Raw genomic sequence first — 69,496 nt, forward strand, 5'->3', positions numbered from 1 at the left:
ATAGATGGCATGTGCGATTGCCTCTACAAACTGGAGGCCAGGCCACTGGGAATAATGCTCACTAAGCAAGTGAGTGGGGCAGGGAGCGAGCTGTGTGCGTAAATGTGTGCGCGCACGCACGCACGCGCGGGTGTGTGTGTTTGCATGCGCGGCCGTGCGCAGTTTATTGAAAGAGTTCCTCTCTCCCTTCCCCTCCTCCCCACCGTCCTCCTCCCCCTCCCTCCAGCCCAGGCAGCAGCAGCCTGGGTGGTCCCCCTCTCTCTCCACTTTGGTGAGCTGTTGCTTAGCAGCTAATAATAGGCGATGTTTGCAAAGTAATTTGCCTCTTCCTTGGCCAATGGGAGCCGGAGCACTTTTCCATCAAACCTTCCTTTTCAGGATTTGCCGAGAGGCGAACTTCTCCAAATGTTACCGCCACGGGATCGGAGTTAGACTTGACACGGACGGCTCAGACATAAGCTACTACTACTACTACTACTAGAGCTACTACTCCTCTCTGAGACGTCGGTTCACACACCATCGGGACGAATGAAGACGGAAGGATCTATACGGACTCCGGCGCATAATGTTGGGATGGAGTTTAGAGACTTGTTTGGCTCAAAGGAAGACTAGAAAACGTTCTTCTAGTTTGTTGCCGGTGCTGCTGGATGCGCTTTACTTCTATGTTGGATTATTGTCGCTTTTTCTGAACTCGCACCGATTCTGTGTCGCTTCGCTCTGCGTGCCGTTCACGCTCTTTGGACTATGGCCTCGGATCGCGGGGTCCCAGGGGCCGGCGTCTTTGGAGATTTACCCCCGAGTTACACACGCTCCCAGCCGCCTGCGAACCCAGACCTACTCCGGAGACCCAGCTACTGCCACGCTGCTTTCGCACTCAAACAGATCTCAAAGGTGATACACTGGTCGCAGTCTAGAGTGGATTTTTCTGTGAATACAGCTTTCATCCAGTCGGCAGATGTGAATGAAAGGTTTCCCCTAAAAAAGGCAGCTTATTTATTTAGGAGTTAGGTTATCTAATCGGGATTTGAGGGTCGCATGTGGGAATGCGGTGTAGACTTTAAGCAGCAGCTATCAAACCGGAGTCCGGGGACCACCAGTGCTCCCCTGAGGGGAGACGACTGCGAAATCGGGATCGGTTTGATTTGACTATTTAATACTGAAGGGAAACATTGTCGTTAGAAGTTGATGTAATATAACATAAATCGTTTTAACTGGACAGAGCCGTGTTAACCAAAAGCCTACCTGCGTGACATTTTGGGAGCGGAATAAAGCGATAACAAATGAACGAGTCTTCTTTTTTAGCTGTATGTTAACTCTGCTGTTTATTTGAACTGACATCGGCTTCTCATTGCTTTCTGCTGTTAAAAGCCACCGTGAGGAGAGCGAGAGAGAGAAAGAAAGATAAGGGCTTGTTCCCATACCCTATCCCAGGCGTGTTGTGCGTGTTTTTTTTTTTTTGACTGTGTGCAGCCAGCGGAGAGCGCACTGGCCCGGGGTCTGTTTGGAAATGTGGTGGGTCCTGTAAAGGAATTCACTGATTGAGTTTGATCTGACAAAGCATCTTTGGACCGCCCGGATGCTTGGACGTGTTTCAGCACTGCTGCGAGAAACCACAACACTACAGCAATGTCTCCTAGCGCAGCAGTGACATTTGTGGCAATTCACAGCAAATGAGAGATTAGACAGATGGGTGTAAAATTATTCATAAAATGTGAAGTAGAACCAAATTAAAGCAAAAGATATCCATTAATATTTTTCTGTTGGGCTACAGTTATAGAAATAGCTTGAACTGCATAGTAAATGTGTTAATGGCTCTTTTTCAGTAGAACAAACTCACAGTTTTAACTTTCAGCTTTTTTTAAAGTCACGCATTTTGCTTTGGAATGAAATTGTCACCTCTTATTTTTCTTATTTATGGGAGCTCCTCTAGGCTGTAAGGTAAAACACTGGAAATCTCTCTCCTTAAATAAGGATGTCATTAAGTACAAAATAGTCCCAACACAGTGTCATTTAAATCGTATTATTGGGATAGGACTACAGATAATGTCTAGCCTGAGATTTAACACATAAGACCTGCATCAGAGCTCTTTGGCACCACGACTTGTCTCCATTTTATGAAAAGCATGATATAAATAACAAACATATGTTGTCTCTGAATACAGATGCATGTCTCTTCAAATGTTTAGAATTTACTTGCACAACCTTGTTTGAAAAGATATGCAACTAACCTTTTTGAGACAGTAAGCATGATTATGTGTAGTATAATAGTAATAATAATAATAATGATAATGTTCTTTTCTCATCCTCTTCCTGCTTCCAATCCAGGGGAAGGCAGTAGGTCAGAAAGCTCCTCTTTGGATCCGGGCGAGGTTCCAGGCCTTCCTATTCTCTCTGGGCTGCTACATCCAGAGGCACTGTGGGAAGGTCCTCTTTATTGGACTCTTAGTTTTCGGGGCTCTGTCTGTGGGACTCCGAGTCGCAGCCATCGAAACCAACATTGAACAGCTATGGGTGGAAGGTGAGTGTGTGATATTTCCTGTTTGACAGTGCATGCGTTGCCCTAGGGAGCTTGTTTTGGGTCGTAATCATGCGAAGCAGTTAAATGTTAAAATGTCTTAAACACTTAACTGTATGCTGTCTGGCGCTGGCACTGAGTCTACAGTAAAGCTATCATTCGGTATGCTTCCTCACTACGTTGTAGCTGGTTGGTGGACTTTTTTTTTTCTTTTTGCTTTTGTTGGATCGTGACAGCTGATAAAGTGACATGAAACTAAGAGAGTGATTGAGATAGAGCAAATGGTGCAGACATCCCCTGGTTTGTACACAATTCTCAGTTGTTTTCCACTGAGTGTAGCTGGAGTTCTGATGATGAGATGTGTTGGCAGGAAGATACAGGTTAGTGTCATCTCAGTGCCGTGGGAGGGCACTAGGTGTTCAGTGAGCGACACAATGGCTTGTCTTGTTGAAATCCTGATGACAGAACTGAGGATTTGTGGGACTTAGTTAAGTATTTTTTTTTTATCTTTTTAGGGGCTTTTATTAAAGTTCGAATTACAGCACACATTTCTAATCACATTAGCAGCATATAAGGAAAACAGTCCTACTTACTACACACCAGTATTAACAGCCTTGGATACAGCAGATTCATGCCACTCTCTCCTGTGCATTGTATATGTTTTTATCAGCAGTTTTTCATGTTTTTTGACTTCTTTATCTTCTACGTCTTTTCATCATGAGAGCAAACACATCCCTGACATTTCTGCCGTGTTTTTTTGGATATCTTACAATTTCCTCTTCTCTCGATAGCGCTCCCATTCCTTACCTCTGAACTTTTTAAGTTAAGGTTATCTGTACATTTCCAGCGGCAGAGGCAGCTTTATTTGGTTTTTCACACTGACCAAATTCCTTTTAAACCCCCAGGCTTCAGTGCCGGGGCTGATCCCTGCAGCAGATGGACTGTGTGAATGGTTAGCCATCTTTGAGGGCTCTGACCCCTCCCCCCCCCTTAGCTCCCTGTGTGGTCCCTAACTATTCTTGGATTCCATTCAACAAGAGGCAAGCAGGCAGGCAGGCAAGCAAGCAGGCACCACCTCCCTCCCTTACCCTCCTCCCTCCCTCCCTTCTCTCCTCCTCACAAGAAGAAAAAAAATATAAGTGAATGCAGCTGAAGTTTACCCACCTGTTTTGCACGCTCTAAAAGCGCCACAGCAGTTGGTGAATATAAACAGACTCTATAGGGTTTTTTAAGCCCACCATGTCACTGGAGGACAGGAACAGGCGGCTCCCACAGGACCTGTGTGGAGGTGTTGGTGGAATCACACGCCGCCGGTTGTTGGAAGGCTGTGCGCTTCACTTGCGCAGGAATTTAAATAAGGTTCTCTATCAAGCACAATAAAACAAAAAAGAAACAAAAAGAAAAATCTTTAAAAATGTAGGCACTGAAATTGTTTGCTTTGAAGGAAACGCCTCCATCTGCCACAATAAGAAGGAGAGCTGCCACTGTCCCTTTTCTTTGGTTTCACTGTGGTTAGTGTAAAGCTTCGGGATTACCTCTTGAGCTAATTGGCCAAGCCATCTTTTAAAGGACATGTTTAGATGTTTGTGTGCAAGTTGTTTTGCTGTGGGATTGAGAGAGTTGAACTGGGGGGGTGCTCAAAAGGAATGCTGTGCCTTTAAGAGGCCGTGGCCATCTTTCTAAAGTTTCTGCCTGCCTTGTTTCCACCAATAGCCCATTGACAAAGCTGCTAGGGCCTCAATGGAGAGTAAAGTGGTTCGGTAACAAGGAGAGGTTAGTTCTCCCTCTGTCTCTCACTCTTTCTCTTTTACACACACACGCACGCACGCACACGCAGAAAAAGACACATGCACCAATACACATAAGCCAGGGCACAAAAAAAAATATGCCTTCTAGTAAGACATCAGATTTCAGACTGATGGAACGAAATTATGAACATATATTTTACATTAGTTCCTAAGTTTTATTTGCTGTGTTTTCTAATCTAAACATGTAAATAATTTGGCTTTACATCAAAAGCAACTTTAAGAAGCGGCATAAATGAAAGTTTTCCCACTTGCACCCTAATTTGTTCAGATGAAACTAGCTGTGAATTGACACCTTATGTGTTAACACTCCAAGCTGAATGTGAATGTGTGTGTGTGTGTATCTGAATGTGTTAGGAGCATATGCTTCCCATCATATATTCATACTAGGAGCTGCCCCCTGCAGTTTTCACACACATACACAAACACGCACACTTGTCATCTTTGTCACTTCTGGTGCGTGCAGCTTGCCTGGCCGCCTGTCTTCCCGCCTCAGGTTCCTGACTGCGTTCCCGTCTGTCTGCCCGGGCTTTGTGTGCGCCTGTTTATATTTCTACCTGTCTGTCTGCCTGCTCTGTGAAGTCAGGCCACCAGGGCTTTTTTTTTTTTTTTTTTTAATTGCTTCCTCCCTCCAACAGGACCAAAATACCGTGAAGCACAGCAGTGCAGTCTGTGTCTAGAAAGTGTAGACAGAGAGAAAGAGACAGAATTTGTGCCTACACTTCACAATCAATCAAGCATTCTTTACGTCTTTATTCATATCGTTTACTTCAACCTGAGGACTCTTGTGCATTTCCAGAGCGGATGAGCTACTTATAAGTCGAAGGCTTCATCGTACCTTCAGCTCTCACACCTGTGTAGTGGAGAATAAAAGCTGGAGTATCAGGGTGTTTTGTCTGACAAGGGGATTACGAACTATTTCTGGCTAACTGCCTCTGCTCTAAAGGATCTGAGACAGACATCGCCCATCAAATGACCTTACACCCATGCACATCTTTTTTTCCTTCTTCCTTCTTAAACTGCAGTGCTGGCCCGAGGGATGGCACTTGTTGCCAATTTTCAAAGTGTCTGGATTAAATTGAGTTAAATTGTGTTTCAAAAAATCATTCATGTTATCTAGTTAGAATTAGATAAAGTATACACTGTGGTACTGCTTATCTAGCTTGGGCCACATGTGAGAATTTGAAAGTTAAGGTATGACCTGCGCAACGTGTGACCCGGCTCTGTATTGTTCACAAGGAGAAAAGAAAAAGATCATAAAAAGAGGCGCAGGAAGAGGACGAGGATAAGAGGAGACAATGGTGTGGGGGGGCAGGAACAGGGTGGAAGGTTTATTGCAAGCTCACACTTTTTTTCCTTTTTTTTTGCTGCTGTTTTTACCTGTCTCATTTGAACAAACATCAAGTGCGAAACGGTCTCGTGGACGTCTTTCTCCATAAAGCCCCGTTTGTTTTATGAGAGAAGTTACTTTCTTAAGCTTTTTTTTGTTTTGTTTTTTTCACTAAAATGTGTAAAACTTAAGGATGCCTTTGCGCAGCCTTTGGATAATTGTTTTCAGGCGCGTATCAAGCCGCAGCCGAAAAGCTGTGTATGGGAAAGAGGGTAAAGAAAATGCCTTCATGTAACAGTGGTGCTGTTTACTCTGACTTTAACTAAACTCATCTTTCTTGGCAGTTGTTTGGGTGAGGCATGACAGACATGTACACAGACTCAAGCTGTCCAAATATGAGCGCAGCGAGACGAGGACTATCCGGGTAGCAGTTGCCCCATAAAAAGTCTTATGCAGGAGAGAGGGAGGTGAAGACCATACAGTGTATACAGAATAACAGGGAATCAGACAAGATATGAAGAGACCGAGGTGTGGACTGATTTAAAGAGAGGAGAGCAAAAAAGTTTGCACAAATGCACACGTGGGCGTTTCACCGTTTGGAGCGGTTTCTCTAAACAAACCTCAGAGTGGCACAGCAGGTAAATGCTATAATTCATTGGAGTGCACACAGCGCCCCAGTTCAGACAGAGAAAGGGAGCTCTATGAGGTATTATTGAAGGTGAATAGTGCGCGGTGGTGCCCCAACTAGATAAATAAACTCCCAGCGTTCAGGGCCTGGGACCTCACTGGTAGAGAGAACAAACAAGACAGAGTCAACCTGGGTCACTTCTAAATGTTTATTTCACCCCCTCTCCCTCCATCCCTCAATCCAAGACTACCTCATTCCATCTCTGTTCTCAGCATCCCCAAAACACACACACACGCTCTTCAACAGAGAGCCCAAGACCACCCCCCAACAAATAAACACACACTGAGCAGCTACAGATACATCTGCATATGACAGACACATGGCTCTTGCTTCTACTGAGACAGGAAGCACAAAAGAGCGTGCTCTACCTTCCCTTTTTTAAAGTCTTGTTTGTTTGGGGTTTTTCTTTTTTCTTCTTCTCTTTTTTGCCTTTGGTTGTAAAACAAAAGCTCTTCATATATTTATTGGGTAATGAGTATCACCGGTTTACAGTGATAGCATAAAACAGGTCTTTGGGCTGAAAAAAGGGCACTGGACTGTCAGGCTCTTTGCTACATTGAATGCGATATCCTTAGAAAGGTCGCAATGCAACCGAAAATGGGATAATAAAAACTCAATCAGTATAGTGTGGCACCCTTTATCTCTTCGCTGAAGAGCAACCTTTGTCTCTGGCTGTGGGGTGGGTGCAGGGGGGAATAAAGCGACACCAGTCACCTTAGAGTTTGCACCATTTGCCTCTGTCTTTACACCGTGGAAGTATAAAAAGTGAAGTGAGAGGGGCTGGAGAGAGAGAGGGGGACTGAACATTTTCTTGGTACTTGGGAGGGAAAAAAGAAATGCTTCTGGGGCTCAATAAATTCATTTCTCATCTGAATGAGACCAGCAATGTGGAAAAATTTTGCTTTTCAGGCGGGGATGAATGTATGTTTCAACCACACATTAAGCAGCATTAGCGGTCAGTGGAGTGTCTAATGTGACTATTTTTCACAGTGGCCAACACTGCCCATGATTAGCATAATTAGCAGAGGCAAGCCTATACATATGGAAATAGAAAGTGCCTAAATGCCAGCCCTCGTGGAAATTTATGTGTGGTGGCTAACACCACTGGCACATCTGAATAGAAAGTAAGTGAAACTGATTTTTCATGTTGTTTTTGCTGTTTTATGCAGTTTTTAAGGTGTGATTTGGAGACAGCTTTTTATTTATGTATTTATTTATTTTTTATTTTAATACCAGGGAAAAGTTACAGGACAAACAGAGACCACATTTGTGTTTTTTTGTGTGTGCGGGTAGTTTAGCTCATTTCCTGAGTGAATGGTGTTTTTGACAGCTGCTAAACAGATACACTGTATTTCTATAGGTAAGATAGCAAAGTGCCAGCTTCTCTTTCTTGCCCCTTGCCTCACCCCCCCCCCCCCCCCCCCCTTACATCCCGACTCTGGCATTGTTTTACAGGCTGGGAAAGTTTTGGTCCATTTGCTTTTGTTGAGGGGAGAAAAAAAAACGTTCCCTCTTTATTTTATTCTGCTGTTTGTTGGGAAACATCTGAAAGAAATTGAAGGGTTGAATGACAAAAGGGTTTGCATTCAGTCTGGAGCTGTACTGACGGATTCTATAGAGGAACAGCCCATCTGCTGGGGTGCAGCCTGCTTTAGGCAGCGCCCTGGCTAGGGGAAGCCATAGGGCAGGACTGGGCTGAAGAATCCAAAGTGGAGATTCTGGTGGGTCCAAAAGAAGGGGGCCTATTTGGGTGCCAAGATGAAGGAATGAATGTCTCATTTAGCTCCATTGCTGAAAATCAAAAGGAAGTAAAGCAGCTCTTTTGTGAATAAAACAGTGGAGAAGGAAGTAAATCATAGGGAAAAGACAGCAGGCGAGGGATAACTTAATCTATTTTTCATATTGTTGCTACGCTGTGATAAAGTAGCATAGCAACCTTCCCTGAACTATATTTTATCAAAGGAAGTTTTGTGTAGAAATCGGCTGCATATTTCTTCTCATCTTGTCATGCTGTGTAAATCAGGAAAAACGTCAAATGCACTACATAGCAAGTAATAGCATACATGTCACCTTCAGCCCTCTTCTTCTTGAGTCTTCCTCCATAGCAGCGTGGGGCCTTTCAGGGGCCCCCTAATCCAGCTAATCTACCACACTAAACTTTGAAGGCGGCCTGGTCTGACCTAGAATGGCCTGGAACTGGGACTAGGTACCCATAACCACAATAGAATAGAATAGAAACAGGCCTTTAAAGGTGGTCTTGGATCATTCTAGAAGCCAGATGTTTTATTGAGTTAGGAGATGCTGTCTGTTTGGCTTGTAAGGATGGAAGGGTCAGGTGGGTAGGAAATGACTGAGGTTGGTGGAGACCGAGTCCTGTTTCACCTCAGTACACACACACACACACGCACACACACACACACACACCGGCACATGAAAACACGCTTTCTTAAAAACATTATTTTTTATTTAATTTTTTTTGTACACCCACAGCCATGAAACCATGTCAGGGCTTGTTATGACATTTTCCCCTCGCTTTTCACTTTCCCAATGTCGTAACTGTTGTGAAAGTGCTTTTAGTGGTGAAGCTAGTAAATGAATTCACATGTTGCACCCATCAGAGTCGAATTGTTTGCTAAAATTTGTAAGATGGTGGTCGAGTATCGCGAAAGCATCTCGACAAACCGATGGGATGTGATTTAGAGCTGCGATCATTTGTGTTCACCCATCTCCAAGCCCCCCATTTTTATTTTTTATTTTTATTTTTTTCAATTTTGATCATGTTGCCAAACAAGGACTAATATTTCATGTTTCAGAATCGCTCGTGTAATAAACTTCCCAGCCACTGGGCTGTTAAAACCCAGCTTTACACCCTCAAAGGTGCTTTCTTCCCAGGGTGGGAAGAACGTTTCTGGGAACTGTCTCTTTAAGGCTGTGAGGAGCGAAGCCTGGGTGAAGGGAGAGGGTAGAGGGGGGGAAACTGAAAAAGAGTGAGAAAGGGAAAAACAGCCTCAGAAAGAGAGAGAGAAAAGGGGGACGAGGAACAGGGAAAGAAAGGTAGAGACGGAGAGGCTTCTTATGAAGAGAGTGGTGAACTTGAGCAGAGCTGAGTGCTGGGGAAGCTTAGAAGTCGGGTGGTTGGGGCCGGACCGGGGGTTGAGGAGAGAAGGCGAGAAAGAGAGGGAGAGAGAAACGAGAGAGGACTGGCTGCCTGGGTGGTCCAGATGGGAGGAACGAGACACAAATAGCTATAATTTACTTCAGGAGGCCTGTAATTACAGAGCCAGAGTCTCTTCGAGCCACCCAGTTCCTGTTGGGATCAAAACCCCACGCTGCAGAGGTTAACATACGAAATGTCAAAAAAGGTTTAACAGATGTCAAAGAGGTCCTCAAACGGAAAGTGTTCAGTTTTTTAGTGGTTTTTTTTCCCTTTTTGATTGGAAATTAGTGGGGCAAGAAAACCCAAGCGGGGCCACGAAGATTAAAATGTTTTACACTAAATCTCGTATTTACACTTCATGACAGTATGAAAATGACTTAATAAAAGTTAAATCTCATTTTCTAACATTTCCAAAATTCCAGGCAGAATTATTTCTTTCACATATGTCCTGCTGTGGTTTATAAATACATTAGCTTTAAAAAAAAGAAAAAAAAGAAAAGTTTTTGTGCAAAGAACATCAAACAAGAGCGTGTCCCATTTTGAAGTGTTTTCTTTGTGAGATGCACTAAGCCCGACACCAGTCACTGCAAATAAACAAGGTGACCCGATAGTGTCGAGGCCCTGCGAATGTAATTAAGCCTTGAAAGCGAAGCCTAGAAATATTGGACTGTGTCACAGAGGACCGCAGTTCTAACCTGATCTCACACTTTTGCGGCGTAGGCTGAATAGTTTGTTTTTTCTTTTCTCCCCATCAATTATGGGAGCCTGTTCCAGCCAGGGGGAGGTCCAGAAAGCGTGAGGGAAAAGAGAGAGCGGGAGAGTGTGAGAGAGAGAAAGAGATGGAGAGAGAGGTAGATGGGAGAGTGTTAAAAGGATAAAAGAAATAGATGCTCGGAGCTGCGAAGTGCAGTGCAGTAAAATTGGGTGAACGACTGACAAAAATTAGAATCAAGAAGGTGGTAGCCCTAGTTTCTAAACTCCCACCACTTCCCTCTTTTCTCCCCTCCCTTCTGTCTCTCTGGGGTTGTCGTGTAGTGGGACAGCAAGAGGGGCAGACGGGCCCTCTGTGATCCAGCGCGGCATGTTTCATGTCCACTTGGCACTGGCACAGATCCCCCCGGCTGGCAAACTCTTTTCAGGGCAACCTCCTGTAATTAGGGGGCTGGGGTCTATTGCACAGCACAACATAGCTCGCTCTCTCTCTTGCTCCCTCGCTCTCTCTCTCGCTCTACATTTTTTTTCATCCACTTTCTAACTTTTCTCTTCATCACCGTCTCTGACAGCCATATTTCTTTCCTCCACGAATATATTCACCGTTCTTTATCCATTCGCACTTTTATGTCTTTCAATGCCATATCACAAGAACACCGCTGAGGAAGCGTTGCAGAGAAATACAGAGTCTGAGATGAACACATTTTCCAATAAACAACCTTTAAAGGTTGAAAACTGTGCATAAACATCAGGAATAAAAGATGAAGTGCCCATCATAATTATTTTTTACGAGTTCAGATTGTCCCGGTCTGTATCTGCTGCTCTAAACAGAGCAGCAGTAGAGCGTTTTGGGGGCATCAGAAGGCTGGTTTCACTAACTAACAGGGCACATCTGTTTCGCAGAAGGAGCCAATGAGAAGCTGTATTACTCATTTCTCTTGGCCAGACACTGGCTTGTGTGAAGTGCCTTCAAAACCAACACTGGCGAAGGCCAAGGGCGTTGGTCAATATATGTGTGTGTTCTTGTGTAAGTGTGTGTGTGTGTATGTGCATATGTACGCACAAAACCTACTCTGTATTAGGATACAAATGTGTGAGTGTCTTTGCGTGTGCATTAAAGAAAATCTATCTATCTGTCTATCTAATCACTTTTCATTTCTACTTTTTTAGCTGGCAGTCGTGTGAGCACAGAGCTTCGCTACACAAGGGAAAAGCAGGGAGAGGAGTCTGTATTTACCTCACAGATGCTTATCCAGACCCCCAAAGAAGAGGGCACAAACATTCTCACCCAGGAAGCTTTGCTGGTTCACATGGAAGCCGCGCTGTCCGCCAGCAAAGTGCAGGTGTCATTGTTTGGAAAGTAAGTGGACATGCTCTGTGAAGATCTGCTTCGCGCACCCATGTGTTTTTTAATAAAACTTTTAATCTAAAACCTTTATTTCTCTTAGATCATGGGATCTTAATAAAATATGCTATAAATCTGGAGTCCCCATTATAGAGAACGTCATGATCGAAAGGGTAAGTCGATGAAGAAATATCTGTTTTGTTTTGTTTGGGTTTTTTGTGTGTCTATGTTTATTTATCACTGATTTGTGATGTTTACTTCTTTCTTTTCTATTTCCTGATCCCAGATGATTGACAAGCTGTTCCCCTGTATGATAATCACCCCATTGGACTGCTTTTGGGAAGGGGCCAAGCTACAGGGAGGCTCTGCCTATTTACCGTAAGTCTTGGAATATTTGCCATAACTTTTTTTTTTTTTGGGTGCACTTTTAAGCACTTCATTGACAGCTTGGCTGTTTCTATGCACTGCTTCCATCTGATCTGAGTAGAGCTTTTGGAGGGGTCCGTCACTTTTAGCACATGATGGATGGAGACATACAGTTGGGCTTTCAGTAGTCTATCAGTGGGTGCTGTGACTGACAGTGCTGGTCAGTAATAGAGTTCTTTTAGGGCCCAGAGAGGGACTGAAAGGGGGTGTACTGACAGAGAAATTCAAAGAGAGAAGGTTAGAGAGAGATGCAGCGGGCAAGCAAGCAAGGCAGGGATGGAGAGAGAGTAGATGGCTGTAACAGCAACTGGGTGGTGGGTTGGTAGAACGGAGGGCGGGGAGGCGGCGGTGGCGGTGGCGGCGGTGGTGGTGGTGGCAGGGGAGCCCTTTGGGTCAGACAATGGTAAGCATTCTTTCAGTTTACGAGTGAGTGTCCATCAGTGCAGGGGCCCCGGAGGAGGGAGGGGGGCTGGCTTTGTCAGCTCACGGCTAACACTCGGCATTCTCATGGTAATGCCCCGGGCTCCTAGCTCCCAAGTTGTCCAACAAATAAAATGGGCAGTATTCAAGCCCCAAGTCCCCCGAGAAGGACAGAGAGAGCCTACAAGACAGTTAACAGTGGAGTCTGGGCGTATTTGGGCATTTGGAGATTCTATTTTTTTTTCTGCAGGGGATAAAGTTCTCTTGAGAAATTGAGTCACTGAAAGGGATCTCTTTTTTTCCTCGTCAGAAGTGATATTTCAATTGTGTGCTTAGTTTAGAAAAGATAGTTTAGATCATAGCAGATGTTTCTTTGCAGAGGAATTATTTGTTTATGTGTGTGTCTTAGCTGACAGCAGTATGTTGCATGACAAGCCAGCACATACAGAAACAAACACAAGTTTCCCATCCTTAGCATCTCCCTGTTGGCTTGTGTGAAAAGCATAGCACCAGAGAAAGAGAAGGGGGCCTTTGATGAATCACACATCTTCCAAACATTCACACAGTGCTCAACATCTGCTGTTATTTATTAAATGTATTTAACTTCTTCATTTATTTGTTGTCGTCGTTGAGCTTACGAGAGCCTGTTGCATTCACTGGCGGGACTGTCCCTTTATTCAGCTTCTGCTCCAACCATTTTTTTAAAAAACAAAACAAAAAAAACCAACTCAAAAACAGAAGAAATAAGAGTATGATAGAGAGCAAGAAAAGGGGAGGGGGGATCGGGAAAGAGAATGAGTGAAGAGTGGGAGAGAAAGAGAGTGAGAGAACTGGGGAGAACAAAAAGCAGCAATCTATGAAAAAACAAAAGGGCCCAGGCCCGGTCCAGTCAAGCAAAAAGTAGCTGATAAAGGAGTGTCTTTGCAACCAGCAGCAAAAGGGGGACCCTGGTATGTGGGAATAGGAGAGCAGCTCTCTTCATGAGCCATCGGGGGGAGATTCAGCTTGGAGTTCAGATACTTTGGGATAATTTTATTTCCCTTTGTCTCGCTGAATCACAAACCACAAACATAATTCCTCCAGTTTTTCCAAAATTCTTATTTTCCTTGAGCAAGTGCATTACATTTCCTGATGTAGGCCACATTGCAGAGCAAACCAGCGCAGTACAGATGAAGCTAACAAACAGGTTATTTGTCCATGTACATTTCATCCCTCGCCCGTTTTCCCTTTCCCTGCCTTCCATCCTCCTGGCCTCTCCCTTCCCTCCCTCCTTATCAAGATGTTTGGGAGGCAGAGGTAATTGTTATGACTCAGTGCAGGGCATTGAGGAATGAAAGTGAGCAGGCAGCCACTGTGCCTTTTCCCTGGGCATTGTGGCAGCGTGAAACAGGATAATAAACGCTATTTTATCCTGTATCTGCAGCTAGCCTCCTGTGTAGCCCACCACAACAAAGGAGCGAGAGAGAAACTGAAGTAAAAGTTTTCCTGCCCAGAGTAAACATTAGCGAAGAATTCAAAGCCACGTAGCCGTGTGGGCACATGCTCATAAAAGCTATTTTACGTTGCCTTCCTTCCTTAAGTTCCTACAAATAATGTAAAATCAGTGTGTGTGTGTTTGTTGCCATTATAAAGTGTGTCTTTGCTCTGCAGGGGTATGCAAGATATCCAGTGGATGAATCTAGATCCAGTCAAGCTGATGGAGGAGCTGAGCCAGTTCACCTCACTGGAAGGGTTCAAGGAGATGCTGGACAAAGCCCAGGTGATGCACAGAAAAAATTACATGGATATCTTTACTAAACAAGGCTGCGTGTCATCTATGTTTACACCTCTTATTGTGTACTGAGACATCTCTAACATTGTTTGATTCCTCAGGTGGGACATGCCTACATGAACAGACCATGTCTAGACCCCTTAGACCCTGACTGCCCCCTCAGTGCACCTAACAAGGAGCTAGGAGAGGTAACCTCGCATGAAAGAGTGCAACTTTAGTAATTATTTACAGTGCACACAAAGTAAACCAAAGAGGCGCGCATATTGACATTTCTGCTTTCTTATTCAGAGTCCTGACATTGCTGGCCGTCTCCAGGGTGGTTGCCATGGTTTTAGCCGGAAGTTCATGCACTGGCAAGAGGAGCTCATTTTGGGAGGGCGGGTCAAGAACAGCCAGGATGCTCTGCTGAGGTGTGTGTGTGTTTTTGTGGGTATATTTATACATTGTCTTCCTCTTGTGTGATTAAAGGATCCAATAGCAAGGATGCGACGCAATCACTACCAGCCAAGTAGGCCTCGAGTTCCCCTCTGAATCTATGGAACCCCCTAACAGCAGTGAAGACACATGCTAGGAATGCCTCATATCGAGAGGGATCAGTTTCCTGAATGACCCCGGTCTGGGATCAGCCAATTAAAGATGATTGACAGTCACATAAAGCCCCACCACCCTGCTGCACATTTGTTGTGTGCAGGACCAAAGAAGAAGAAGAAAAACAAGGAGGCGAATAACACTCAAATTCACTTTTATCTAACCCAGGGCTCTTTATAAGACAATCTTCAGAGTTCAACTGGCTATAAAAGCATGGCCAGTACAAATGGAGTGAGAGCACTGGGTCAGAGCCCAGATCAAGCCCCCCTCCACAGACCCAAGAGAGCCTTGAATGAAAGAGGATTCCAGGCCCATCTGCAAGAGCCACACTTATTCTTGGATGTGATTTATGATCATCTCTTTCACATTTTGAGCGGCACTGCTGCTTACTTTGCTGGTGCCAAGAAAACCTGAGGACATCTGGGACTGCAGCCTAGAGATGAGCAGACAGACTAGATAACACCTGCTTTTAGTTGTTTACACTGGCAGATGGGCAAGCAGGCAGGCGGACAAATCTTAGAAGAGACGGCACCTGCTTTCAGATACAAGGAACATCTAAACACTCAGACTTAATGGTTACATTATGGTTTTTTTAAGAGTTGCTCATCATTCCTGATGTGTGCTAAACTTTGTTTGCATGTTTTGCAGTGCGGAGGCTCTCCAGACCATGTTCCTGCTGATGAGTCCTAAGCAGCTATATGAGCACTTTAAGGACGACTACGAAATCCACGACATTAACTGGAATGAGGAGAAAGCCACCGCCATCCTTGAGTCCTGGCAGAGAAAGTTTGTCGAGGTATGAACTCGCGCACAGATTTCACGCTCCTTTAAACGCGCCATGCTTCAAGGACAGCAGGGCAGAAATAAAGATATTTTGTTGTCACTGAGATCATGTAGGAGGAGGGGGAGAAAAATTAGAGCTCATTTCCTTGTCCTCATGCCATCTTCACTGACACACACACATAAACACACACACAAGCGCACTGAGACTTTAATCTGCAGTGTCTGAATTCCATCAGTCTTCAGCTCCCTTGTAAACTGAATCGCAGGGCAGACCAGAGCACCGGGTTAGTGTGTGTTTGTGTGTGTGGTAGGCCAATCGTCTCCCTCTCTGTCAGGACCCTAGTTATAGGAACAAGCTGTTGCTGTGATAGCTGACACCCACCACGGCGAGGCTAAGCACAGCGGGAGGGAGGGGCATTTGGGGAGGGGAGGAGGGGTAACAAAACTCAAATGTAAACAGAGACATGAGGCCCCCCCAGCCCGACATATTAAAGTACAAGCGCAGATCTGTACGAGATAGCAAATGATGGTCGAACGCTTACAGGTAAATGGCTTTCAGGCGCTTTGGTTCCTTCATGGGCATGAAGTACCAGGAGACGCCTTCTGAGCCATGCGATCCCATCCTTTTTCACCTTTGACCTCACAACCTCTGGCATCTGTGCTCATTACTCCTCAGTTGTCATACTTATGCACGCACACACACATGCTAGCACATGTAAAAACACACTCGGGCCGTCTTACTCGCTTTCACAGCCATGCACATTTCAAACAGAAATTTTAGGGGGTCCTGAGATATAGGGCTGTAGTAGTTTAGGGGGATTTGGAACCATGTGTGTAACAAGGTCCATATTCCTTCAGTTGCTCTTCCACAGTGCTTAGTTATAAATTGGGTAGTATGTTTTTTTTTATTCTTCAGCAGAACGCTTTAACAGTTGATTGATGTTTCCCCATCAGGTGGTTCACCAGAGTATTCCAGCAAACTCCAGTCAGTCCATCCACGCTTTCTCCACCACAACCCTCAATGACATCATGAAATCCTTCTCTGATGTCAGCGTCATCAGGGTGGCTGGAGGATACCTGCTCATGGTGATTATAGTCACTGACGTTTGCCCATTATTAATGGATAATAAGTATCTTGTATCATTTCACTGTCTTTAATAATAATACATTTTCTCCTCTCCAGCTGGCCTATGCCTGTGTGACCATGCTGAGATGGGACTGCGCCAAATCCCAGGGGGCTGTTGGGTTGGCTGGGGTGCTGTTGGTGGCTCTGTCAGTGGCAGCTGGACTGGGTCTCTGCTCCCTGCTTGGCCTCTCCTTCAACGCCGCTACGACACAGGTACAACATAAAGGGAGCGGCGTACATCATTCAGTTCATAAGCACATTTAAATTTAAGGAGGTCCTCCTTTGATTTAAATCACAGAGTTTGATTCCACATGCTGAATGATCATTCAGACCCTTTATTCTCGACTGATGTTTTTCCTATTCCAGGTGCTTCCCTTCCTGGCACTGGGGATTGGTGTGGATGATATGTTTTTGTTGGCTCACTCCTTCACAGAAACTGAAAGCAACATACCCTTCAAGGTACCTTTAAAAGCCTCTTCTCCTCTCTTCCCTTGTCCTGTCCTCTTTTTTGCTCTCTTCTGATTTGTGTCTTCTGTTTTTGTTTTTTGCTTTTGTAAAGGAGCGGACAGGAGACTGTCTGCGTCGCACCGGCACCAGTGTGGCTCTGACTTCCATCAACAACATGATTGCATTTTTCATGGCTGCTCTAGTACCCATCCCTGCGCTCCGAGCTTTCTCATTGCAGGTATGTTTTGCAGACATACACAGACACACGCCTTCACACACATGCGCGCATGCATAAACAAGCTGTACACAATCGCACACCATGAGGCCTTGGGCTCCTTTTAAAATGAAAGAGATAACTTAAAAGAGTTGACATTTATTCAAAGCAAGCAAAGCCTTTGTTCCTAGTTTTATTGCCACTGCACCTAGAGGGCCAACGTTTTTTTTGTGTGTATGTGTGTGTGTGTGTGTGTGTGCATGTCTTTGCGTGTAAGTGTGCATATATATTTATATATATATATATGTAATGCGCATATAATATGTATAATATGTATAATGGGGAATAATCAGAGCAAAGACAGCGATGAACAGACAGAGACAGAAAACGGCAGGGAGAGGGAGGGAGTGGACCAGTATATCACTGGGCCGTCAAGGCGGTTTTCTCTGATCTGTGACTAACTGTGGGTGGTCTGAAACACACAAGCTCGCACACAAATACACACACAAAGATGGACACACTCTGGAAACCACAGCCAGTTAGAATGTCAGCTTCAGGGGACGGGTGAGCGGGGAGGCTGTAGCTGAACTGGTTAAGGGTGATGGTTTTGCTCAAACTTTATATTTATATATATCTTTCTATATTTTTTTGTGACTTCTTTCTTTTCTTTCCCCTCCTGGCTCGCTTAGTATTCGTGGCTGGTGATTTAGAGAAGAGCTTTGCTTTACTTACTGTGGTGTCAGGAATTTAAAAAAAAGTCTTGACTCTTCCCAGTTGGGCTGGTGTGTCTGTAATTTTATATCCTGTTCAGTCTCTTCTTAGCTCTATCTTGCTCTTATTTCACTCTGTATTTTTTTCTCCCTCTCCCTAGGCGGCCATTGTGGTTGTGTTTAACTTTGCCATGGTGCTGCTCATCTTCCCCGCCATCCTCAGTTTGGACCTCCACCGTCGCGAGGACAAGCGTTTGGACATCCTCTGCTGTCTCTACAGCCCGTGCTCCGATCGCGTCATCCACCTCTCCCCTCAAGAGTTATCGGACGCCGGAGAACAGCCTCACACGCCAACAACGGCGCACACGCACCAGTACACTGCAGGCTCGACCATCACCACCAGCACCCAAATCACTACGACGGTGCAGGCGTTCACGCAGTGCGACGCGGCAGGCCAGCATATTGTAACAATTCTGCCGCCTACCTCACAGATTTCCACCAGCCCTCCTTCCATCATCCTCTGCCCTCCCTCCCAGCCTCAAGGTAAACTGAACTCTATGATGATTCTGACAATACAGCAATTTATGATACTGGAATGCTCATTTCCTGCTTGTATTTCCTCCTTTTAGCCGCCTCTCCTTCCCCCACCACCTCTGTGCCAGACCCCTATGGCTCCCAGCTCTTCACCCCTACCTCCAGCTCCACACGAGACCTCTTAGCCCAGGTGGAGGACTCCAGATCAGGGAAAAAGTGTGTACCGCTCCCTTTCCTGCACTGGAACCTGTCCAATTTTGCCAGGGAGAAATATGCCCCTCTGCTCCTTAAGCCTAAAAGCAAAGCAGCCGTGGTTGTTCTCTTCCTGTGCCTCCTGGGCCTCAGCCTGTACGGTACCACCATGGTGCATGACGGCCTTTACCTGACCGATATTGTGCCACGTGACACCAAGGAATACGACTTCATCGACGCTCAGTTCAAGTATTTCTCCTTCTATAACATGTACCTGGTTACTATGGACGGATTCGATTATGCCCGATCTCAAAGGCTGTTGATTCAGCTGCACAACGCCTTCAACTCAGTTCGATATGTGGTCAGAGACAGCGACAACAAACTGCCCCGCATGTGGCTGCACTATTTCCAGGATTGGCTCAGAGGTAAGAATTCAGAGTAATGTTATTTTGGGTTTTTTTTTAGAGGGAGTTAGGTAATAACTTCTTCTTTCTGTCTCTTTCTGATAATGAGTCTGCTATTTAATGCATTAGGTTTTTTCAGACATGCTTTTTGCCAAAGACAACAGTGAGTGGGTTAATGGGTGTGGGGGTTACAATGTGCAAAGGGTGAGTGGAAGTTCAGTCATATTGTTAGACTGCATCCACCTGGGCTTAGAGGTGACGTACTCGCTCACGGTTTGAGGTCATAGGCTATCTTGGCATGTGTGTGTGTGTGTGCGCGTCCTTAGGCTAGAATGTGTCACAGATCCAGTGAAGAAGAAGTAATAGCGATCAGGTCAATCTGATCCAGAAAAGGAAACTTGATATTTCACATTTTCAGCATCACTGCTCACACAGGCAGACATGCAGAAGAACTGTTATGATAACAGAAATCAAAGCATTTATAAATGACAGCCTCAATAATCCTCTCTCTTCTTTGTGTGTTCTACCTCACACACAGGTCTTCAGGCGGCTTTTGATGCTGACTGGCAGGCAGGCAGAATTACCGCTGACAGCTATCGTAACGGCACAGAAGACGGGGCTCTGGCATACAAGCTCCTGATCCAGACTGGCTCCAAGAAAGAGCCTTTTAACTACAGCCAGGTGAGTTAAAAAAAAAAAAAAAGATAAAAGGCTTTGTCTCATAATATGTTTGCTTGGCATTGTAGATGAAAATATGATCAACAAATGCTAATTTTTTCTCTAGCTGACCTCTCGTCGGCTGGTGGATGTCGAGGGTTTGATTCCCCCAGAGGTTTTTTACATTTACCTGACAGTCTGGGTCAGTAATGATCCCCTGGGTTACGCTGCATCTCAGGCCAACTTCTACCCTCACCCCAGAGAATGGATTCATGACAAGTATGACACTACAGGGGAAAATCTGCGCAGTAAGTCATCTGATTTTGGTCAGAGTGGATGCATTTAAAGGTGACTTACAGTGTGAATACAAAATCACTTTACCTTCTTTTAATCTCCTCTCGCAGTCCCAGCTGCAGAGCCCCTGGAGTTTGCTCAGTTCCCCTTCTACCTGAACGGCCTTCGTCAGGCCAGCGACTTTGTGGAAGCCATCGAGAGCGTGCGCACCATTTGCGATGAGTTTGGCCGCAAGGGTGTGTTCAATTACCCCAACGGATACCCCTTCCTGTTCTGGGAGCAGTACATTGGCCTCCGACACTGGTTCTTGCTGTCGATCAGTGTGGTGTTGGCCTGCACCTTCCTGGTCTGTGCGATCCTCCTGCTCAACCCCTGGACTGCAGGCATCATTGTAAGTGGATAGCTCTTCATCCTGCACTCCACTTTTTTATTCCTTCATATCATGCATTTTTCCACATCATTTCTGTTTTGTTTTTTTAATTCTCCACCTCATCCTAACTTAGCATCCTTAACCCCTTCCTCCCTCTCGCTCTCTTTATTTTCACCCTTCTCAGCATAGCTCAATAACACTGTCTAGGGGGCCCCTTTTTTCTCTGTTGAGGGCCAGCATGCACACACACACACACACACACACACAAGGCCCTTTGTTATTCTAATGTGCGCTCTGCGAGCCTAAAAAAAAAAAAGGAAATGCAAAGGAGCAAGAAAGGCTTTACCCTCCTGAAGCCTCTACCTCCAACTCTCTCACTCCTTTTGTCAAAGGGAGAGGGAGAGATTTGGGGACAGGACAGATCTGCCCAGTTGCGACCTTGGCCTGCACAACCCATCCATCAGGGATATTTGTCTGTACGTGTATGTGCGTGTGGGAGAGTGGAAAAGAGACAATCTGAGTGGTCAACAGATGGATAACATTTCACACACAAGCTGGTGGGACCGGTGGTCCTCAAAGACCCCAAACTCACACAGAAACACATATCCCCATAGCCCCATTAGGGGTCTGTAGCTCAACTACAGAGCCAGTTTCAGCAGGAATGCGTTTAATTTAAGCAGCGGCCCACAGCAGTGCTGATTGAGACAGCAACACAACACAGTCTCTCAGACAGAGAGGCACAGCTACGTGCATGCATGGTCTCCAAGCATCAACCGGCATGTGAAGGCTTCACCCAGCCTGTATGTGGTCGAGCAGTAAAACAGCTTTTATCATTTCCAATTTAACTATGCCCCAGCTAAAAGCCCCAGCTGGGATCAAAAGCTGCCGTTGGCCAGGAACTGCTTTCTCCTCCTTGTTTTCTAAGGATTGTTGTTGCTGTTTGTATTGCGGTGTACAGTAACACCCCACATGAAGGCATTCGAAAGCTGTGGCACTGCATTACTTAGCTGTTGTATTAAATGTCAGAAAACAATAAAATGAGCGACACAGGCTAAAAATCTTGTGGAAAAAAAATGAAACAAGATAATTTGTTATGGACAAGTAAATGTGAATGTGGTGCAAACACTTTGCCTTTGGTGCTGTCAATCTCTGGTGTTAAGCACCTATGGGAAGGAAGAAGAGAAAGAGAAAGAAGGAATATGGGAGTGGGCGAGGGGGATGGGATTAACCTGAGGGTGGGAAATTTGATCTCATGTCATTAAGATCTTGACCACAGGGTCAAAGATTCTGGCAGCAGGACTCCGCTCCATCTAGAAAGAAAAGCATTATCGTAGTTGAAATGCTTTAATTTTACAATCTCGTTTAGCCATATCTTCTTTTTTCATCCTACTGTGTTGGCTGGCTTAACATTTCCTGCACTGGAAAAGTGGTAACGCTAAATTTCATGTGTGCTTTTAGGTGTTTATCTTGGCCATGATGACTGTGGAGTTGTTTGGCATCATGGGTCTAATTGGCATCAAGCTGAGTGCCATTCCTGTGGTCATCCTGATCGCTTCCGTGGGCATCGGAGTGGAGTTCACTGTTCACATCGCTCTGGTAAGGAATGAGCAGCACCTAACCACCTAATCATACCTAATAGAAGAAAATGCATTACAAAATATTTTATTTATAACTGGCGAAAAGTTGGCTATTTTAAAATTATTGAGGTGTTGGCTTGCTCACTCATGGTGGCAACCTGCTTCCGTGCACACTCTACTGTCTTGTAGCATAGTGTTGTAATCCTCAACAAAACCAAATGCAGGAACTAGGGAGCTTGCCAAAGCCTCACCGCAAGCACAAGTTTTGTGTGATCGGCAAGATTTCCAACTCACTTCTCTTCCCCACCTTCCCCCCTCTCTCTTCCGCAGGGCTTCCTGACAGCAATTGGCAACAGAAACAAGCGCTCGGCGGTGGCGCTGGAGCACATGTTTGCCCCGGTGGTTGACGGAGCGATCTCCACGCTGCTGGGTGTTCTCATGCTGGCCGGGTCCGAATTTGACTTCATCATGAGGTAAGTGAGTGTGAGTGTTCATTCGGAAAGGTCATATGCTACCTTTAGAAGAATCAGCATTTTGTGTGGAGCCGGTTGTCTCATCTCACTTTGGGTGCAGTAGGAAACCTCACTTTGGAGGTCTACATGCAGGTGGAAGTCCTTTTTTTGTTGTTTTTGTAGACACACACAGAGACACACAAACAGTGACAAATAAGCACCTGGTTCTGTCACTCTGGGAGCGCACACACATCTGACTCCTCGAGCTTGGAGTGAAACAAATGGGGAAAACATCAAGGGTGTGTGTAGCAGCTGCTTGTAAACATGGAAGTGTTCTGCTGCCCACTGGGTGGTGTCTCCCTCTCACTCTTTCACGCTGTCTCTTTCACACATACACAGGGGAATCTGTAAAAATTCCTATCATCTGTTTGGCATTCCCGCCTTCCACGTTGGATGCCGTAATGAAAAAGAAGTGGAGCTAAATTTGAACTGGTCAGATGCTCTGCGGCCCACCAACAGACCCTCTGTTTGTGTGTGTGTGTGTGTGTGTGTGTGTGTGTGTGTGTGTGTGTGTGTGTGTGTGTGTGTGTGTGTGTGTGTGTGTGTGTAAGAGAGTCTACACTGGTGAGTGTACATTGTGTGCGCATCTGCTCTGTGTGCGTGTGTTTTCTACCACTGTTTCATGGTCAGAGTGGAAAAAAGGCGAATACCTCCATGTTTTTCAGCCGAATGTGGTCTCGGCCCAAACCCTAAACCACAGCCTTGAGCTCACAGACTGCAGCAGGCCTCCATGACATAAAAAGCACAGTTTTCTTCAGAAACGGAGACAGAAGCAGAGGGAGCAGGAGACGTTTTCTGAGGGTGGCTTCCGTACAAGGACATAAGGTCTTTGTGGGTGGCTAGATCACAGCCTGATGAGTAGATCTTCCAAAACTGTTGGATTACACTCATAAAGAAGTGTACATATATTTAGGTACCGGTAGCGGGAATTTGAGAATACCTGGGAAGTTGGGTTGGAATTAAGGGTGCCAGAGCAAATTTCCAGTACTTTTTCTCTGCTCACGTTTTTGAGAGACAATTTTCAAAAAAACAGAGCGTGAAGGAGAGACAGAGGGGACTAGTCTCTGTTGGAGGTCTTGTTTAGCTGTAGCTGTAGCTGATTGGGGGAAGCCAAGGCTGGCTAGCTGGGGAGTAGCATAAATATACTGCTGTAAACATCTCCTGGCCTTGTAATGCACTGAATAAACAGCACGCCTAATTCAGCTCTGCTCAGAGACCTCTCTCACACACATACTTACGTAGAATGTGCATGCATGCAGGCAGGCCACAAGTCAGTGCGCACGCACGCACACACACGGGTGTACACACGTGGAGAAACGCACATACGTACATGCGTGTAAGCGCTTACTGTCTCATTCTTACACACACACATACGACTCTGCAGGCCTGACAACGAATGGAAAAGATTACAGTTTATATAAACAACAGAATTCCTAACAGTGAGACGCTGTTGGAGGTCCCACCAACGTCTCACTCTCTTTCTTTCTGTCTCTTTTTCCGCCATGTAAAGAATTGTCATTTTGGGGTAAAAGCAAGTGAGCTCAAATGTGGACGCCATTCTAAAATAGTAATGATAATATTGATAAACTATTTATCATTTCGCCATCTGCAGGTGAATGCGCATTAATTCGATTAAGCATGCTTGTTAAATATGTGCGTCCCTGCAGGGTTTTGGCAAAGCAGCTTATGAATATCCTTCTGATAACAGAGGAAAATAAGGACAGCTGCTAGAGAGGAAAAGAGCAAACATATCAGACAAAAGAGTGACCTTTGTCAAGTGAGGTAGTAGTAATAATCACTGTAGTAGTCCATTGAGAGGGAATGTTTCCATAACACTCTGCAGCTATTATCCTTGTCCTTGTTGGCTTTTTTCCCTCATACCAACTGTCATTTTTTTCCCTCCCTCCCTCTTTTTTTTCTTGTTTTACCTCTTTAAGTCTGGCTGGTGGTTAGCATCTCACTGTCTCCCTGCTTTCTGTTAGTGTTTAAGTGGAGTCCTCTCTAATTTTCTTGGGGAGCTCTTTCTTGTGGCCTGCCTCCACCCCTGGCCTCCTCAGAGCTGTACAGAGATGGAAACACACACACATACACACACACACACGCACAGTGTGAGCAGAAAGAAAAAAAGAAAACGAGCGAGAGAATATCTTGTAGCAGCAGCAGTGGAGGCATCAAAGCATGTTTTAGTTGGACTAAGCAGGGAATCAGATTTGCCCCCACCACCCAACCCCCTCGCCTTTGATACACAAACACTGGGCTTTCCCTGTATTCTTCCCCAGAGCTACTTCCCTTCCTCATGTGCCAACTATGTGTGTGTTTGGAGTGTTTGGAGCCGCACACACACGTGTGTTTTTGTCCATTTAAAGAAAAGAAAAAAAAATGTGTTGCATAACAAAAATGTTAAATAGAAAAATGGATAAAGCAAAAAAAAAAACCCCCAAAAAAACCCCAAACATTTGTCAAATGTTAAATGTCTTGTACTTTGTGTGAAAGTGTCATGAGCTTGGCTGACAGTTTTAATGCATCTGTATTTTAGCCAAATCCCTATAAAACTTAGCATGCAAAAGAAAATAGGATTAAATGAATTGCAGCTCTGTCACTGCACGTTCCAGTTGATTGAAAAAATTGCCAATAGGCTAAAGAGAGATGACAGACCTGCTCTGTCCTTTGGCATTTGTCTGATTTCAGGATGGTTAAATGCATTAACAGCGATCAGTCACTACTGCGTGTTACCGTTTGCTTTTATTCTGACACTGATTCTTTGTCGTGTCTGTTTTCGGTTCACGCCCAAACTAACATCTCATGTCTCTCCATCCTTCAGGTATTTCTTCGCTGTGCTAGCCATCCTGACTGTTTTGGGGATGCTTAATGGCTTGGTTCTCCTCCCAGTCCTCCTCTCCATGATGGGTCCTCCGGCTGAGGTCACCCCGGTTGACAATGCCAGCTGCCTGCCGTCGCCTTCTCCAGAGCCTCCGCTGCCTCCACCAATGACCCATCATGGGTACTACACAGGCCACCCCAACCCACGCTCTCGTCAACAGGCGTTTTCTGAGTCATCAGACTCTGAGTATTACTCTGAGTTGACCACTACATCAGGGATTGGGGAGGAGGATTATAAGTACTGTGAACGGAGTGCATACTTAGCATCGCACACCAGCGTTCCACCAGCAACATCTCATATACTGCTGGAAGCGAGCAAAGACCCGAGCTTCCCTAAACTTACGGTACGCTGCATGAGCACGCAGACAAATTAAGCTGCCCTATTGTTCATCAAATCTTCTGAAAGTTAACTGTAAACATTTCTTTGTTTTAGGTGGTGAAGCCATTTAGAGAAAATGCAACAGCTCCTGGTGGGAGGATTGAACCATTAAGTGAATCTTCCTACATTGCACAGTCTCCTCTTGGATCCCAGGTTACATGCTGGGATGAAAACAAGCGGGAGCAGCAGAGGGGCTCCCAGAGACTCCAGGCTCAGCCTGGCCAACACTTACCCGGCGACAGAGCCCACTTTCCTGGGAGAACTTTTCAGAGCGGCCCCAGGTTCCAGAACGTTAGAGGGCCTCAGCCAAACAGGACTAAAGGGCTGAGCTATAGCCATAGCAACTCTACCCTGCCAACACAACAAGGCTCCGCTGGGGGACCTGTTACTATGGTTACAGCCACGGCTTCTGTGACAGTGGCTGTCCACCCGACCTTGCCGGGAGCAGCATACCAAGGCTACATGCATGAAGGTTTTGACACGGACAGCGAGTCGGACTGTTTTGAGGCTGCTAAGAGGACATGTGGTGACAAAACAAACTTTTCTTCATGTAAAAGAGACTCTCTAGAGCTCCAGGACTTGGAAGCAACACAGGGCCAGACAGAATATCAGCTTGACAAGACACAAGGTGAGCAAAGTTTTCAGGCTTCTTTGTCACTGACAGTAACATGTGACCGTGACTTAGTGTCCCCCGTGCCTAAAGTCTGATCGCTCTCTGTCTTCTGTCTGCTGCAGGTGAGCTGAGGATCCAGGCACCCAAAGACTGCTAGACCCTCTCACACGCCTCGCCCTCTCTCTTCGAATCTCTGGGCTACTCCCCAGAACGTCCACATGGCGTCACGTCACACATTGACAGCTGTACATAGACTCTAAAGAATAAATGAGAGGTTTTACTTCAAGGACGTGTTAAGACGAAAAAAATATTTCTTTTAAGAATTATATAAATTTATGAGTATATATTTTAATACTAAACAAGAGGGAAGCTATTTAAAAGAGTACTGTATAACTTGGGTATTCTCTTGTGTAAAAGTTCAGATGTAAAAGATTATCTTCAAGTGGGGTGGTTGATTTTATTTGTTTCTTTTTTGTGTTTTTTTTTTTTTTGGGTTGCCCCCCTGCACTGTATAGAATAAGAAATGTGCTATATGTTTTCACAAAGCTGAGATGTTATTAAGATTATAGGCTATTGAACATACATGGTCAGTGTTTTATTTCTATTTGTATTATGTTCCTTTTTTTGCTGCTACACTTCAAAATAATTTTAAGCAATTTGCCTTAAAAGAAAAATGCAGTACCCCTCCCTCCCCCTTCTCCTGTTAGCATCTATCACAGTGTTGCGCTGTGAGGTATTCTGTATCTGACAGACTCTCTGCCATAGTGTGCACTGTAAAAACTTACACAGCAGATGGTGTTTTCTTAACAGTAGTAACCGCCGTGCCTTCACTACATCACCCTTCCCCTGTTATCACAGCATTCAGAGCTCAGTATTATGTTGTAATTGTATAAATATGTTTTTATCGCTTTCTCTTGTCGAGACACAGAATGTGTACCACGATTGGCAGTGATTGGCTGACGCTTGTCACCATCTATCTGAAAATGGTCAAATCTGATCAGTCAGCCATCATGACACGCTTAATTCATATTGCCTGTGCCCCAACGGCCTCTGCAGTTTTAAATTACTTGAAGGAGCTTTGATGTCTTTTTTTTCCTGCAGTTTTTGTAAGCTCTACAGTGGGTGATGTTTACTTTTGTCACTTTAACAAAAGTGTCGTTCACCTTCTCGTATTAGTTTTGAAAGGGAATCTTAAAATTCACAAATGCAAAGGGAGTTATTTTAGTTTATTATTTTCTACTCTTTCTTTTCTTTGCTGGCTGCTTTAGGGTTATTAGGGTCTCTTGTTATCGTGACCCTGTGCAATTATTACACGATGTAAACCGGTTTCAATCTAGTTAGCGCTTCGACACGCTCTGACTCACTTTTTTTTTTCTAATGACTCACTCTGTCTGTTAATGCAAACCTCATATATGTGTCATGTTACATTTCTTTCATTTCATTTGCTTTACAGAGTTTCAGTTGTTATTATTCTTGTTCAGTATTGGTCTAATCACTGCCAGGTTAAATAATTGCAGGGAGAAACTTGCAGATCTATTTGTGTGTGTGTCTACGTGTGTGTGTGTCATTTTCCAAGTGGCAGCTTTGGTTTTTTTGTTTTGTTTTTTTATTTTGGAAATATGAAAAAACAGTCAAGTAGCTACTGCAGCTGAACAAAAACACCTTTCACAGTTTGATCACACCATAGACAGCCAGGAGGTGTTGTCAGTATCTGTGTGTGTGTGTGTGTGTGTGTGTGTGTGTGTGTGTGTGTGTGTGTGTGTGTGTGTGTGTGTGTGTGTGTGTGTGCGGGTGTGTGAATGTGCGGGTGTGTGTGTGCGCGCTTGCGGGAAGGGGGTGGGCGAGGGAGTCCTGCATTGATTTGTAGTTTATTTCAGAAAAAAATGTTAATGTCATGCCATATAAATTATTTATATTAAATTTTTATTTTTGTAGTTTGTACAGTTGTTAGTATCTAGACTGAAGTTCTATTTTTAAAGAGTAAATATATATTATATATAAATATATCTATTTGTGGCTGAGTTTGCTTTTATTTTATTGTTCTGTTGACTTTGGGGGGTGGGGGGTGGACTGGAGGGCGGGAGGTCATGGGAGGGAAGGGGTTCACAACACTTTAGAGCTGAGGCCTTTGTGTGTGTGTGTGTGTGTGAGAGAGCAGGAGGTGTGCGTGCGTGTGTGTGTGTGAAGCAGAGGGGGCGGTTGGAGGACCATGAAGGAGAAGGTGTGTAGGAGTCACTGTTACACCTTGTTTTTGAGTCTCCTCTTGGCCCTTCCTTCTTCATTGTCAGTTTTAAAAATGTTCTTGTCCACGTCTAAAACACTGTGACTTCTGAAAACTATGCTCAAGAAAAAACCCTTGTGTGACCATTATGTTCCCTCACCTGCTATAGAAATTTAACTAACAAAATAAATGGAATGAAAAAAAGTGCTTCTTCGGTCTTTTCCAGTCTTTGCGTGTGTGTATGTCCACCTGTTGCCCTGTAAATAAATAAAATGGGAGCACACATCTCACACACTGTGGCCTGTTCTCTCATCAAGACACGATGTTGAGGTGTCGGGTAGAAGCATGCTGACCCTTCTGGCCTTGACATACAAGCGCTGAGTTACTAAAGCGGTAAAATCAAAGAGATGCTTAAGATAAAGGCAAAGATTTTAATATTATATTTATTATATTGTCAGGGAAGGATAGACATGAACTTTCTAAGCATGCTCCATCCATCTCATCCAATTTAAGCACAAGATTACACTTCATTTGGGTCTGAAAATTACATTAATTTTGCTTTGGACATTTGTCTTTCCCTTTATTTCTTTGCCAACCTCAGGTCAAAATGTAAATCTTACATACAGTAAAACGTATTTACAAAGCGTGTTGGATAACTGTGTGAGCTGGGGGCCTACCTCAGCTGTCAAAGGGAGAGAGGCTACATCCTTGACAAGATGCCAATCAGTTGCAGGACTAACACAGAGAGAGGCGACCATTCACATCCACACCTATCACAATTAGGAATCCCCAGTTAACCCAACTCTGCATAAAATTTTGATGACCACATTCTTAATTTTCCTCATCCCAAGTCTTCAAGATACTTGCTACATTTGTCTGGTACGCAGTAGTTAAAGGATAACACGACATAAACGCAGCTATTCGCTCACTGTTTTGTTTGTGTTCAAATAAATGTGAGTTTCACAGATCAGAGGGATGATAAACAAATTTATGATGATTATCTAAGGACATGAAAAAGACAGAAAACTCCATGCAGAATGAACTGGATGTCTTATCGGTTTAGATTTATTGTTATCTCACTGTGCCTGAGGTGTTGTGCAAGCATAACAGTGCCCTCAGCTTCCTGACAGTCATCTGACACCCCCTGAAAGCCGCACAGGTTTAGGGTTAGGAAATAATCCGTCAGAAAGAGTTGTCGCACACGGACAAGCATTTAGCAGCGTGTGTCTTCCTGCTGAGTAAAACGTCCCCACTTTGTGAACAATGACTTAACAGTAGGAACCAGTGAACTGGAGCTTTGAACCACCTGTAAGGTGCCTGGGATCACCGGTTGCCTGAATTATTGTTGTGACTCATCTGTCTAAATCTCGGACGCACATCCCCACACACAAACATCAAGCCTCTTGTGTTTATGTGCACTGCAGATTCTGAAACACAAACATAAAACAAGCTACATGCTCTCTCTCTCTCAAACACACACACACCCACATCCCTGCCTCCTCGTGCGCAGATGCACACACATATACACACAGGCCCACCTGTGTAGATAAAAGGTAGATGCTGTAAATTCCTTTGCTTCCCACACAACAGCTCCTCGTTTGTCAGCCCAGGCAAAGCAGCCCATGTCTGAATCTGATACCTCGCTCTTTTGAAGTCGCTGTCATGCACATGCACATCTAACACAAGCCTCATACTCTTGCACACAGGCAGACAGCAACAACACAACGCAGTGTTTATTTGTCTATATTCGGGGTAAGCTAAACCTAAATATCTCTTAGTTTCTACTATCTCACGTACGGCCTCGAGCTAGGAACAACGCGGGCCCTGCTGATTTTGTTTTAAGCTCTTCATTAATGAGAACATTTGCTCAGCGAGTGATGTCATCACATTTGTGCGCAATGTCACAGTTCAGTGACGAGAAAACATGTCCAGTTATGGGTCACAGCAGGGCTGGAGCCTTACCCAGCATGCTTTGGAGGGAAATTATGTAAACAACTGTTCAGACTAATGTTCACACTCATGAGAGACTATTTTGCATGTACCTAAAGAGTAGAAGAAATTATCTACTACTTATCTAAACCCAAACCTTATCCTGAGGTTAATATTAGTTTAAGCTCACCCTAATCTCAAACCCAGTACAATATATTGATTTATGTTGTGGGGACCTGCTCCTCTGAAAAGAAGGTGGGTCCCCACAGATTTATGTCCCCACAGCTGAAGAAACAGGAGTGCTGAGTCATTCTGGGAACCACATAAGATAGGATTTAATAAGATAAAAAATTAAGGTGTGTTGGACTATTCCTGAGCAGTACAAGAACTACTTTTAAACCTTTTCTGCCTCCTCTCCCCAGCCAAGAAATTAAATAACAATATTGTTAGTCGGTAACATCTTTTGCAATTAGGGAGGAATGTAACAGCCATAATGACAGCAGCAGGCACATCACGGTCTGTCTATGAAGCGTCATAGAAGGGACAGCATTGGACGTAAAACTGCTCAATGTGTCTGCTTCTCGTCAGCATTGCCAGGACAGTGGATGTTAACAGTAAGTAAAAATGAGCTCCTTCCCTCCTTTCTGTAAGCGAGTGCAGTGTGTGGGCCCAGAAGCTGATAGTCCAGATAACAGGATCTTCCAGTGCCAACTCCTGACCTGTGTGAGGTGAGATCAATGAAGGAAGAAAAAACATGATAAAGGAACAAAAGACAGAACTCATGATCTGGTGCTGTTGGTGTGCATGTGTGTGTGTCTGTGTGCATGCACTGCTTGGGTGGCCCGAGGATGAGCGCCTATTGTTGCTGGAATTCAATAGGGCTGATTAGTAAAGAAAAGTGTGTGTGTGTGTGTGCATGTGTGTGAGAGCGGTGGGTGCGTGTGTGTGTGAGTGTGTGAGTGTAAAAACATGCACTGGCATGTGTGTCTGTGTGAAGCAGGGGGTGGTGTATGTGTTTCTACTTTTGCACTAAGCACAGCAGAGAAGAATGGGGGAATTAGCTGTAAAGCCAGTGAGAAAGCAGACTTCAGGGTGACATACCACACAAATCTGGGGAACTAGGATTGCTTCTCTTCACATCCACAGCAGCGCTTTTCCTCAAGAGAATAATTACAGTAAAGTGTAAACTGTATTTTAAAAGGATATCTTTTTTTGTTGGTTTGTTTGTTTGTTTTGTAAGAACTGATAGTTCTTGTTGGAAATATGAAAATTAAACCCACCATAATCCAGAAATTGGCAGGAGACACAAATGCTGTTCAGTGATTTTTGTTAAGCCAACCTAACAGCCTTCTATCTCTAGCGCCACAGCTGAGATGTAAGAGTGGTGTTGATCTTCTGATCCAAGTCTTGAGGACTCTGGTCACCAGTCCATGCAGACAGCTGTGAGACTGTAGTGATATCCTCGACACCATCTTCCTACCTGCAAAAAAATATCAACAATCAGAAATTAGTATTTCTTAATTACTACTATCTAATGGCTACTATGAACTTTGTATATTCTCCTTGCGTCTACGGGTTGTCTCTAGGTACACTGGCATCCTCCAACAGTGCATGCTAGGGTAACTAGGTGGACTCCAATGATGCATTAAGTGTTTTTTCTTCAGTCACCTTTCTCACTCACTATGTGTTAATAGACTTTTCTGCATGTAATCATACTTGTTATTAATCCACAGCTCTCTTCCACAGCATGTCTTTTATCCTGTCTTCCTTCTCTCTCCCCAACCGTTTGCACAGATGGCCGCCCCTCCCTGAGCCTGGTTCTGCCAGATTTTCTTCCTGTTAAAAGGGAGTTTTTCCTTCCCACTGTTACATAAGTGCTTGCTCATAGGGGGTCATATGATTGTTGGGTTTTTCTCTGAATGTATTATTGTAGGGTCTACCTTACAATATAAAGTGCCTTGAGGTGACTGTTGTTATGATTTGGTGCTGTATAAATAAAATTGAATTGCATTAGATTTTATTTGAAACATGTCATCTTTAACTTTTTGAAAATGAGCTTGTTTAGCATGTGGCTAAAACGTTTTCATCCTAACTCTAAAGGGGTGACCAGCACGATTGGTTTTTGAAGTCTGGTTTTGAAGACAAGTTTTTCACGAGTGTTGGTTCCAAAAATACCGGATGCGGTAAGGAAGGGCTGGTCTGAGTTGTTAGCCAGTAAGTACGTGCTTTCATACCTGTATTATGTAAAAATGGTATTACCGTAATTTACAAAATAGACTTAATTTTTCATTCAGCATCACATAAAATGAGTGATTGAACTGATAAAATCAACAGGAAAACCTTTATAGTGATTAAGACAGAAAGCTGCTCCCCCATAGACTTCTAAAGGTCCGGAGTTCTTTTTGCAACCACATCTATCGTCATCTGGTGGCCTTCAGGTGGAATGCCAATTTAAGGCGCTTCTACATTAGCTTCTGTTTTAAGACGCAGAAGCTAAGGGCTGTAGTCATCAGCAACCAGGTGACTCCTAAGAGGTCACTAACATTATTATTTCAAACTTACTCTGTAATAAAGTAAATATTATAACTTATGCAACCACAACTCACTCACCTTTACGAAATTACTTTATTAAATTACTATGATTGAGCTTTTTGTAGTTTTTTTTATATATATTTGTGGCAATATTTTAGGTGTTAGCAATATTTTTCCTTCAGCAAATGTTTAATGAATCAAAGAACATGTTGTTTCACTTATATACGTAGTTACTCACCCATCTGAAACAAAATGCTCCTTTAAGGCTTGAGTTTCTCTGCTGCTGCATGTATTTATATGTGTTCCTGCATAGTGATTGCACACTGTAGCAGACCGCTGCTCCGACGGAGTTCTTCTAATCATCTCTCACAGAAACAGAGGAAGAACGAGATCAATATTTACTGAAAACGCTCTTCAACATAACAAATGTGTTTGTAATCTATGCACCGTGTGTGTGCGTGTGTGTATTTGGTATACCTTGGCCGTGACCGGGCCCGTCGAGGGGTGGCAGGAGGAGGAGGAGGTGGAGGAATGCTAAGTTCCAGGCAATCATGCAGAGAGGCAGGAGGGCCCATATAGTGTAAACATGTTTTAAATAAACAGGAACCAGCGTAATGCCCTTTTAATTGATTCATTCTGTGCTTTGCTGTTTACAGAAGGGCCTAAATATGAGCCTCGTAAGGCAGAGGCCTTGTGTTTATAAGTGATTTGTTTGGTTCAAACAATAACAGTTTGAACGCCAAACGTAGTTGTGGATCAGCCCTGATGGGATGTGCTGTAGTACTCTCTGGCACAGCAATTTCTCTTATGTTTTTCATGTACTCTTTCTTTCTCTACATCACTTCCTTTGTGCATGTGTGTTTCTCCATTTTAGGGGAGAATAAAGGAGCTAAAGCAGCTCTCTACAGTGCCCCACTGTCTCCTCTTTGCAATTTGCAGGCCAGCCAGGGTATGCTGGTGCGTCTGTATGTGTGACTGAAGTTTAAATTGCAGCCACAGTGTAATGATATGGTGGCATGGCATTGAGGGGTACTCCAAAGGGAGGGCGGGGGTTGGTAATTAGACATATGCCGACACAGACACACACAGAGTGTGAGACGTGCACACACAGACACACACAGTGAGGCAGAGAAAGAGAGCAAAGCTAAACACATCCAAGTGGGGTAGTAAAAGCTAATGAAGGCTCAGCGCTAGGCTGGCACAGACAGCCATTTCATGTGGTGAAGAGGAGAAGAGGAGGAGGAGGACTGGGGCAGGCTGGGGAGCAATAAGGCAGAGCCTTACTCTACAGAAAGTTAGGCAAACCAGATGATAAACTATAATTGACAACATGCATGAGCGTGGTTTTTCAATATCGTTTGTCTCAGGGTCTGCCAAATCATTGTCTGTGCAATAGAAAAGGCAAACAATGGCATTAACACATTAACAATAAAACTAACACTCACGTGTAGGTAGCTTATGATGGAACTGAAGTAGTTAAGTGTCAGCTCAGGACCTTGGGGGGAAATCAAGACCTCGGTTAATGATAACAGGATAAATGATAAAAATGTTAGTAGCATAGAAGCAATACAAATACACAATAACATGTATCATTTGCCTTTTTAGACAATATCCAAATCACCGTGTCATTACGAGGTAAAAATGTTTGGTTCCATCTTTTGATAATAAACCAACGTTTGCAGCAATGTTTCTCAAACACACTTCAGCGCTCACAGTGTGGCCAGCGATGTGGTTTCTTTAACGCTTTGTTTTGGGGTTTGTTTGTTTTTTAATGAAATTTGAGCTTCAACGTTTTTTTTTTTTAATTCGTTGCCTGTTCATCTGTCTTGCATATGCTAACTAGGGGTTTCTGTTTGTCTCAAACCAAAGTCTGTTGCTCGTTTTATTACAAACAAGACATCACTTAGCATAAGTCAGAGAAGGTTTGACAGGGACTACGTAACTATTTTGTTTTTTAAACAACAGAGAGAAAAAAATTATTTGAGCTTGGTGAGATTTACAAGCTTCGATGAAGAGCTCACTCTTAAGCTTTAATTCCTGAAATATTATCATTGTCTGCGGACTTGGAGCACTGGAAAGGAAATCTTTATCTCATTATCTGATTTCTTTTTCTTAAAACAAGTGATACAATCTGCTAGTTTGGTAACATGACTTCATCTGTCATCCTTTTGCAATTATCTCGCTGAACGGCCACATTTCTCTCTCTTTCGGGGAACTTAGTAAAACACGAAAATTAAGTTGCTATTCTGGAAACCTTCGCAGCGCATCCCTTTGCTGTGGTTTGGGAGAAGGCCGTAAAGCTCTGTGTGTAGGTTCAGTTTTTCTTTGAGAACTTTGGGGTCCACATGTTGTACCCTGCACTATACAAGCAAACATGCCTTCTCTGTTGGCTCCTGTAAAAAAAAAAGGGAGAGAGAAAAAAGCCCAAAACACTGGTGGGTTTTAAGGATTAATTTCAAAAGCACACTAACACATTTCTGTGCTATTCACGGTTTGTGGTTTCAATTGGTGTTCCCTTAAAGAGGTCATATGGAGGCCTGCTGTATTTCAGTCTCTACAGTTTATATATAAAGAAAGTGATTGAATTCAGGAATAGAATTTATGGGCTAATTTCACAGTCATGGATAAAACTTTGTTTTAATCTCCCATTAAACTTTCAATGGACAGATTTACATTAAGATATAACCCTTATTTTGCAACCCCCAACCACCACCACCTCCTTTTTTTGTCAGATAGCTTCTCTACTTTCTGCAGTTTGCTTTAACTTTGGAAACTAATGAAAGCCAATAGGGGAATTGTGATGACAGAATGGCCCTGTGGACTTTTTACCAACCAAATAGAGAAGTTGAGGAACCGCAAGTTGCACTCTGTGACCTAACTTAAAGTATGTGTGAGGTTGTGGGTGTAAAGCCATGTAGATGACATTAATGATATTTCAGTACTGTATCTAAAGGCTATAATGCCTTTTACTTTCAAATTCTTCAAAATAGCTTCACATGTAGGGTGACAATATTTAGGATTTTCACACCAAGCATCACAATGAAGAAGAGAAGTGATTTAAAGGACTCTGAAGGTGGCACGTGTGTGGTTTCAGACTTGTTGGTCTGAGTATTTCAGAAACAGCTGATCAACTGGGATTTTCCCGCACAAACATCTCTGGTGTTTACAGAGAATGGTGTAAAAAAAAAAAGAGAGAGAGCATCAGTTCTCTGGGTGATAACGTCTTGTTGATGCCAGAGGAGAATAGCTAGAGTGCTTTGAGCTGATGGGAAGGCAACAGTAACTCCAATAACCACTCGTTACAACCAATTCATAAGAGCATCTCTGAAAGCTGCAGAAGACCACACTTAACACCAGTCCTGTCAGCTAAGAAGAAGAACTGAGGCTACAGTTCTCACAGGCTTACCAAAACTGGACAACAGAAGATTAGGAAAAACACTACCTGGTCCGATAAGCCTCAGTTTCTGCTTCAACATTCAAATGGTCGGATGAGAATTTGGCGTCAACAAAATGAAAGCATGGATCCGTTCTGCCTTGTACCAGCAGGTCAGGCTGGTGCTATAATGGTATGGGTGATATTTTCTTCACTCTGGGCCCCTTAATACCATCTGAACACTATTTAAACACCACAGCCCACCATGTTCATCCCTTTATAATCACAGTGTACGCATCTTCTGACAAACTCATACAAAACAAAAATAAACATTTATTCAAACTTGTAAAGCGTGATCCAGTGATGCAATTAGGGTGTTGCTTTTTTACAGTTTACATTAAACGTACAGGATGCCCACAGATGGGGTGTGGTCATATGTCAGATTTAGCAGCTTAAACCACCCAGCCAAAGTCATTACAGGAACTAATCATTCCTTTTAAAGCCAAACACTCAAATCACCATTACCAGTTACCTGGCTACCACAAAAAGGCAGGGAGATAACCATTATGCTATTCACAGGTAGATTCTGTTTTAAAATACAACACCATCACATCAAATTGTTGCTAATTAGTAACTTAATACAGCATATATAAAGTACTACTTACAGATAAAGTATCACTACATAAATACCAGTGGATGCACGTGTTAAGTTTAGTTCTTTGGCCTCAAAACGGCTGTTAAATGAAACCATTTGAATTTTAGCATAAAAATCTACTGGACTGTAAACAATAGTTTTCTGTTTGTTTGTTTGACTTATAAAGAATTTAGTAATAAAACTATCACATGAGAATGTAGTAGAAGCATAAAGTAGCATACCTGTAACTTGAATAAGTGCACTTAGTTCTGTGCCAACACTGTCATCAATCTTGGCTTTAGTTTATTTAAATATTTATCTTACTGAGTGTGCTGACTAGATTCTAGTGGATCTGTAATATTAGCCAGCAGTGTATATAACATACACTGCTGGCTAATCATTAACAAAAAGCCAGTTTTCTGTGCCCATAATAATGATTCTATTAATTGCATTTTTAACTTTAGGTATAAAAATGATAATTACATTAATGTACAGGCCGAAAACACATGCCCATAGTGTTACTGTAATTGCAGGTACTGCATGAACCATTGTTTACTTCTGAGCCAAAATAAATAAATAAAATTATTGCTGAAGAAACAGATATGCATTTGCGAGCAGTGGGGAAAAAATAGAACTTTGTCTGGCTGCACTCACAAGTTCAAAGGTGAGTGAAGTCCTCAGTGAATGACTCCAAAGCTTGAAATGATGTGGCTGAAGAGAAAATTTAGTACTTACTTTTTTAAAATAATGGCATGGAAAGAAAGAAAAAAAGGGTCACTGGCATTATTTACTGGATCTCCACATGCCAAGAATACGAACATGCTTTAATGAGTGAATGTTCCAGTTGCACGTTTAGCTCTCTGGCTTGAGAAGATTTAATTCCCTGCTGGATGCGCAGTGGGTTCAGTTATGGAACAGCACGTACCAACCCAAAGCTATGCTATGGAAAAGAAGAAAACCTGCATTCTAATACTGGATCTTGAGTCCTGTCAGCACTTTTATTTCAAATCCCACAGTTAGCTGTACCTGACTGCATGCTGTCAGTTCTGTTTGTAGTTATATTGCTCTCTGCTGGTCATGTTGTAAAATGCAATACAGACCCTATATATTTAGGGTTTTTATCTTAGAAAGATAAAAAAGATGAAAACCATTTGATAAAACCACACATTACAGACACGATTATAGCAAATCACATGCCCACTACGAACTGCCTCATTGGTCAGTATTTCAGCATCACTATAGGGCTGACACAGAATTAAACTCCGCTTCATATTTAGGGAAAAACTGACTAATGCTCGCCGACAGCTTACACCCAAATGCTAAACTTATTCTAAAGACCTAATTTCATATTAGTGTTAGGTTTGGCAAGGGTTACAGAATTATTATTGCTATTAATACCATACAAAAAAGAAAGAATATGAAAAAGTAGTTCAGTTTTTCCTTCTCTGTTTCTCTCACTGCTCCTCTCCTCATCTGTCAGCCTTCCTGGGTGGTTTATAAGTGTGCTCAGCTCACGTACAGTATGCATGTGCATGTTTATTTAGTCTGTATAGAGGAACAGAGCTACGGCCTCCGCCAATTTTCTTTACACTGAGAAAATATGCTTTTGGACGGGTGGAAAAAAGGGGAGCGGTTAAACAGTGACAGGGCCAACAGATACAAGACTGCGTTCTTCTTCGGATCAAACACCACCAACAATCGACGCTGTGAAGCCAGCACCTAAAAATGCCGCTGTGTCCTTTCGGCAACTGTGATCTTTGCGTGGCGTGACAGTGTTGAGGCCAACTTTGGTGTTTAAAAGAGGAGACTTGAACTCAAAAACCCAATTTTCAGTTTGTTTTTTTCTAGTGTTTTTCAGCCAAGTATTGAACCCTTATCAGTATGAACAAACAAATGTGGAACAGAGCTGGCTGCTTGAAGGGAAAGCCCACCCTGAAGTCTCTGCAACATGTGCGAGACATTCTCCGCAACAGTCACAAAGTCATGAGAAAAATCTGAATAAACACGCACAAAGGTATATGAAAATAACAAAAGCATAAAGCCACAGATGCTACTGTTTTGTTACATTATTTCACATTCCCGTGACCTAGCCTGTGTATAACAGGATGTGCATTTACAAGAGCTCATGCTCAGTTTTGGGACAGACACATGTGAAGTGATAAAACATCATCACCGAGTGAGTCAATTCAAAGAACATTTTAATGATGTGCACTGTCAGCTGGTTCATGGTTTATTTTGTAGTTTAAAGCTTGAAAAAGAGAAACAATGTGTTATAGCTTTAAATATATATGTTAAAAAGAAGAAAATGTGGATGAGGATGTGTGATACTTTACTAACCCCCCCAAATGTTTTTGTAATCAGGCAAAAATCACACCTTTGTGACAGTTTTTAGCTTTATGTAAATGATGAGGGCATACTTGGACTAAGTGCACACAGAGACAAGGTTTCTTTACATTTTTTCTTATCTTACTCGGTCCACTTGAGGCCACTGGGGAAGTGTTGAGCTGAGGACTATGGCTGTGAGAATGGATGGACTGACAGAGTAAGGGGAGGAAAAGGGGGAAGGAGAACTGCTTGGAAAGGAGAGGAGGGAGAGGAGGGTCTAGAGGTTTAGGGGATGAGAGGGGAAAAAAAGGGAGGAGGGGAATACCACCCACTAAGCCAGTTGTGGAGAGGTTCTGGGGGTTGGACTGCCCACAGGAAACAGTTGTGGCTCCATCCCAGGCCTCACACCAAGCAGCCCTGGGCCACCCAGTCATCAACAGACAGACCTACCAAATGGCCTGGATGCTCAACCGACAGGGATTTGTTTATTTTTCGTCCTTTGGTGGTGGTGGGGAAATTGTTCAGCGCAAGCTGTTTATTAGAGCTTTGATTTGTCATGTGTCAGCGTTCGCTCGTGGAGAATGTGTATACATAAGTCTAGCTTGTGTATAGTTAGGAGGTTTGAAAATTGAGAGGGTGTGGGCACGTAGTGGGGAGGCTAAGGGGTGAAAAAGAAAAGAGAAAAAAATGGGAAGCCTCCCACACTGAAGGCAAGGCTGAACTGCATTATGGGTCATTCTCCAGCTGTCCCTGATTGTTGATGTCACGGAGGACTGAAATGTTGTGCCTGGTTTGCAGTGAGTGTGAGAAGAGAGGCAGCGTGTGGATAAACACTGGATTCTTGTGGTCGCAAGCATGAAATGCAATAGGCCAATTAGATCAGCTTTTAGCACATTTGGGGATCACTGTGGAATGATCAGGGATGTGTTCACGGACTGGAATATCTATAAATGTAATATTAAAAGAGGCCTGTTTGGTTTCAGTGATGTCATGATAATGCCCCTACCCTATTAAAAATAGCCTCCCACTGAAAAAAGCTGCAATTATATTTGTTTGCAGCATTTTTATTATATTTTGTACGGATGTGCCAAATCAATAGTCCAATATCGGCATGGCTGCCATTGGACTATGGAAAACAGGACTAAAGTCTGTACTTGTACTGTCTCTAAATTTGTTGTTTAGGTTTCATTGGTAATATTCCTATGATCTAAAAAGTATTTCAAAATTTAAAATAAAATCTTGCACAGAACAGTGTTTTATGTGATCTACATGTAAACAGTTGTTAGCCTGTTCATGTTAAGATAACAAAATCACTGTGTCATAGTGCAATGTTGTATTGCTGAAAGTCTAATTACTCCATAATGTGGCAAATGTGAATTCTGAGAAATGCATCGGTCTGTTTTCTGTCATTATTTTTAATGTCACATCTCATAGTGATCTGTAGCGAGTTAAACTCTAGGCTGCACTGCTACATTTGAAGCGAGTGGGAGTAGTCTGGACTTTCTACCAAATAAGTAGATACAGTCCTGTCAAAACTAACTACACTCCTACTCTTTCCAAAGGAATTATGAGGGTAAGTAACAGCCAGGTGCTGCCAATCAAATGCATGTGTCGTTAATTAAGCATCTGCAAGTGTGACCAAACTATGAAAATAGGGGTTTTGGTACTTTGCTGGTCTGGAGCATTCAGGTGTGTGTTAACACAATGTTACAATCTTCCCAAGAGCGGACATCTCAGGAAATTCATCCCTAGGTCAAGGTCATGCAATGCTCACAGAAACTGCAAAAAATCCAAAAGCTACATTTCAGACTTTACAGTCCTCCGTTAGGATGTTAAATGTTAAACTGCGATTAGAAAAATACTGAACAAATAAGGTTTGTCTGGAAGATTTGAAAGGGGAAAGTCTATTCTCTCTAAAAAGAACACAGCAACACGACTTTCCCAAAGTTGCATCTCAACAAACCACAAGAGTTGTGGAACAATGTCTGTTGGACAGAAAAGACCAAAGTGGTGATTTTTGGTCATAATGCACACTGAAAACCAAACACAGCATATCAGGACAAACATCTCACAACAATTGCAATGCACAGTGATGGAGGGGTGATGAGTAAGGCTTGGTTTGCAGCCACAGGACTAGGGCAGTCACTAAGTTGATCACGACCTCCTCTGTATTCTAGAGTCAAATGTGAAGCAATGACAAGCTAAAGGTTTGCCAAAATTACAGCATACAGCAGGACAATGATCCCAAACACAGCACCAAATCTACACGAGAATAGCAGAAAAAGAAAAGAACAAATGTGTTGCAATGACCCAGTCAAAGTCCAGATCTCAGCCTGATTAACTGATTAAGTGTGTAAGAAATGCCTGGGGGGGGGGGGAATGAACCAAAACAATGTTGTAAATCAAAGGGCTACAACTGATATGTGAGACAGATAAAGTCATGCAGAAATATATTGCTAAACCATTGCTGGTTGTATAATGATTTTATATCATGTTTATTTTCAGTTTCAGTTAAGGTTTAGAAAATAAAATTTAGTTGAGTTCAGGATAAATATCAGTGACGAGTATTTGGTAACTTTAACTTTAATTCTTAGATTTGCACAACTGTAGCGGTTCTTCCTAACTTGTCCGATGAGTGGCAGTGTAACATCAATTTAAATACCACCTATAAATCCGTAGAAGAAGAACGCCGGACTCTATGAAATGACGAAGACCAATCAGATTCTTAAATACTCGGAAATAACGCCAGTTTAAATTCTGGGCGCTGTTGAGTTTGGTACGGGTGAAAGGTAAGTGTGATTTTTATCTTGAAAGAAACTAAAAACAAACAAATGGAAACAACTGACGGTTTGGTTTTATCAAACTTTACGTTTCCATGAAAAGGCGGCATATTTTCACAGCGACGACAGCACAACTGGTAGAGAATGAGTTGGATACTTAATACGCTAACGTTACCTTCATTATTTTCAGCTTTTTAAGAAGGCGCTATCATGGAGAACAGCCTGTCCCGACTTCTCGTTGGACTCTCTGTCCAGATCAGCCGCAGTGATGGTGAGCTCATGTTGCATTAAATCCGTTCGTATTATGTGTTTTTGTACTTCCCGTGTGCGGTGAGTTTAACTCAGGCATGCTTTTTTATGTACGTGAACTAGGTCGAGTCCATTCGGCCACCGTGAAATCCGTTGACAAGTCCACAGTTATGGTTGAGTGGCATGAGAGGAACATGTGCCGTGGAAAGGGGGTCAGTAATGTCGTAACTGAGGTGATATCAACCAAGTATACATTAACATATCCTATATGCTGAGTCTGCTTCTTCTTCTGTGTTTTAGATTGATCTAAGTGAGTTATGTATACTCAATCCAGAGGTTTTGGACCCTATAAATTCAATCACAAGCTCAACTCCTGACCCACCGACTCGTGTTCCAGAAAAGGTAAGTGCTAGCCTACATTGTTTTTTCTCATAATTTATTACATTAACCTTGCTGTCAGTCACCAGATGACAGCAAGGTTAGATGATCCTGCTTCCTTGTGTAGCCTCTCCTGTGACATTAAGTTGACCCTTATTTCAGGTAAGGGTGCATGTGAGTTGAATTTGAATGTTCAGTAGAAGCCTTATGCTGTATGAGGTGTAATCCAAAAGGAACTCAACTGTAGTTGTAAATGAACACTTCCTGTGAGCAAACCTGAAGCAATGCTCTACTCCACACGTTGATGACCTTAAGACAGTGGATTAATTCAAATTGAGCATTTTTGTTTGTTTTATAAGTGTTTGATGTAACTACATACAGAATGATCTTCTAATAACTTATATTACACATAAGTACACGGTGCTTCTTATGAGGGAGTTAAGTGGCTGACTGGACTGAGCATTATACAGTTTTCTTTCTGTTTTTATTCTGTAGAAATACGAGGGTCGACTGCGCTCCTCTAGGATTCCTGCACCTGCCTCCTGTATGTAAATATTGATTCTCTGTGTGTGTCAGGTGTAAATGTTAAGTACTCTTGCCTAATGGCTTCTTTCCTTCCAAAAGCTTCTACTACGGCAGTCACAAGAACTGAAGAGTCAGGTCGGCGCGGCGTGCATGTTTTTTGTTAAAGCAAATCTGTCCTGTTTTGGTTATGGGTGCAAGGGCGAGGAGTGACAGTCCTGCAAGAGCTGACCTCTGCTCCCAGATTTTAGATGTACATTAGATTAATAATAACGCACAAGGGATGCAAATCAAACACACTTAGGTGTTGGGTGATTGTATATGCATATGCAGCAATGTTTTTTTTGGGTTTTTTTGTTTGTTTTGGGGGGGGGGGGTGTTTTTTTTTTTTGTTTTTTTTTTTTTGTCTCTTCGTCCTTAAATTCTGCCTGTTGAGAAATAAGATCGTGCTATAAAAAGGACCGCTGATTGTTATCACTGGTTGATCAGTTCATTGGAGAATAAACAGTGCATGTACAGTGGCCTCTAAGTCCTTTTTTTAGGACTTAGAACCATTTTAATGACCAGCACATTAGTGTTTTCATATCTTTGTTATTCACTTAAAACACACTTTTCTACCACTGTGGATGTCTAATTTGGTTGTTCTGTTTTTAGAAAAATAAGTGGTGAATTTACTGTTGGTGTCACTTGTGTTTTGCCACACAGCCTCGTACAGCTTTTTTTTTTTTTTTCTTCTTCTTCTTCTTCTTCTTCTTCTCCTTCTCCTCCTCCTCCTTCTCCTCCATTATACCAGTAGTGGCTGTCTTAATCCAGATCAATAATGCTGGTAATAATCAGTCTGAATTGCATAAACGCATATTTCAGCAGTTTGACTTGGTTTTGTGTCACTTTCAGTTGCTACTCGGTCCCAGGCTCGGCAGACGTGTATGTTTCAGGCTCCAGGTTCTGTTCAAGGACCAGTCTCAGCTATAGAATCCTTTTCAGCTAACCCAGAAACCATACATCCCGAGCCCCCACCATCACCAGTCCTCAAAAACTCTGGTTGGTTGTGATTTACTTATTCATTTAAAACAGAAAACAAAAAGATTTTTTAAAATGCATAACGCATTTTAAAAAATCATAACAGAGCCACATCCGTTTCATTTAACAACATGTTGTTGTTGGTGACCATGCCATATTCATTTGGTTATCTGCAGGGTACAAAGTCATATCATGTACCTGTTAAAATGTATTTGAATAAGTTTCTGAGTACTTTAAATGTATGAAGAAATATTTTGGTCTTTTCCTTCTGTTAAATCTGAATTATATTTGTTTTTTGTCATCTAGTAATTCCGAATCAGCAGCGTAAAAAGAATGATACACAACCAGCGACTTTGCAGCCTTTTGTTCCTGAGGCCATAAAGCAAAATGATGAACCTGAGAAAATGCCTCCTCCATCCACAGTTAAAGGTATGTAACCTTACCATTTTATTGGTATTAGGTGTTAACATCTCATTTATTTATTTATTTCAGTGTGTGTGTGTGTGTGTGTGTGTGTATATATTCAGTGTGTATATTGTTTGTTTGGTTTTTCACGTTTCAGGCAGGAGGAAATCTGTGGCTCCCGTGGAGTTGAACAAAGGCAATAAAAGGCTCTCTTGTGTTGTAAAGCCCCCAGATATGCAAACCAAGAGGGGAAAGGTGAAAGATTTCTTCAACCATTTTTATTATTATTATTATTATTTTTTTTTTTTTATGTAAATTGTTTTAAACATGAGCAAAACTACTCCTCATTTTGTTACAGTACCTTTTGTTTGCTTGTCTTTATAGTTTCTGGAAGGTTCCCGGCCCAACCAGAAGTTCTTTGAGATGATTCAGGATTTCAGAGCGACTTTGGAAATCACACCCTTATCAACTACTGAAACGGTAGGTTTGAACATGGACTTACAATGTTCCATCCAGAAAGTTTTATTGTAGCTTTGCAAACTGTAGCACAGTCATTTCTCTGCACATCTCTTGCCTTTTTTTAAGATTGAGCCCCAAAGGATTTGTGTGTGTGTTCGCAAGCGGCCCTTTAACAAGCAGGGTAGGTCAGGAATAATTTGTAGATTCTCTATTCTATCATCTGAATATAAAGGAGTAATTGAGGGAGAGAAAACAGTTGCCATGTTTATACACTAACTCCGATACTCTTGTGTATTGTAGAGATTAATAAAAAGGAGATTGATGTGGTGTCTGTACCTGGGAAAGGTGCGTTACTGGTCCATGAGCCAAAACACAAGGTGGACCTCACCAAGTACTTGGACAATCAAGTCTTCCACTTTGACTACTCCTTTGATGAGACCGCCACCAATGAACTTGTCTACAAGTAACTACCTAATTTTTCCTTTAAGCCAACAGTGGCTCTGATTGTACATTTTCTAACTTAGCTTTTTCAACTGGGACATTAACCAGTACAATGGAGACTCGATGTATACTTTTATACATGCTGTAATTTTCCTGTTAATGTTATGATGACTAAAATTCTGATTTTCCTTTTAGGTTCACAGCTAAACCTTTAGTCCAGTCCATTTTTGAAGGTGGTATGGCAACATGTTTTGCCTATGGCCAGACAGGAAGTGGTAAGACTCATGTAAGTCTCCACTTGATCTAAGATTTTGAGGGTTTTTTGTTTTGTTTTTTTTTTTTGTTTTTTTTGGGGGGGGGGGGGTTGAAGCACAATTTTGCAAATGTGGAATTTATTCAAAGTCTTTATTTGTTTTTAAGACAATGGGAGGTGATTTCACAGGAAAGCAGCAGAACAGTGCTAAAGGCATCTACGCATTAGCAGGTAGGACCTTAAATGAAACAACTGGATTTTGTACAAAAAACAGACTTTGTCATAATTTGAGTCTATTCACTTCTAGCCCAGGATGTTTTTGCCTACCTCCACCACAGGAGGTATGCTAATTTGGATCTCTCTGCCTACGTCAGCTTCTTTGAGATTTACAACGGCAAGGTAGGAAGACGTGAAGGGAACACCCTTCACTCAGAAGATATCTATTGAATCCACGTGTTCAATTAATCCATATAGCAAACTAGACCTTTATTTATTTTTATTTAGGTGTATGACCTGCTGCATAAGAAGGCCAAGCTGCGTGTTTTGGAAGATGAACGACAACAGGTTCAGGTGGTCGGCCTCGAAGAGGTCTATGTGACCTCAGCAGAGGAGGTCATCAAGATGATACAGATTGGCAGTTCATGCAGGTAGTTTAGTATCAAGAATGTGTTTGATGTTTCCTTGTGCATTTTTCTTTGTGGCTGAAAGGGCACAAAAACGTATTAATTACCCATTAGTGTACCGTAGGTAGGCAAACTCTAAGTTAGAATCTCACTGTCTTTTCCAGAACGTCGGGCCAAACCTCAGCCAATGCCAACTCATCCCGCTCTCATGCAATCCTTCAAATTGTTCTTCGGCGCAATGACCGTGCTACCACGCTGCACGGCAAGTTTTCACTGATCGATTTGGCTGGCAATGAGCGTGGTACAGATGTCAGCAGCAATGACCGGAGTACTTTAGTTGAGACTGCCGAGATCAACCGCAGCCTTCTGGCTCTCAAGGTAAGCGATGGCTGATTAAAAGGCAGAAGTACTCTGTTTTCTCTCCATTAAATATGTATGCACAGCAACTCAAAACGCTGTTGTTTCCTCTCTTGTATCCTGTAGGAGTGTATCCGTTCACTGGGAAAGAACAGTGATCACATTCCTTTCCGAATGAGCACTTTGACCAAAGTCCTCAGGGATTCTTTCATTGGAGAGAAGTCCAGGACCTGCATGGTATGTTACCACACCAAATTTGACTTCCTCTCAGCATTGGATATTTTGAAATCCACATCAAATAAAAATTTTTCTTTGTTTCACAGATTGCTATGGTGTCTCCAGGTATGACCTCATGTGAATATACAATGAACACATTGCGCTATGCTGACAGGTATGTATTTAGCATATGAAGCTCTGAATCTGTGGGCTTGTTTTTTTTTTTTCTAATGGGAATTCTCAGTCGCCTTATTGTATGATGAAGCTTGAAACATTTTCTGCAGAGTGAAGGAACTTAATGGCAATTCCAAAGCCAGTGAAGCACCTAAGACACAGGAGCCAATGAATAGCTCCTCAGAAGAGGTAAGCTTGCACAGCATGAATCCAGTTATAACCTGTGTGGAAGTTTCTCAGATTTAACTTGTCACTCTTTTTGTGATGTAGGAATCAGTTTTGGATACCGGTGTGTATGATGCCATATCTCAGGTGGCTGAGCTGGAGGAGAAAGTTTATTCAGAGCTCAAGGTAGAGTTTTCCTAACTTTGTATGTTTTTTCCCAGGATTCAAGTTACAATGTCATTTTATTTTTTTAAATTAGTAATTTCGCCTATTTTTTATTTTTTTCTACTCAGAGGGGAGGTGACCTCGTACAAGAAATGGGCCAAATCTCATACAACATCGAGGAAGGACTCCCCAATCTGGTTGATCATTCCAAAAAGTTATTGGGTTTGTACCAACCAAAATATTGCTTGATTTGTTTTGTTAATGTAATGTACTAAATCTGCTTGCTCATTACACAAAACTTTACCCCTTCTAACACAGCTCCAGCCTTTTTTCTTTTGTTTGTTTTTTTGTTTTAAATAAAGGTGTAGACTCTGTCTTAAAATTCTATTCTTTTTAATGGCCACCAGGGGGCAATACCTAGGGCTTGTAAAAAGAATTTTGTTACTATAGAAAGAAAAACCGTTTCCAAATGTGACCTCTCTAAACACTTTCCTGCTGTATTTAGTCATTATTTTCAGGGTGAGATTGGGAGAAAAATGCATAGATGCCAAACAGTCATCTTGTTTTGTCAAAATTAAATGTATAGCCTGACAAAGGATTAAGAAAGGATTTACTTTGGTGTGCTTTACATTCATTTGTTTCATCCACAGAGACAGTGATGGCTTTGCAGTCTGCTGTGGATCAGGAGCGATCAGCGAGGCTGAATCACTAAATCAAGCAGAAAACCTTCTCTTCTGAGTAACGAGCTGTTTTATTAGAAAATTGTGTTTTGTTCTTACTATATTTGTTTCATTGTATTAACTTCTGTGTATTCAATAAAATGTTTTTGAACACTATTCATTAAATATGTGATTTTATATTTTAGGCAGACAGCTCATTTCTAGTGCAGAATTGGATACATGTACATTAAAAAATCGAGACAAGTTTTGGAGGGCTCATTCTTGATGGAATTGGTCATTGAAGTTGTCTATGCACCTCATTAAATAAATTATACCACCACTAAGAATGCAGTATGATTTCTTTTCTGCATCATAGGTGAACATAGTTCACCTCTTTCAAAACTATGATTCAGATTTGAAATTTCAACAGAATTGATTTATTCTTGGTCAGATGTGGCTCTGTATAAATAATTATAAATAATTGAATGACTAAGTTGATGGTTTCTGGGGTTTTTTTGTTTGTTGTTTTTGTTTTTTGTAAAAGCAAATAGCTGCTATAGAATATTTTGCTTCTATTTGACTTGGCCCCTGTGAGGGAAGGCTAACTTAAAATCAATATAACATTTTGATGGCCCCTATCCTATAATGAGACTTTGATCTCAAAAGGGGGAATGATGGTGCACAATGACTCCATGAATTTTGCCAGTGTAAGTGTTGCTCCATATGGCCTTAGTAGGTATCCAATCAGCTGCAACACTATTATCAAAACACCCACTAAGGAAATATCCCATCTTTAACCTCCTAGGACCTGGCATCCACATATGTGGACATCACATTTTGGGTTATTTAGACCAAAATACTCAATTTTGCTTTACAGGGGCCTGATTTCCACTTACAAGGTTATATACTGCTACTGTTCTATCAAAATTTTAAACGAATATCCTCATATGGGGCTCTTATTTTTCTTAAAAATAAGGTAAAGAAAATGTGGTAATTCTTTGGTTTTACGTTCATTGGGCCCCAATATGCCCAAATATCAAAGAGAAATTAAAAATGCATGCCGTAGAAGAGTTCGGGTCTTAGGAGGTTAAGATGGGGTGATCCATGTTGTTATATTTTATTAGCCCAAAGGCTCTGTCAATCAGTTGAACTGCCAGAGCGGGAGGTGGTGCTAAAGATGAAACCAGTACTAGTTAAAACCTGCGATTGGATGAAGAGGAAAAGGAGGGACCAACCAGAAGCGAAATGTACAGATTAACCTGCCTGCGTACGACGGGTTAAGGAAGAGACCGTCGAAGAGGATAGCCATGAAGTGGATACGGTTCTCGCTCCTGGTTTTGGGGGTGTTTTCCCTGTGCTGTGCCACGGCTGGTGACAGCAGCGGCATAAAGAAAATGAAGATGCAGTTTGCCACTGGACCTCTTCTCAGGTTTCAAATCTGGTAAGCAAATGAGCCAAAAAACTGGCGAGTCATTGCACGCTAGCCCCCGGCTAACAGTGTCGCAGGCCTAAAATAAACGCTCGCCGATAGGAGGTTAATTTACCGGATGTTTGTTAGGAAATAACAACGCTCCGGGTTGTTCAAACTGAATAAATAAACAGTTGTCAAAAGCTCTACTGAAATCATTTTCTGGAAGTCGATAATTTTTTGCACTTTTTTCGTAAACATTTGGTGGAAAACATGGCTTCCACTTCCGCTGTTAAACCTTTAATAAACCGTCTACTGTGTGTAGGTTATGGTAATGTGTTATCATTGTTACGCTACGACGACAGGATTTTTCCCCCCCCAGATTACAGTAAAATAACTGGTCTGCAGTTATTGTTGGTAAATTTAACATATTGTTTTCGCTGATAGACTTGGAGATTTTAGGCAAATTAGTCCACTAACTATTCTAAATATTAACCTGACCAGGAGGCGGTGTGCTAACCTGAAAACTCTCACTTTGTTTGACGTTTGTGTACGAGGAAAGTATTTTTTTAAGGCCACGTTTGCAATGTAAATAAGCTAGTCACTAAAGCAAACACAGCCCACAAAGGTGAACATGCAGCTTTCATGTATGATAACGCGCTGCTGCCAAGTCACATATAAAACTTTTGAGTAAATGATCAACAGAGAAGTTTAAAATTCAAATCTTCGTGCTAAATCATCAACGTAACCTTTGTTAGCCTGTCCTGTTTTGACTTTAGACTGTGCTCGGCTTTCTAGCAGTGTCCTTGTTTCCCCCCACAGCATTTCCTGAGGATACAAGCGGGTGTTTGAGGAGTACACGCAGGCCTTGTACCAGCGGTACCCAGACATCCGCATTGAAGGGGAGAACTATCTTCCTGTTCCCATGTATCGGTAAGCGAGAGCGAAAGATTGCCTGCCTTGTTACAAGTGGATTACGTCGAGCCTTATTAAAGTGGGCTGAAAGCTCCCTGGGATTAGCCGTGATTTGTCTAAGGAAGTGAAATTCTCAAGCACGAACATATCTGGCCATGGATTGGTGTCTGGTAGTTTTGGTAGACACTGCTTAAACTGCTGTCCTTTTTAAAGATGTTTTGATCCAGTGTCCTAAAATCACTCCAATGAAGAAAATGTCTACAAATCAAATCGAAATGTCAGCAATAGATAAATTGTTAGATGAACTGGGCTAATTTTACTCCAGCTTACTTCATTTTGCATTCCCAAGTTTTAAAGATGTTAAATGGGTACTCTCCGCAGGAAATCCAAACAACTGTGATGCATTCCTTAATTGCTTAAATTTTCAGGCCATGGGGCTGAAGTTGCATACCTTCCTTGGTGTATACAGTACAGGCATGGATGTGATGGTTTCAGCTAAAGTATTTAAATGTAAATTAAGTGGAATGTCATACTATTTTAGTGTTTTAGTTTTATTTGTCACATTTTAAGTTAATGCAGGGTCAGCATTACAGATAAATTTGTTTCACAAGATATAACAGGTCAAAAAGCTACAGACATAGAAGTTTAAAAACTATAAAGATTTAAAAAAAAAAAAAGAAACAAAAGAAAGAAACAACATAAATGAAGTCAGAAATCTTCTGAAATGTAAATGGGTGGGTGGGGACATGCACTTTTTTTTCCTTCAGTTTTTAAAAATGTATAGCTTTGTTATGGTGTAGGATTATATGACATACGTAATGGTCTATTAGGTATTAGTTAATAGTAATGTAGCCTTAACTTGGGAGGGTAATGAAAAATCTGTTCCAAATGACCAAATCCACCACTTCCCATATTTCTTATAGCCCTTTTCCACTCGTACCTACTAAGATTAGCTCGCCATGGCTCAACTCATTTTCAAGGACTTTCCATTGGGTTGTAGTACCAAGTACTTTGGTACCTAAGCCCCTTTTCCATTAGTACCTACTGGCCATGGATTACCACACCTAGACTTGGATCAACTGGTTTTCTATTACAAAGCAGTGGTACCTAACACACGTGACTGTCGTCATAGCTAGGGATGGGTATCGAAAACCGGTTCTTGTTGAGAACCGGTTCCCACTGTTTAAATTCCTTGGAGTTGTTTGCCATTTTTTTTAAACGATTCCCTTATCGATTCCAGTCGCCCCGAATGACGTCACCACGTTGCGGAGCGTCATTTACCTGGCAGGAAACATGGCGGCTCAAACGCTCAAAAGTTTGATTATACTTTATGAGAACAGATGACAACAGGGCAACTTGCAATACTTGCAAAGTAGACATTTCATTTAAGGGAGGAAACACTACGAATATGGAAAAGCTCACAAAACACGCGATAACCTTAAATGAATGTCGTGTTTTTAATTCCGCTTCGGACCCAGCAGCAGCGGTAACGTTTGCACGTCCTCTCCCGTTAATGTGGCAGGTAAATAATCAACTAACAGTGCATATTATGTTAGCGCGATCTGCCTTATTACAAAACCTGCCATTACTGCGCATTTAGGTGATCATGATGAGAGAGACAGACAGACAGTCTGGCTCAGATGCTGGCAGTTCTCGCTGCAGTCTACCGTTAACATCTCCTTTCAGGCCAGGATAGACGAATGTCACAGAGCAGTGGCTAAGATTGTGGTAAAAGGCTTGCACCCATTTGCCACAGCAGATGGTAAGTGAATGTGTTTAATTGTAGGCAGGAACATTACTGGATATTCTTGTGTAATTGCTACAGAATAATTTGTTATACTTTGTTATTGCTACAGAAGAATATTTATTTTATTATTTTACTTTTTTTTTTTTACTTTTTTTTTTTATGTCCTGGGGACCCTGTGACACCCCATTGAAGAGCCGTAGGCTGGATCTCTTAAGATGTCACTGTTGGGTTTGTAAGGCCATGTTACTCCTAAATTTTTATCTTGTTCAAAGAGAAGATATAAAAAGTTCTAAGCTATTCGACCTTAGTGTTCTCCTTTTTTTTTTTTTTTTAAAAAGAATCGAATCGTTAAACAGAATCGAAAATGGAATCGAAATCGTGAAAATCTTATCAATACCCATCCCTAGTCATAGCACCACGTCTGAGCATCCCACGATGTGAACGCTAGACTCTGGAAACACAGCGTTGTTTTTGTAGCAGTTTCTCTCATTTCCAGATTTTGATTTTTGTGAACGAGATAAGTGATGCTACTGACCAGCCAATCGGTGGCATGCAGTCTGATGATGTCACATTTTAGTACCTGCTCGGATCGCTTAGACCCCTGGTCAAGTATTTACTAAAAAAAGTACCAGGCACTATGACAGGCGTAAATGCATAGTAACTAAAACCAGCATATTAATGATCAAGGAACTGACCTAACAGCCCATTATTCAATCAGTGGGCTGGTTTCAGTTATAATGCAATGCAATGCACTGTTTATAAGGTTGGGGAAACCTGCAGTCAGCTGAGACTGAAGAAGTCACTTGGATGAGTGATGAAATGTTTCTCCCACTGAAAACACTACATCCAGATGAACAGAATCAACTTTTTGGGATTTACTTACCTGGATGATTGAGACTTGCATCAGAACATTAGGTATTTAGCTAAACCAACAAGTCCATCTGTACAACAATCAGCACTGTGACTTATGATAATAAAGTTCAAAAGAGAACTTATAAATAACACATGAAATCTTTCTCATTGTATTCTAGTTGCTATGGAACAGTTTCTTTGTGTTTACCGTTTTAGATGGACTATAACTTGGTTTCTGAATAATTAGTCTGTGGCATTTTGAGGAATCATTGCCTGGAGAATTGGATTGTATTTGTATTACATGTGAGATGTATTTGTGTAGCAGTCCCAGGTGTTGTAGTTAAGGTGTGGTGTTACTGAGACTCTTAGGTATTTTTCTGGGCTTCTAATGAATACACACGAGAAAAGCTGTGCAAAAGAAATGGAGATGGTATCAAGCCCCCTCAGAGTCTTTAACCATTGTTTTCAATGTCTCACAATGTAAAACTAAAGATTTTGGAGAGATTTTACTTCAGTAACAAGCTCTGTCTGCTTTATGCTATCACGTATAAGAGCTGTATTCAAATCCATATCTAAACATATTTTTGTTTTGTTTCCACAGACACGTTGCTTCCTTCCTGTCTGTTTTCAAACTGCTGGTGATTGGGCTGATTATCATCGGCAGGGACCCATTCGCTCTCTTTGGTATGCAAGCCCCCGGAATGTGGGAATGGGGCCAAGGAAATAAGGTAAGGTTTCCTGGAATCAAAACTGTGTCCTTATGGGAACGTTTTTACTGTAGTGTTTTTATGTGTAACAGCGTGTTAGACGGCAGACTCCGGCTTTTCAGTAGATGGAGCTGCACGTTGTTTTGGCAAGTTATTGCAGATAGCACAGGCGTGGGTAGCATGTAGAAATGAAGAAAGGTGGGCTCTAGTTTCCGTTTACTTACAGGCTGCCAAGTACAACTAAAACCCGCAGGATTTCATTAGCTCTTCATTTGGTGGCTTCTGGTTGTTTTGTTAAGTATTGTTTGGCTTGGATTTGTTATCCCCAGGGTTAGAGACCTGGCAAATCCCAAAAGCCTTCCTGCAATAATGGTCGTTCTTGCATTTTAACAGAAGGCTGAAAAAGATTAAAAACTATTTTTGTGCCATTGAAACCCAAGCGCATAACAGCAACTCTTGCCTTTAAATACACAATAAAGACTTATTCATTTTGGTTTGGGCTGGTTTTGCTAGTGAATTTGTTCTTTTAAAATTGCTTCTAAGCCACATATGTTTGATAACAAAGACTATCTTAAGTTTTTCTTCCACTGAGTATGTGTTTGATTTTAAAGCTGCTTTTGGTATATGCATGGAATCCTTTCGCATGATATTTAACATGAATCTAGACTGCTATCACTAAATCAGCTGGCTTGAGAGCAGAAATCTGGTTTTAATGACTGTGCCAGGCCCTGTCATTTGTTGTTGTGTAATCCTACTGCACTGTAATCTCATCAGCCAATATGGGGAGAGCTGCTCAAGAGTGTGCGTCAAAAACAGGCATGCACAACTCTGTCAGTCCCTGTCATGCGAACTGCAGACGGGTAACAAATAAAACAAAACTTAGACCTGCAGTAAAGTCTTAACGGCATAACTGCAGGAGCCCATATGTTACTTGGATTTAAAATGTATTTATTTTGAGAAATAGCCATATACTTCACAATGTTAACATATTGGCAAGTGTTACTCCACTGAGAGTGACTACTGAATTGCACTAACGCAGCGGTCCCCAACCCTCGGACCGGTGCCGGTCCGTGAGTCGTTTGGTACCGGGCCGCGAGAGTTGAGGCTCAGGTGTGAAATGTATGGTTTTCAGGATTTTTATCGGTTTTCAGCGTCATTTTGTTATCGTTTTTATCATTAACTCGGTTTTCCTGGATGTTTTCACGTGTGTTATGAATAAATCTTCTTTTTTTTTTCGGTACCGGTACTAGTTTTATTTTGTTGTAGTTATCCGCGACACCTTAAAGGCCGGTCCGTGAAAATATTGTCGGGCATAAACCGGTCCGTGGCGCAAAAAAAGGTTGGGGACCGCTACACTAACGGATGGCATGAACGTCATATTTTAAAGCAGCTACATGCTAACCTGTTACTACACTTTTATCCTGTGGGGTTTTTGTTCTAATTTCTGCTCACTGAACATTGCAGACTCTGTTTAAATAAAAGAAATCTTTCCTCTCCATCAGATTTATGCCTGCATGATGGTGTTCTTCCTCAGCAACATGATTGAAAACCAGTTAATGTCAACAGGAGCGTTTGAAATCACATTAAATGGTGAGTGTTATTCTAGCACGTACTTAGTGCCCAGTGGATTTGACTTTATTTCATTTTTCTTGCAATAACATTCATAAACTTGAGATGATGGAACAAAATCTAGCCCACAAATTAAAATGAAAATATTCTTTTATAGATGTACCAGTGTGGTCCAAATTGGAGTCAGGTCACCTGCCCTCCATGCAGCAGCTTGTGCAAATCCTGGATAATGAAATGAAGATGAACGTTCACATGAACGCAAGGCACCACCACCATTCATAACCTTACTGTTCAATTCCTAGCTGAAGCTAAAAGCCCATCCATGTAAGTACAGTCGTGTGACAAAGACTTTTTTTGTTTGTTTGTTTTGGAGTCACTTCTACTAAAGTGAAGGTTTATGCTTTTTAATTTGGCCTGCTCCTTTCTCTGCCCTTCTAGGTCTGAGGTGGGTTTCTCACTGGGCTGTGAGGTGATGTTTATGAACGTCTGCGCTGAAGGCAGGAACACTGCTAGCACAGACTGGATGTCCCCATCACTCTTCACTGCGCCCCTTAGAGATGACCCGCCCCTGACGCCAGAGTGGGATCCATGGCAACAGTGCTGGCCATTTTGTCATTTTCTTGTACTATTCATACTACTACAGAGTTCATCCAGGTGATATTAGTGAGCCCATAAGGAGAGAGTTAACATTGGTTCTTGTAGTCTTTAACTATTTGAATATAATTTGATCTCTGTGGGGAAAAAAAGAAACTATGTGTCATTTGTACCACTGAGCCAAATGTAGAAATTTGTTTATCAAGTAGTTTACCGTGTAGAAATTTGCAGCACTTAAAAGTCTGTCATCACTGTTGTGAAAATAACATTGGGAACCTGTTGGTATGATTTCTGAATTTTTATATTTACAAACCTTGGAGGAAACTAAGAAGATTAATAAAACATATTGTTAACTATTTAACTCTGAAACTGCGGTGTGGTGTTGAGTTGACATACTAACGCATCTGTTGTCATCAGGCTTATAATTTACTGTGGGTATACTATGCAATGGTATGAAATATCTGGAGTAACAACCTGATTATCTAATCTTTGGGAAGCTCTACACTGATTTTATATTACAAGGCAAAAGAGAGGAGAAATTAAAAAACAAAAAAAAACAACTACAAGACCAGCCTAAAAGAAATAAAGTGGTTAATGTGCAACAGATGACTTTATTTAGACAAGGAGTAATGAAAGTCATTTATTGGGTTAATTGTATAATACCTTTACTTGATATTCTCTTTGTGAAACTGGGCTCCATTTAAATTGAATTTAAAATAAAGGTAAGTCTGGCCTTAAAAATGAGAAAATACTGATTCAGCCAAGCATGCTATAAGGATTATCTCTATATATCGACATGCTGGCACTCAGGTGCTAGTACATAAAATGGTTGTTTTTTTTTTTTTTGTTTTTTGTTTTTTTTTTCCTTTCGTTTTCTGGTAACTAAAGTCAAAAAAATGAGACATGCAAAATGTTTTTCCAGCTTTGCTTTTTTTTTTTTTTTTTTTTTTTCCAGTCACTGTCATCATGTTCCAATATTACATATACATCAACAATCCTGAAGGCACTTGAGGATGAAGGCTTTGTCACTGTCATTCATCATTACATCATCACTGACTTTCAGGAGCCTTTGAGCAGTAACCTGTAAGTGATGGGCTGGTGTAGTCTTAAGTTTTTGGGGATGTAAGGGCGTCGTCAGGTACTGGTGAAGATGCTGAATTGCTGCGTGGATCCTGATTTTGGCTGCCAATGCCAGCAGCTCGTCTTTAGAGAGCGATGAACCTGAAGTATGCACGTATTCACCCTAATCAAAGATTTTTCACGTTAATGAAGCACTTTAGCATTTGTTACAGTCATTTTGCAAATCATTTAAACCCTCTGTGTAGTTAAATGTTAAAATATTTGCTTTCATAAAGAAAGACATCAGAAAACTGGTAGTAATGCATACCCATATCCAAACTTTTAGACTTATTCCAGTGTCATACTCAAAATGAACATATTTTCCAATTTTTGTTTTTCCATTTTAGCCCTTATGTTTTGTCATATGTTTAATTCTATAAAATAGCCAGTTCACAATGTGCAGACTAGTTGCACAGTGCTTCAGTCTTACCTGAGCGCAGCAGGTACCCACACTGAACTTAGCCTGTTGCCTGCCTGCCAAGAAGGAAACAAACACTTGTTTGTTCCCCAGGACTCGAACTCCAACAGTTTTGTTGAGGGACAGAAAGATGGGCTGCAGGGGTGTGGGAGTACCCCAGCTCCACTTACAAGTTACATTGCCTGCATTGTTTAAGCATCGGCCACCAGACATGTTCAAGGACAGCCTGCAATGCGAGTACAGAAAAAATACATGCATATAAATGGACTGTAGCTCATTGCCATTATGTATTTATGCTCACCTGTGCAAATTTTAAATATCACATTTACACCCCATAGACAAAAACATTTTTTGACAGCAACCTCTATGACAACAACTATAGGGCTAATAATATAATTTAAAGAGGCAATATTTAATAAATGGTAAATATTAAAAAAAAAAAAATGCTATCTACCATATGTTTCCATTGGTGTGATAGCATGTCGCTCTGCCATCAGACTGGAATATAGCTCTGATTTGTTGATTAGGGGCACTGACGTCGTCATACACTATACAAACTCTTCCATTGTGTTCAGTGACGACGATAAGTACAGCCAAGAGGCCAGAGGGATAACTGTAACCAAGCTGGTAAGGACAGGAACACTGACTATAGAGGATATTCAATTCAACTGGAATTCACTGGATTTCTTTAATGTTTAAATTGTGCATTTTTAAATCACTTCCGCAAAGTCTCATGATCAATCTGATCAAATCTGAGAGGATACAAGACCTGAGCAGAGCCACCAGGGAACATGGTAAGGAATGTGATGCCACTGGAATAAAATTTCTGTAAAACTCCAGACCCCACCTGTGAATACAGATAAAGTTCAAAAGAAGAAATTATCATGTCTAGAAATTCTATTTTGCACACAATAACATGGACTTTTGAAAAATTATTTTTAAAAAACAATTATTATTCTTATAACCTAATAGTGTGGAGTTTGAAAGAAGTGGGAGGGTTGCTTTATTGCAAATTTACCTCTACATTCAAGTTCTCTTTCAATGTCTAAACTCGTCAGCCTCTGCAGGGTCATTTTGATTGTCTTTTGGCCTTTTTACCCAGCTTTACTAGTTTACGATACTAAAACTGAGTAGTTTCTCTTTATAAATAATAATACTATTTAGCGTAATAATAAAGTCTTGCATTTGTGAAGGTTTTGGGTTCAATGTATTATGTAGACACAGTGTGACCACATGGGGGCATTGTATTAGTGTGTAATGCAGCTGTCTGAGGCCTCTATTCAAACATAAATGAAACCTCTGTGTTGGAAAAACGTCATATATTTACAATATAATAAGACAAAACAAGCTCTGTGGGTCATGAAAAATAGAAGTAATATTAATTTGCATGTTACCTGATGATTACATATGCCAAACTGAACTGGTTTCCAATCATAAAAAGGGAGCAACACCTCCTCCTCTTCCATTTTTAAGCATTTTTCACTTGTGCTACTGCAATACGTTGTCCCCTTTCCTGGAGCATGTGAGAGTCTTAACCTGAAGACCCCTGGTGCAGAGAAAGCTAAACAATAGCAAAATAGACTGCGTTAGTTTCACAGAGCTTTATAAAATCAAGATGCAGTTACCTGTCTGTCTGTCTGTCTGTTTATTATGACTATGCAAAAGTTTCAGGCTTCCAGTGTGAATGTTGCTAACTACTCACAGGTCTTCCCTGCAAGCAGATTAACTGGGTAACCACCATAGATTGTAGATTCTCTTGATTGTATTCTATGAAAAAATACAAAATAAGTGCTACTCATATTAATTTTGCACATTATTTGAGTCATATTTCTGTTCCTACTTTCATTCTGTTTACAGGCATTTTCATGCAAAATCATACAAAAGTGTACCTAGGTTTTCTCAGAAAGCCTTTCATAAACTTGTGGTAAGCTTCACTCTCTCTGGATTTGTGATACAGAATTTCCATCTGGTCTTTTGAAGTTAGATTACCAAAGGTTAGGTTAGATCGCTCCTCAAACAAAAGTCTCTGCTTCACCAGGATTTGACATAGCTGCTGCCGCTGAGCACAACAGAAGTGGGTCTGTGATGGACACAGAGGAGGGGGTAAGGAGGTCATGTAGTACAATAGGTGAATTTAGGGATTTTGACTTGACCATTTACAATCTGCCTCACCTCAGGATTATGTACCCATGTTAGAACAAGTAGAGGATGAGCCTTTTCCCCACAGTACTCACATTGTGCTGGGTATTCTGTCTGGGACTGAATAACATTTTTTTTTTTATCAGAGTAACATTATCTGTAACACCTTGCTTCCTTCCTTAAAAAGTAAGGAGATATTTGACTTTTAATTTATTATTACCCTTTGGGGAAAAGTTGTTAAATTCATCCTGTGATTGTCAGACTCACGATTGTACCTCAGAACTCCCGCAGCTCTGATACAATAGGTGGGTGGGTCACTGACAGGTTTTGGGCAACTGCATCGCATCCTCTTACCAGACAAAGAGAAAAAATGACAAATAAAAGGAAACATTCAATGATTTTAGAAAGAGTGAGATATTAATCCATATAATAATATCAAGATTATTATATGACCATGTGAAACCAATCAAGGTCTTATATGGTCGTCTGGAACATGGAGTAGATCACGAGCTAATGTAGCAGTGCCATTTAATGAAACACAGAAGTCTGAATAAGAGAACTGTTAACAGTGTTGGTATGTATTTATAAATATACACTCACTGGCCACTTCATTAGGTATTCCTGTTCAACCGCTTACATCTAACCAGCCAATGTGGATGTGGTCAAGATAACCTGCTGAAGTTCAAACTGAAGAATAGAATGGTTATAAAGGGTGATTTAGTCCAGTAGAGGGCCTTTGGGATGTGGTGCAATCAGGGATTCAGCTGACAAATCTGCAGCAACTGTGTGATGCTATCATATCAACATGGACCAAATTATCCGAGGAATGATTCCAGCACCTTGTTGTCTCTGTGCCAAGAAGAGTCAAGGCAGTTTTGAAGCCAAAAGAAGATCCACCAATCTAATAAAGTGACCAGTCAATGTACATGTAGGAGATATTTTAGTACTTTGAACAGACTTGCAGGAAAAGCTGGACTTCATCTTTTTGTCTTGACTGTGTTTAGTGTCTTTATCCCAAGATAAAACAATCCATCCTCAGCTCAATGAGCTAGTCTCATGTGCTACCAGGAATCAAAACTTATTCCTAGCACATACACACCCAAGTATAATACGTCTAATATATTTTTTACATATATAAAAGCAGTCATCATTTAAGGAGGGAAAAAAGACAGATAAAGCTGACAGTTGGTGAAAACAAACACCTCTATACATAGTCTATGAAGATATGAAGATAAGATGAAGACAACACGACAATAAAACACCACGTACTTGCCGCAGTGGTAGTCAAGTATTGAGCGATTCTTCAGACTAGCCGGTGTTGTTAGTAACCATGGAGATGAAATAGCTGTATGGCAATGTGTAAACATAACAGCAGACCTCATCTGTGTTGCTGTCTGACTGGTTATGCTAACATTCATAAGCGTTCTGACATAAATTTCTAATAAACAGTAAAATCTATGGTAAGACCCCGGATTTTAAAAAAGCCAAAACCTTTCCACAATTATTGTAATGTGTAAATATGGTAATCTAGTGTTTGCAAAGGATTTGGAGGCAGGGAATAATCCCACCTCAGTGGTTCATTTAACAGCCTTTCTGCAGCTTCACCAGCAGGTGGAGCTTTGGTGGTTGCCATGGCATCGTAGATGTTCAAATTCTCGATATTTTCTAAGCACGTAAGAGGTTGATCCCCAGTTTTCATTGGTCAGCTTGGAAACTGCAGCTGAAACTCGCTTCCGTGACCGAAATTGTTTTTGCGCCTTCCATTTATGAGTAGCAGAGGTTTCTGAACACATGCAATACTATTTTTAGATGGGACAGCGGTTGTGCATTTATTTTTTTTTAGTTTACCTCATTAATTATTACTGTGTGTCTTAATTAAACTCTCTCTCTCTCTCCCTCTCTCACTCACTCACTCACTCACACACACACACACACACACACACACACACACACACACACACACACAAAGCCCGTTAAGAATAAAATGTTAACTAGACATTACTCAGGTGCATATAGTGCAGGTAATTAGAGAATCCGTTGATGTCCCCGCAGCGGCTTCTGATTCGCCGTGGCAGCACCTGGCTTGTTTGCTGCCGCACAAATAGCCATGGCGAAGTCTCGCCTTCCAGCTCTTAACATTTCTAGGAGACACGCACAGCTAAACGATGCGTAGAGAAAAAGGGAGACGTGCCTCCGTTTGTTGTGCTGTAGCTGTTATTCTGATGTGCCATTTAGTGCAAGCAATAGACTGTTACCGACTAACGAAAACAGAGAGGCGAGGAGGGCGCAAAGAGGCCGATGCGTTAGGTGCACGAAAGGGGAAAGTCGTATTCGGAAAATCTGTCGGGAAAGGCTCAGGCCTTGAGTCAGAGGTTAAATATGGGAAAGCCTCTACAAACTCATCCGTGGAGGAATCCTATCAAGCAGATTTTATAGGTAAGCTTCAGGTCCACAGTTTATGTAAGGACACTGGCTGCAGGAAAAGCGTGCTTATTTGGAGATGTACTTGCATTTTTATTTAAAAGCTCTATGCCTCTGTGCATAATTGCAAAACTTGCTCTTCTTGATTTTTTTTTCCCCCCACGTCAGGCTGGTCAAAAGGCCAAACGTATGACACCAGTTCCAGAGAAGCAGCATGGAGGCGCATGGTACCTTTGCTGCTGTGCGGTGGGGATCGGATGAAGTTCAGGGTAGCGGGAAGAGGAGTGTCAGAGCTAGCAGTGGACCAAGGTAAGCAAGCAGGGCTCTTTCTTTTTTTTGTAAAGTGTCCATTTGGTTGCATCGTCATGTAAACTTTTTTTTCCCATAGCAAATGCACCGCCAGTACCTCTGAGCCAGGTCCCTCCCAACTGTGGCTACAACATGCAGAGGAACTTACGGTCACTTGTTATGCAGGTTCCCTATGATGGCTGCAGTGTGGTTCAAGAGGTAATTTTAACTGAAATTAAGTCTTATGCTATATTTGAATAATTGGCAGCCTGCTGTTAAAATTGGCTAGTTTTAGGATTATTTTTTTAATTATCAAAAGTAAATTAAAATTATGCAAAATCTTCCTTAGATGGCCGAGGCTTTAATTTGCTAGTCATGGGTTTGGAACGGTCTCTTGGCTAAACATAAACACTTAATATTGTGATCTCTAACAATTATGGCTCTTTTAAAAGGGGGTAAATAACTTTAACTCCTTGACTGGTAACACGCAAGTCCTGATATTCCTTCTTGTTTTAAAGGGTGGCAGTTATGTGCTTCCAATGCGGTGGCAGGGTATTCCAATCTCCCTTTGGTGTTCCAAACCTGCAGCACCAGCTCTTATGACGACTGCCTCTCAAACCCCTCAGGACCCCGCATCAAACTCCCAGATGCCCTACACTAGCAAAAATCCAGACCAATTGTATGCCCATGTTCCTCAACCCTTTTTCTTTCCACAACAAATGCACTATCCATATCCTTCAGTTCCCGTATCAGATCCTGCAGAACCCATTAAGCAGTCAGAAATGCCCCCATTCCAGCAATACCCTCCACCCTTTCCCCCCCTCTATCCTTACTTTTATCCCCCACTTCCAGCCACAAGAGCAGCCCCAACCACCACTGCAAAGCCAGAATCCTTCATTCCTCCAGAGTTTCTCTTACCTGGTTACAAACCAGTTGGTCCACCTTTTCTTTTGCCCTTTCCACTACCTGTGCCAGCAGATACTGAAACCACAACTAACGCTGACGCTTATCCCCACTCACTGCAGCGTCCACCCAATGTGCATTTCCTCTCCCAGTATCCTCTCTTCCCTCAGTTTGTCCCTCTTCCACAATATCCGAACAACCCTAATGCAGATTTGGCGGCTGCTACTGGAAGCTCGGACACCGTACTCCCTCAATATGTTGTGCCTTTCCCTCAATTTGTTCCTCAATATCCAAGCAATCCTAATCCAGACTTGGAAAGCGGAAGCACAGACACTCTGCTGCCTCAAGCTCAGTCGCACAATTTTCCACACTTCCATCAACAAGTTCAGTTAATGCCCTTTCGTCATAGTTTGACGAAAATATAATAAAGGCTTTAAATAACACCAGTTCTTGGTTTGAAATTCTTTGTTCAACAGCTCAACTCAATCAGCACCACAGATTCAAACTCAAGAATCATAAATGTTATGAGCATTTAGTGCAAAGGTGATTGGAATTAATAAGCAGACTTGATGATATTTGGATGTTGGGGGCTCAAATTTAAATGATTAATGTCCCTGTTGTCTGCAACCACCCACCAAACAAAGGGGGGTCGGGTGGATATGTAATGTTGGAAAGTCACTATTTTATTGCACTATGCTGGGCTTATGTAGCCTGAACTGTTAAGCTTGCTTTTTACTAATAAAAAGCAATGTTCTGTTATGCTGTTCCAACTTAGTCAAAGCAGCAAATGGACTATCTTTACAGGACTTAATCATGTACAGTTGTACACCAGGTCCTTTACCTGGCATGCTGGGTCCTTCAAGAGATCCGTTTTACTCAAATGGCACCGGGGGAAAAAAACAAGTCAGAAAAAAACAGCTTGTTGCTTGTCTCTCTCTCGCTCTCTTAAAAAATACATGTGACATATAATGTAATTGCAAGGAGGTATTTCTGCAGTCTATTGATTACTAGATAGTGGAAAGGGGGTGGGATTAAATAAGCTTATGCTTCTTCCTGCTCCTTTTTGAACATGAAAGTTATTTGTAGTTGTGGTTGCTCGTTTTCCTTTTGTTTTGTCTCTGTTTAATTCTATGTTGTTGTACTTTTTCAACATGTTCAAAATAAAGATTCAATCAATAAAAAAATATTGACTCATTTTTGACAATTTCTATTTTGCCCCACCCTCCCAGTTTTCTCTTTACACTCTTCATTTTGTTCCTTTTAATAAAAATGAAAAAACAAACTAACACAATTTGTAAATACAGATAATCAGAAATAACCAGGGTGACTGTTGCTTAGGAGGCAAAGGTGGTCATCCGACAATTCAGAAGTTGGTAGTTCAGTCCCTGGCTGCTCCAGTCTGCATGCCAAATATTCCATTATAAGTACCTTGCATCCATTGGAGTGCAATGTTGCAAAGCTTAGAATAAAAACTGCTCGAATGGGCGGGTGTGAATGAGGCATATTGTATAAAGTGCTCAAGTAGCGTTGAAATACACTAAACCAGTCCATTTACCATAACCACCACCTTAGGCCACACATTGGATTTATTCTTTTTTTCTTGGAGTTGTTTGAGCCCATCCTTTCTTTCAGTTAGCTGTTTGTAATAGTTTGCCAAGCTCTGCAAACAAGCGTTTTAACGGCACATTAAAGAGGTTTGGGCATTCCTTGCTGCCCAGACCTCTACATTGGAGAGACCAAACAGCCACTTCACAAGCGCATGGCACAACACAGAAGAGCCACCTCCACAGGACAAGACTCAGCAGTCCATCTGCATCTTAAGGACAAAGGACACTCTTTCGAGGATGCCAATGTTCACATTGTTCACAGGACAGATGGTTTGAAAGAGGAGTGAAAGAAACCATCTATGTCCACTGTCAGCGACCATCTTTGAACAGAGGCGGTGGTTTACGACACCAACTGTCTATAATCCATAATCCAGTTTTGAGTTCCCTCCCCAGACGCCTTAACGCCCACTCACATCCTGGGCCATCTGACCTCAGGAATTCGCATGATAAGGTGGGGCCAGGTTTCACAATGAGCTCACCTGAAACTCTGGCTGATTGGGACCCACACCCAGTTTCACACCTTGGCTCAGGCGATTAGAGGATCATCAGGGGGTCCTTTTGTCCCTCTGTGGGGGGATACTCCCACTAGGTTTAAATCTGGGACTCCCCACCATTTGACCTTAGAACTGAAGAAGCTTCTCGGATGAGAGGTGAAACGTCTTCAAGTAACTTAAAGAAGTCCAGACGCTTTTCTTTGCAAGCTCCTTTGACTATGATGATCTGGATGACTGAGAACCTTCACAGACATATTTTAACGGCACACTTTGCACATACAGGTTTATTCAGATATTAATGTTAGTAATGCAAATTACAAAGTGATTTCATTTTTCTTTTAACTTGTTAACCTGCAATTGATTAAAAACAACACATATTATGAGATGTCAATTTTTGTATGAATTTTTTAAATCACATTTGTGGTTTGGTTATTTGCTACAAAGTGTTTTTTTCTGCTTTATTGCAGCATTTTATTGGGTAGGCATTTATAAAGTGGCACCATGATGAAATTACTAGTTTGTACTTCTGGTTTCATACTTCTGCATGCATTCTGACAAATGCATATATAGTGTAAAGATGTAACTAAATGGTGAAGCAAATACTACACAACTGCTGCATTTCAATTTTTTTTTCAGTTCTTTTTCTTTTACAGGATCTTATAAAACTCTTCTCTGCTCAGTCATTCAGTGTTCAAGCTACGGTTAGATGGTGTTTACTACTGTAATTCTTGAAACTGAGAACTTTTATTTGATTATTAATCGAGTCAAAGAAGAGTTTCTTAAGCTCATTGGAATAACCTACCTAGACTTATTTGAATTTTTCTTTATTCAATTCACTTATGTTCCAAAGGAGAATAATTTTACTTTAACCAAAATTAGTTTAACAAGAGACAGAGCCTACACTTGTCTACAGTATATCTAAATAGGATAATCTTGTCTGCAAACTCATGAGTTATGAAGACTATAGAATTCCACGCATTTCATGCTCCATAAAAAATGTTCTACTTATCCCAGGACAACACTAGAGTCAGCTGCCAAAGGCTCTTAATGAGGCCACAGGTGCAAACTGTAACTGTGTTGATTAGCTGGTGACAAATTGCAGACAGCATCAGAAGCTGTGATTTAGTTGTTCTGCATCGCTGTGAAGTGCTTTCCATCTGCACTGTGTCACCACTATGGGAGGTGATAGAAGTGGGAGATGTAGAGCATGTCAAACTGTGGCAGTCACATTACTCCTGTGCTCTTTAGCCCTTTGTTTAAACTTGCAAGTGCTGGGCAAAAAAGTTAAACATGAGGGATCTAGTGAGACTGCAGTGAAAGATGGAAGAAAGGGAAGCATTCTCTTTAATGGAAAAAGGCTTAAATCCCAGTCAGGACCTGCTTCTTCTGCAGCTGCCACAGGACATGCGTTGCTGCAAGTTGACTTGCATCAGTCAAGCATCACAGGTAACACTTGGCTGTTTCTGCTAATTTGATATGCTCGGTACACTTGAGGCAAAGGTTGTTGCAGTTAACTTTGTGTTGGGATATCTTTCTTCCTAAAGCAGAGAGTAGATCAAAGCTGAAGAATGACACTGCTAATGAAGCAGCATGGAGGCAATTAAACTCTTCACTACACTGTAGTGATAACAAGATGAAGCTGAAGGCCATGGGGCCTGGTGCTGCTGATCTACAACTGCACATAGGTAGAAAAAATATTATAAGTATGCAAAACGGTTTTTAAAAACTGTCATTGAATACTGGCATGTTTTCTCCTTCTCTCAGAAAATGCACAACCCTTACCACTGAAGCATGTGCCTGAAAGCTGTGGTTTCTCAATGCAGCAGAACGCACTGGGACTAGTTTTAAATGTCCCATATAATGCCTGCAGTGTGCTAACAGAGGTATGCTGCTTTTTTTTTTTTTCTTTTTCTTTTTTCTTTTAAAAGGACCTGGACTTGATGGAATGTGGTTTTCATATCTGCACTAATTGATGAATTCTATATTTTCTTTTGGTAGTTTTGAAAAAGATCTCTTCAAACTTAGAGTTGGTATAACTGCTTGATGCTAAATTTGCCAAAAAAACAAACCCAGGCCAAAACATGTTTGGTTTCTTTGTTTCAGAATGGAAGATATGTGTTGCCAATGAATTGGCGGGGGATGGCAGTTGAATTCATCTGCCCAGTTCAACAGTCCAGGAAATTTCCTTTCTCTCTCAGGCCATGGCACTTCCATCGCTCAAGACGACAAGCAAAACAGCCCTATTATCCTAATCTATATAATTCCTACTGGTATAACTATTACATGCATATGATGGCACCAGGTGCTAAAACTAACCCAACTACCACTCGCCCTCACACAAAGCCACCTGGATATTCATACCCTCTGTACTACCCATATAACTTTTATTACCCCTACTACTCCTCCTTTCTCCCAGTGAAGACCACTGTGCCACCAGCTACAACCACTGTGGCACCACCTACGGCTGTTAGACCTAGTGGCAACAAAATTCCTTCCAAGAGCCCTGCCTATTACCCTGCACATTTTCCTAATATGCACTACCTTCCACCAGTCCAACAGTTGCAAATGATCCCTGACAAAACTCAGGTTTACTACTACAACCCGGAGACTGAATATTTCTTTGGAAAGCCTTCATACCAACAAAAACCAAATTTGCCAAAGCAACCTACTTGGTCTCAATTTACCCCAGTTGCTATGCCAAGTTACCCAGCTTCCCCTGTGAAACTGAGTTACCCAAGCCCTGTCAGCCCAGAAACCTCTGCAGCCCCTATAGCACCATATGTTCCATTTGACAAGCTCCCCTTTGAGCCATATGTTGTATACAAGGCTAAGAAACTCCCCGATGACCAGAAGTACATGGCCAAAGCAGGTTTTAAATCTAGATTCCAAACACATTCAGGCTTCCCTTTGCAAATTGCTTCCAGGTTTCCTCAGTACAGAGGTCAAGGAGGTCCCTGACTGAATTAAGCAGAGCTGTAAGTGCTAAGGGTTTCTTGTTGGTGTGAATTTGGTAATGGTTGAATTGTTCTAAGAAAATCTTGTGTTCTCGCGGAGCATGATGATGATGAAAATTAAAGATTTTTCTACTGTGAACTTGTTCTCATGTGTTTGGTGTGTTTGTTTGTTTTTTATTATTTTTTTTTCTCTCCCCCCCCCCCCCCCCCCCCCTACAAAAGACTACACTCTTCATTCATGTGAAAAGGACTGGTCATTTAATGATGGTGAAATGCACAGTCCTAAGCATGTTGGTTGTCATGGTACACCCCTTTCTAAAACGCCAAACTGAATTATTGTTCAAACGTTTGACCTATTCATAGCAAGCCCCGTCAATACTTGTTAGAGCTTATACTAAGACAATGAATCAAAGTCTCTAGAGGGCTACCTTTAGTTCTTGTTTATGGAACACAATTTTTTTTTTCTTGTCTTTGCAAAAAAAAAAGTTGGTGCATAAATCCCATTCACCCACTGCACATACAGACCCTATTCTGTCTGCTCCTATATATTTTTACAGTGCTCTTCCCCCTTGGGCACTCCGTGACTGTGTGTACGCACTTCGCTGAAATTCAACCACACGTGACAACTGAACGACGTGTAATGCTGGACTCTGAATCCAGACATGCTCATTGTCGTTCAGCCACTTCATTTTCTAAACACTACTTGGAGGGTCCAGAGCTCCAGAACAAGAAATCAAGTAGATCATTCATGCAACACTGCGTGTGTCTTGCTGCAGCTGGTTAAATTATTCAATCATTTAAAGAAGTGGTTTCATCTCTTTAGCCAAGGTGAGCGTTTTGTAGTACACAGGATTTTGCTTTATCTTTTTACTAGTGACAAAGAATTTGGATGTTTGTATCAGGCTATAGATTTATTTTGTGGCTTTGTTTAAATGAACTTAATGAAAGGATTAAAATCAGACTGAAATTCTACATTTTTTTTAAATCTCATTTTATTATATAATCTATTTTTTTCTATCCATGCTACCACAGG

At 41.9% G+C, this 69,496-nt stretch overlaps 6 protein-coding genes across 13 annotated transcripts in view; 5 read left to right on the forward strand and 1 right to left on the reverse strand.

Annotated features, from left to right (window-relative positions):
- Positions 1–244: 244 nt before the first annotated feature.
- ptch2 (patched 2) lies at positions 245–27,662 on the forward strand. The gene is made up of 23 exons (XM_026149891.2): positions 245–891; positions 2,326–2,518; positions 11,377–11,566; positions 11,655–11,724; positions 11,838–11,929; positions 14,048–14,156; positions 14,270–14,356; positions 14,457–14,578; positions 15,405–15,552; positions 16,494–16,625; positions 16,723–16,878; positions 17,032–17,124; positions 17,225–17,350; positions 18,198–18,579; positions 18,666–19,187; positions 19,705–19,847; positions 19,951–20,131; positions 20,228–20,508; positions 21,946–22,083; positions 22,395–22,537; positions 25,398–25,800; positions 25,890–26,463; positions 26,571–27,662. The coding sequence occupies exons 1-23, from the start codon at positions 745–747 to the stop codon at positions 26,603–26,605; spliced, it is 4,467 nt and encodes a 1,488-aa protein (XP_026005676.1). The 5' UTR covers positions 245–744; the 3' UTR covers positions 26,606–27,662.
- Positions 27,663–42,127: 14,465 nt separating this feature from the next.
- kif2c (kinesin family member 2C) lies at positions 42,128–48,505 on the forward strand. 2 transcript variants are annotated; one of them, XM_026150738.2, is made up of 23 exons: positions 42,128–42,251; positions 42,433–42,513; positions 42,615–42,703; positions 42,792–42,893; positions 43,365–43,413; positions 43,494–43,529; positions 44,286–44,432; positions 44,718–44,840; positions 44,974–45,071; positions 45,201–45,296; positions 45,402–45,456; positions 45,576–45,738; positions 45,912–46,002; positions 46,137–46,200; positions 46,277–46,368; positions 46,474–46,616; positions 46,757–46,970; positions 47,076–47,186; positions 47,273–47,340; positions 47,450–47,528; positions 47,610–47,690; positions 47,798–47,891; positions 48,320–48,505. In XM_026150738.2, exons 2-23 carry the CDS (start codon positions 42,453–42,455, stop codon positions 48,379–48,381), a joined length of 2,118 nt encoding a protein of 705 aa, XP_026006523.1. In that variant the 5' UTR covers positions 42,128–42,251; positions 42,433–42,452; the 3' UTR covers positions 48,382–48,505. The 2 variants fall into 2 exon arrangements, with proteins under 2 accessions (XP_026006523.1, XP_026006524.1); XM_026150739.2 differs by lacking the exon at positions 43,494–43,529.
- A 1,041-nt stretch (positions 48,506–49,546) lies between these two features.
- On the forward strand, positions 49,547–56,489 carry selenot1a (selenoprotein T, 1a). The gene is made up of 6 exons (XM_026150119.2): positions 49,547–49,769; positions 50,559–50,669; positions 53,852–53,978; positions 55,460–55,547; positions 55,684–55,850; positions 55,965–56,489. Exons 1-5 carry the CDS (start codon positions 49,636–49,638, stop codon positions 55,806–55,808), a joined length of 585 nt encoding a protein of 194 aa, XP_026005904.1. The 5' UTR covers positions 49,547–49,635; the 3' UTR covers positions 55,809–55,850; positions 55,965–56,489.
- A 554-nt stretch (positions 56,490–57,043) lies between these two features.
- On the reverse strand, positions 57,044–61,133 carry LOC113010871 (glutamate-rich protein 6). 3 transcript variants are annotated; one of them, XM_080292594.1, is made up of 11 exons: positions 61,066–61,133; positions 60,017–60,143; positions 59,830–59,916; positions 59,547–59,737; positions 59,360–59,424; positions 59,052–59,218; positions 58,422–58,504; positions 58,112–58,270; positions 57,828–57,883; positions 57,670–57,713; positions 57,044–57,363 (listed from the first exon to the last, which is right to left on the reverse strand). In XM_080292594.1, the coding sequence occupies exons 2-11, from the start codon at positions 60,140–60,142 to the stop codon at positions 57,109–57,111; spliced, it is 1,233 nt and encodes a 410-aa protein (XP_080148720.1). In that variant the 5' UTR covers position 60,143; positions 61,066–61,133; the 3' UTR covers positions 57,044–57,108. The 3 variants fall into 3 exon arrangements, with proteins under 3 accessions (XP_080148720.1, XP_026005899.2, XP_026005902.1); XM_026150114.2 differs by having other exon boundaries at positions 57,670–57,883; positions 61,066–61,130; XM_026150117.2 differs by having other exon boundaries at positions 57,670–57,883; positions 60,072–60,145; positions 61,066–61,126.
- A 727-nt stretch (positions 61,134–61,860) lies between these two features.
- Positions 61,861–63,851, forward strand: LOC113010872 (uncharacterized). Its single transcript, XM_026150118.2, has 4 exons — positions 61,861–62,232; positions 62,386–62,526; positions 62,606–62,724; positions 63,024–63,851. The coding sequence occupies exons 1-4, from the start codon at positions 61,962–61,964 to the stop codon at positions 63,831–63,833; spliced, it is 1,341 nt and encodes a 446-aa protein (XP_026005903.1). The 5' UTR covers positions 61,861–61,961; the 3' UTR covers positions 63,834–63,851.
- Positions 63,852–66,605: 2,754 nt separating this feature from the next.
- LOC113011138 (schwannomin-interacting protein 1) overlaps positions 66,606–69,496 on the forward strand; it is a 12,593-nt gene continuing 9,702 nt past the window's right edge. Inside the window, exons 1-4 of one of the 5 annotated variants that reach the window (XM_080292429.1) lie at positions 66,606–66,955; positions 67,057–67,194; positions 67,274–67,392; positions 67,613–69,291. In XM_080292429.1, coding sequence (XP_080148555.1) covers positions 69,126–69,291 — 166 coding nt within the window. In that variant the 5' untranslated portion in view covers positions 66,606–66,955; positions 67,057–67,194; positions 67,274–67,392; positions 67,613–69,125. Of the gene's footprint in view, positions 66,956–67,053; positions 67,195–67,273; positions 67,393–67,612; positions 69,292–69,496 lie in introns of those variants that run through there. The other 4 variants (XM_026150531.2, XM_026150532.2, XM_080292428.1 and 1 more) reach the window with 4 other exon arrangements.

Source organism: Astatotilapia calliptera, chromosome 18 (assembly GCF_964374335.1).
Source record: "Astatotilapia calliptera chromosome 18, fAstCal68.1, whole genome shotgun sequence".
NCBI classification, from domain to species: domain Eukaryota; kingdom Metazoa; phylum Chordata; class Actinopteri; order Cichliformes; family Cichlidae; genus Astatotilapia; species Astatotilapia calliptera.

Excerpts from the sequence above, each read along its gene's own strand:
- ptch2 (XM_026149891.2), top strand. The coding sequence starts at position 745 with ATGGCCTCGGATCGCGGGGTCCCAGGGGCCGGCGTCTTTGGAGATTTA. Across the intron at positions 11,725-11,837 it reads AGAACGTCATGATCGAAAGG|ATGATTGACAAGCTGTTCCC; the intron begins GTAAGTCGATGA and ends TCCTGATCCCAG. Across the intron at positions 15,553-16,493 it reads GGCAGAGAAAGTTTGTCGAG|GTGGTTCACCAGAGTATTCC; the intron begins GTATGAACTCGC and ends TTTCCCCATCAG.
- kif2c (XM_026150738.2), top strand. The coding sequence starts at position 42,453 with ATGGAGAACAGCCTGTCCCGACTTCTCGTTGGACTCTCTGTCCAGATC. Across the intron at positions 43,530-44,285 it reads CACAAGAACTGAAGAGTCAG|TTGCTACTCGGTCCCAGGCT; the intron begins GTCGGCGCGGCG and ends TGTCACTTTCAG. Across the intron at positions 47,691-47,797 it reads AAGTTTATTCAGAGCTCAAG|AGGGGAGGTGACCTCGTACA; the intron begins GTAGAGTTTTCC and ends TTTTCTACTCAG.
- LOC113010871 (XM_026150114.2), bottom strand. The coding sequence starts at position 60,142 with ATGCGATGCAGTTGCCCAAAACCTGTCAGTGACCCACCCACCTATTGT. Across the intron at positions 59,738-59,829 it reads CATGGGTACATAATCCTGAG|ACCCACTTCTGTTGTGCTCA; the intron begins GTGAGGCAGATT and ends TGTCCATCACAG. Across the intron at positions 59,425-59,546 it reads GGCTTTCTGAGAAAACCTAG|AATACAATCAAGAGAATCTA; the intron begins GTACACTTTTGT and ends ATTTTTTCATAG.
- LOC113010872 (XM_026150118.2), top strand. The coding sequence starts at position 61,962 with ATGCGTAGAGAAAAAGGGAGACGTGCCTCCGTTTGTTGTGCTGTAGCT. Across the intron at positions 62,233-62,385 it reads CTATCAAGCAGATTTTATAG|GCTGGTCAAAAGGCCAAACG; the intron begins GTAAGCTTCAGG and ends CCCCCACGTCAG. Across the intron at positions 62,527-62,605 it reads AGAGCTAGCAGTGGACCAAG|CAAATGCACCGCCAGTACCT; the intron begins GTAAGCAAGCAG and ends TTTTTCCCATAG.